This window comes from Heloderma suspectum, chromosome 4 (genome assembly GCF_057233095.1).
Source record: "Heloderma suspectum isolate Gila_16-S chromosome 4, 16-S_ref, whole genome shotgun sequence".
In the NCBI taxonomy this organism is placed as follows: Eukaryota; Metazoa; Chordata; class Lepidosauria; order Squamata; family Helodermatidae; genus Heloderma; species Heloderma suspectum.
Genome location: NC_139461.1, coordinates 91,920,802 through 91,992,890, shown reverse-complemented (window position 1 = coordinate 91,992,890; position 72,089 = coordinate 91,920,802). Strand labels below are relative to the sequence as shown.

The 72,089-nt window shown below is 45.3% G+C and overlaps 1 protein-coding gene across 2 annotated transcripts; it reads left to right on the top strand.

The window, feature by feature from the left end:
- Positions 1–35,486: 35,486 nt before the first annotated feature.
- On the top strand, positions 35,487–61,768 carry LOC146347145 (protein-glutamine gamma-glutamyltransferase 5-like). 2 transcript variants are annotated; one of them, XM_084849953.1, is made up of 13 exons: positions 35,487–35,762; positions 38,067–38,246; positions 39,393–39,635; positions 40,164–40,282; positions 43,639–43,767; positions 45,023–45,200; positions 49,677–49,809; positions 50,587–50,690; positions 53,134–53,376; positions 53,767–54,093; positions 54,883–55,043; positions 60,029–60,162; positions 60,729–61,768. In XM_084849953.1, exons 1-13 carry the CDS (start codon positions 35,756–35,758, stop codon positions 60,904–60,906), a joined length of 2,136 nt encoding a protein of 711 aa, XP_084706079.1. In that variant the 5' UTR covers positions 35,487–35,755; the 3' UTR covers positions 60,907–61,768. The 2 variants fall into 2 exon arrangements, with proteins under 2 accessions (XP_084706079.1, XP_084706080.1); XM_084849954.1 differs by lacking the exon at positions 35,487–35,762 and adding an exon at positions 36,889–36,997 and having other exon boundaries at positions 60,729–61,725.
- The last annotated feature ends 10,321 nt before the right edge of the window (positions 61,769–72,089 follow it).

The window sequence follows — 72,089 nt, the reverse complement described above, 5'->3', positions numbered from 1 at the left end:
CCTATCACGGGTGACTTTGGGGAAAAAAAAAAGCATGTATGCAAATGGCAGCTCCCATGGGGACCGCCATTTGCGTTCCTTATTTTGACACGTCTAGTCTACGTAAAGATTTACGTAGACTACGGCGAAAATAAGGGCAACGCAAATAGCGTTCCCTTATTTTCGCTGTAGTCTACATATATCTTTACGTAGACTAGACGTGCCAAAATAAGGAATGCAAATGGCGGCGCCCATGGGCCGCCGCCATTTGCGTACGCACTTTTTTTTTTTTTCAAAGTCACCCGTGATAGGCTACGTGACGATTTACGTAGCCTATCACGGCTGACTTTGGAAATCTAGCCGTGATAGGCTACGTCAATCGTTACGTAGCCTATCATGGGTGTTTTTTTTTTTTACTTTACTTTTTTTTTTTGCAATGGCGGCGGTGGCAGCTGGTCGGGAGACTGGCCGCCGCCCCCGCCCCCGCCGAACCACCGCTGAACCGCCGCTGGGACCCGCCGCCGAGAGGGACATTCGGCCACGGTAAGTCCCATCCCGGGGGGGGGCGGGGGGCCAGCGGAGAATTTCCCCACCAATTTCGGGGGGCTGAATGCGTTGGCATTTGGCCTCCCAAAGATTCGTGGAGAAATTCTCCGCCATCCCTAGTGAAGAGGCTGTAAGTGTACTGTCCATTCTTTTCTTTTTTTAAAATAGGAACACCTGTCCAATAATAATTATGAGAAAAAATGATGTATGAAAAAGAACAGCAGTGTTGGCAGTGATACATCAAAAGCCCATCCAGGCTGGATCCTCAGCATGCCATTGAGATAACTGTGACCACCTTGGCAGTCTAATGCAGCTGCAAGTCAGGATAACCTGGCTGATAACTGCAGCTGCTATGGCTGACAGTTAAGTGAAGAGGTCATAACCCTTCTTCCTACACCGAACAGTGAAGTCAGATCTGGTGATGCTGATCACTGGTGTGCACAGGGCAAGAGCACTAAGCAGGCATTCTAGATCCCAGATTCTCCTGCAGACCCTTCCTTCCCTCCCAGCGGTTGTTCACTGTATAGGCAATCAAAGGGCAGCATCCAACAGTGTCATTCTGCAAACTCAGATAGTGCTAGCAGAGCTCCACTGACTCTTTCTGTTCTGCAAATGCTTGCACATTACACTTGCACAACCTCTTGTACAACCAGTTGCACAACTGCTTGCACAGCCACACTTGAGCAAATGTAACTTTAGTTGGCTTCTCCTTTTGCGCATAGTTCAGAACTCAGTTTCCACTGGTGTAACATCGTTTACACTAGAGGAATTACACAGCTGGATACTGATCAAGAGATTATCTCTATGGGGAAACATCTTACATCTTACAAATCATGACCCTTTGTCAGCCTCACTTCCCCATGTATGACATGGGAATAATAATGACCTTATCTAACAGTTTTGGTTTGAAGATGAAAAAGTAGAGGATTATATAGCATCTCTAGAAATTAAGGTGATATATAAAGGTTATAATGTCTTGTGGTGATTTCTATTTTTTCCCCTCCTATTTCATCACAAAACTGGGTTTTGTTTTAAGTCTGTGCCAAACCCATACATTTTATTTTGGGGGTTATACAAACGTTAGAAAAAGAAGGCAATTCTGACTTGCAGTTTTAGTTTAATCATTTTTTTGTTATGCTCGGTTATATTGTTAGTCATAATGAATACAACATCCTGAGTTTCCTTCCACATAGAAATTAAAATAGGGCTATATTTTACCACAATAAAGAAATGGAAAACTCTATTACCCATGATAACTCAGTTTTCAGTTATATGTATTTAGCTAGAAGCTGCAAAATGATAGATGAAGCCATCTTTGAAAGTGAGAGATTATAAAGATTTTATCAAATCTCTAACGCTTTCTTTTGGTGCATCCTTTAATTCTTATCAGCAGTGCTGCATAAACTCCAATATATTGGAGTAAATGTCATTTGTTTTTATATATTCCCACTATTGTGCTGAAAAATATTGAATTTTATAATTTGATGAACCAACATCCTACTGAGCATTTGTTATAGAGGCAAATAAAACTCAATATGCTGTGTCACATTGGAAGATAAAATGAGGGGGGAAAACTGCACCAATTTTATTTGGGGTGGAAGCCAAACATAATTTGGCCCATAAAACATGAGTCGGAAGCACATGGGGTGGGGGGGTGGGCAGGGGAGGTAGTGTGCTAATTGAATAACATGCAGCCCATATTCACAATATATATTAATCATTGCCAACCGTGACTGTTTCTATTATAAGAATTATTTAGCTATATGAAAGAAGTACATTCAGTCTTACTGAACCTCCACTCATTATGATTTCTCTCCCTCAAGTAAAGTGGGGAGTGGGGGAAGGGAGGAACCCAGTGACTGTATGTTGTTCGCCCACCTAGGCTGTGCCAACGGGACCACTTTTTGCATTGATTTTTGAATGTATAAATGTCACAACCTAGCCCATGAAGTCATATTAGCATAACAGCAACTCCCAGTGGGGTAACTGTGTTGGTCAGTCACACACCCTATAGGATCTTAAACCAGGAGCAGGGAACATCTGGCCTGTGGGCCTGTCCAGTCCATGGAGGCTCCTGATCTGGCCCATGGAGGGTTGGGCATCTTCCATGGGCCCCTCCTCAAGCCTCGCCCCTTGGAGCGGAGGCATGGAGAGATGGCAGGGGAGAGGAATCCCTGTGAATCTCTGAACTGTCACTGGGGATAACAAGGGTGCTGCTCCCACTCCCAATGGGAGGATGAGCAGTGCGAAGTGGAATCCCTTTGCTATCTCTGATCAAAGATTGGAGTTAATATGGAGATTCCAATGGGGAAGACACCGCACCTGATTCGGCCAGCGCTTGCAGGAGCCAGCCCTGCAAGCATCATTTGAGTTCCTTTCCACACCTCTTGCATCCCAGTAGGGCCCAGTTCCTGCAAGTCCCTTCTCACACTGCTCATGGTGAATGCTGTGGGAATGAGATGCCCAACTTGGCTGGTGCTTGCAGGAGCTGGTCCTGCAAGCACCAACAGAGACCCTTCCCATGCTGCTCACACCCGAATTGGGACAGGAGCGGTGTGGAAAGGAGGCATCCAACTCAGCCAGCACTTGTAGGATCCAGCTGCTGCAAGTGCCAGCTGAATGCCTTCCCATGCTGCTCTGGGGCAAATTGAGTTGTGAGTGGTGTGGGAAGGAGGTGCCCAACTCAGCAACTGCTTATAGGACCCAGGACACAGTTCCTGCAACTGCCAGCTGAATTCCTTTCCATGCGTCTCATGCCCCATGGTGAACAGCATGGGAAGGATATGCCCAGTTCAGCTGGCATTTGCAGGGGCCATCCTGTGAGCACTGACCCTGTCCCTTCCCATGCCGCTTCCACCCCAATTGGGACACAAGTGGTGTGGGAAGGAGGCACTTGACTCAGCCTGTGTGTGCAGGATCCAGGCCCTGCAAGTACCAGCCAAGTGCCTCTCTCTGAATGGCAAAAAGTATGTAGGTGGGGATGGATGACATCACAGGAGGCGTGGAGCTTCAGAGCAGGACCTCACCTCCTTGGCATCACCCAGTTTGCTGGCTTGGTCCAGGGTGGGGGGTAATCTGGCCCCCAGACCAAAAGTTGTTTCCTGCCCCCATCTTAAAGACTAACAGATTTGTTGTAGTATAAGCATTCATGAACTAGAGCCTGCGTCATCAGATGCAGACAGCATTGTCCTCAGTTGGCAGGTGGGGGGAAAATAGAGTCAAATGGCAATGAAATGCAGAAGGTACCATTTGTGACAACTCTGAGGTCAGCATTCCGCACTGCTGCACTCTGTTAAAATCTGATGTGTACTGAGAGCTGCGTCACACAAACTTGTAAGTTCTTAGATTTTCTCCAAATGGAAGGTATCACATTCTTTATATTTTTATTTTCCATGATTTCACAAACATCTTCATTGGTGTGCATCAGGAACACTAACTATGAACCTGCAAGGACATTTTTAATTCTCCAAAAATACATGCCACACAAAACATGAAACTTCAAACTTTTTTTTCACCAGCTGTGCAAACCTCTTCCAAATTTGCTGCAATGAAAGAAGCTCTGATTTCACTTAACTTCCATTTTGGAATTTCTGTGACTTTGTATTGGTCCAATACAGACTAAGTCACCAAGTGATAAGGTTTTCCACCACAGATTTGATCAGTTAGCTGTACTGAAGAAAGTTTGCTGAGATTATTTTCTTTTTGCCACAGATTCCAATGTGTGCTGAAGGCTGGGCATCTTATCAAGTGGGATGGCTTCCCCGCATTAACAACATTATAAGTTAGTCATTGTATTGTGTCTGTTACCCTGTCTCCCCACATCCCTAAAAGGGATGACATATAATAGCTTTGCCTCTCCAACTGGATCAATTCAAACCCCGCAACTGTATCTTTTCAGGGGTATGATCAGCTTTGTCATGGCATTCAGAGTTGTCTTTCATTTGTCAATGCCATCTCCTCCATATGCTATCTCCCCCATATAGCTGCTTAGTATCTTGCTAAGAAGAATCTGCTTTTGATTTCCCCCCCAACCTATTTCTCTCTATCTCTCTGCTTTTTTTTATTTGTCTTTTCCAATTTTCCTAATAGGTAGAAAAGTCCAAGAGGCTTTTAAACACTGATGTTACTAAAATCACTACAGCACATTTCACTGACTATTTTAGAGTCTGTAATAACGAATTTCATTCTTCAACATGATGATTGCAAGTAAGAACAACAGGTTTCAAATATCTTTGTCTTTTTTCTTTTGGGTAAGCATATGCTATTACATAATAGCTTATGCTATTACAACAGGTCATTAACACACAAAGAGAGAGAGTGAGAGCGAGAGAGAGTACAGGGGTGTTGCTAGGTTCTTAAAAGATCCGAGGCACAGACCCATAACACATTTTTGCATATATATTTATGTATATATATATATATATGTGTGTGTGTGTGTGTGTGTATATCCGAGTCTAGGTGCACCTCTAATATATGTGTGTGTATGCAGTGTGTGAATGTGGTGTGCTTGCATGTGTGTATAGACTACATACATACATAAGAAGTGTGCACAGACCCCCAACCCCACTTCAACTCAGACCCCGATTCAGCATTTTGGAAAACATCCCGCTTCCACTTGGGCCAATTTGTAGTCAGACCATTTCAGCTCAGCACCAAACCTGAGTCAAGGTTTGGAAAAATGAGTCTTTATGTTTCCTGTTGACTTCCATTGGAAATTTAAAAAACCTGTAACTTTTTTCTCTTGGTCAGAACTCGGTGATAATTTCAGGCATAGTAGCCCCCTAGAAGGGGATTACACCTGCCTAATGTCAGAAAAATAGGTGCAGGGTTTATATTTTGATCTTATTTAAAGGGAACTTCCAATAACATTTTTATTACTTGGAAGAATTGGATAAACATTTCAGGATTCATTGCCCTATCCGAGGAGATCATGCCTCCAAATTTCAGAATGAGAGCCACAAGGGTTTTTGTGCAAGGGTGGCCTTGACATTTTGAGGTTTCCAAAAGAGGACATATCTCCCTATTTTCCTTGTGGATCATTGTTCTGAAAATTACAGACAGCCTAGAGTTTTCCCTAAGTAAGAAACCAGCATAGTTTCAGAAGGATAGGTGCAGCAGTCCATGTGGAAGGGAAGTTCTCCAACTTGGGGGAGGGAGTGATTTGCTTTCCCTTCACCCCTTTCCCAACAGTTTTTTGGGTGAATTTGTATGAAAGTGCATAGATAATTAGAAGTTTTCCCCAGGCAAGAAACCTACAAAGTTTCTGAAGGATATACATGCATGCAAATTTAGAATGACTAGAATTTATTTACATTGCATCAATATTAGCATCAGGGGAATGTGGGTGGGAAGGTGCTATTGCACTCATGTCTTGCTCGTGGGTTTCCTATGGGCATTTGTTTGGCTATGCAACCATCCCTCCTCATCCTATCATCCTCCAGCAACTCTTCATAAAAACAGTTGTCTTGTTTGGGCAACTCCTCTCTACCTCCTCCTTGTTATGCACAAGCTCTCATTGTATCTTCCTCCCCATAACTTCATTTGTGCCAAGACTTCACCAGGATTCAGCCAATGAGTCTGTTTTCAAAACTAGGGCTAAGCTATGGAGAAACTCTGAGCATGTACTAATTCCCTTTCCCTCACCACTGAAGCTAGAGTTCATGCAAAATGAAAAAACCCAAAACAACCACAAATGAGAAAAGAAAACATGCATAGGACTGAAATGAAAGGGTAGTCAGTTCATTAGATGGAATTGGGTAGGCACTGTATTAAGCCTGCAGTACCATGCTCACTCAGGACTCATTTCTGAGTAAACATGCAGAACATCCGGGCCCAAACCTCCCTGCAAAAGTAACTTGTGCTGGAATCCTATGCACATTTCCTGAGGGTAAGCCTCAGGAAACATAATGGGGCTTCTGAGTAGGCATACATAGGCTTGTATAAATGAGCAGCATTTATCTCCCTTCCACTTAAAAAACAAACCCCAAACTCCTACTTTTATTAAAACTTTCTGTTCATAGGAACATAGCAAGCTGCCTCATGCTGAGTCAGACCCTGGGTCCATCTAGCCCAGTACTGTTGACACTGGTGGGCAGCAGCAGCTCTCCAGGGTTTCAGGCAGGATTCTTTCCTAGCCCTACTTGGAGAAGCTGGGGATTGAACCTGGGACTTTCTGCATGCCAAGCAACTCTACCACTGAGCTACAGCCCTTCCTATTGCTGGATAATGGCAACTGACAAACAGAACAGCTCCAGTTTTGTGTCTCTGCAACCATGTGAACCCACTTTTCTCAAAGGCTTGAGTGAGAAGGAGAAAAACCAACCCACTTGCCTGTTTGTATAAAGTCAAATATAGTTCAGAACTTCTCTGAATTCACTTTAAGAATTCCCCAAGATATGCTCTGGATGGAATAAAGAGAAAGAAAGAACAGGATAGGGGAGGGAAGAAGAAAAGAAGAATGGTGATTGGAAATGCGGGGGGGGGGGGAGAGAATTCCCTAAGCCAAGTGGCTCCTTTCAGAGGAATTTAGGAGGCTGTGGAGGGCTTGTAAGGATTATACATACTTAAATTAACTTTATGAGGTGAGGTGACAGAGGGCTTTTTCTAACTTTTTAAAACTGTAGTACCTGTTTAAAAGCCTTAGCAGTTCCTTGATCATGATGCCACATAGTCCTAGCCCTCCTTTTGGAATAATTTGAGTCCTACAGCTATTTCAGAGAAATTGAAGTGGAGCTGGGAGAAAGAAGTTTGTGGAGACTTATTGGATCCTTTGCTGTACTGAAGCTACTAAACTTCTGCAGAAGCCAAAGGTTCCAGTTTGGGGCAGTAAAGTCAGGTGCTGTGTGAAATAACAGTATTTCAGATGGAGCTCTTTCTTCCCTTCCTTCTTCCTCTTCAAAATTTCATTGCAACTAAGCTCCCAACAGTGGGCATATAAGAGCAGAAAAGTAGGGGGAGAGAGGTTTTTTGCACCTCAACCTCCCCCCCAACCAAAAAACCAAAAGCAAACCTGCACCAGAGATTAGGGATAGTGGCTTCCTGAAAGTCACCTTAAATACCTTCAGTTTAGGATCTCTAATCCCCTGTGTGGCTTGGCAGTTTTTACTTTTTGTTTTAGTCTTTGAGAAAAGGAAATTTTACGCATGGCTAGCACAAAAGCCACTGGACTTAACTGTCTGAAATTTGGCAGGTTCAGTCATTTCCATAGGGGTTGCCAGGTCCCCAAACTCTGTGTACTTATGTGGAAGCACACAAAAAATATAGCTCTTTGTTTTGACAGATTTTCTTGAAAATAGCAAATTTTACCTCTGACTAGCACAGAGGTCACTGGACCCAACTGCCTGAAATTGGGCAGGTTGAATCAGCTCCACTGGGGCTACCAGGTCCCCAAATGGCATGTATTTATCATGCAAACTAAAACAGTTATGGCCATTTCTGTTTTCCAATGCAAGCCAATGGGGAAATGTAAAAAAAAAAAAAAGGCAATTAGGGCAGCTCAAAAGATCCAGGGCACAGTTCAAAAGATCTGGGGCCTGTGCTCAGGTCGGCCCTTACTTAACGATGCCCCTGACAGAGTATATGCTTTAAAACCATTGCATTTCCATTTGATTGACTTGTATATCTTCATAACAAATAATACAAAGGTCCAGGCCAACCCACAGCGGGGCCTCCAGCCACTGCCGGGCTGCTGCGGACACAAATGGCATCCTGAGTAGGGGATGCCATTTGCGTCCCTATGGTAGCCCGTGATAGGCTATGAAAATATTTAGGTAGCCTATCACGGCTAAAGCGGGGATGCAAATGGCGTCCCCTACGCCATTTGCGTTTCAGTTTTCTCCGTGATAGGCTACGTAAATATTTACATAGCCTATGACAGCTAAAAAGGGAACACAAATGGCATCCTCTACGCCATTTGCGTTCCCACTTTACCCGCCGTGATAGGCTACGTAAATATTTACATAGCCTATCATGGGCTACCACAGGGACGCAAATGGCATCCCTACTCAGGAAGCCATTTGCGTCCGCAGCAGTCCGGCATCAGCTGGAGCTGCTGCCGCCACCGCTGAAGCCACCGCCAGAGCCGAAGCTGCCGCCAGAGCCGCCGCCAGGTAGGCTCCGTTCCGGGGGGCTTTCGCGGGTTGGTGGGGCGGGTTGCTCCATTCCGCCACGGATTCCGGGGGGCCGAATTCACTGGAATTCGGCCCCCCTGGGATCCATGGCGGAATTCTCTAACATCCCTAGGATAAGTTACTAGTCATGATGGCTATATATTACCTCTGGTATCAGAGACAGTATTCCTCTGTATATCAGTTGCTGTGGAATACAATAGGGATGGGATGCTATTACACTTGTGTCCTGCTTGTGGGCTGCCCACAGGCAGCTGGTTGGCCACTGTGTGAACAGAATGTTGGACTAGATGGATCTGGGGGTGTACGAATCTCACTTACCCGGGTCTGCTGGGGGTCCGCGGGGGGGGGGAGGTGATCTGTTCCTCCCCCTGGAATCCTCCCTGGCCAGCTCCGCTCCACGACGAGTCCGCTGGTGAACTTCCATCCGCTGCCAGTCTGCGGACGCAAATGCCCTCACCCGGCACCAGCTTGTCTGGCTAAAAGGGGGGGGCATTGCGGGCGGGTGGGGTGACATGACGCAGGGGCCTTTGATTGGTGCACCCCAGTGGCACCACCATGCAAGGAGGGGCAGGCTGAGTTGCCTTAAACTCAGCCCCCTTCTCAAACTCAGCTCTCTGGCTCAACGCAGCTAGAGAGAACTACAGCTCTGCCAGAAACGACAAAGGACACCTGCCTGCTGGAGACCGGTGTTGTCGCGCACGCTGAGGGCCCCGGCTCTTGAGGCTGCAGTGCGCCGGCCCCCTCCTTTCTCCTCAGTTCACGACGAGGGACTTTGGCCTGCTGGACAACGGCTTCATCCTCGTTCCAGCCGCCTGGACCCAGCGTGCTTCTGCGTGCCAAAATCTTCACTTGGTGATATTGTTCGCCTCCCTCCCTCCTTCGCCGTCTCCTTTCCTCTCGCCCGCCCGTCCGTTCGGTCTCCTTGTGTACTCGCTCTCCTGCCCGCCCGCCTGCCCGCCCGCCTGCTCGCCTGCCCGCTCGCTCGCCCTGCCCGCACCCCCGCACGCTTGCCTGACGGGCCGGCCGGCCGCCGGGCCGGCTCACGGCCCGCCTGCTGGCTGGCCTGTCTACCCGGCCGCCGGCCTCGCCGGCCTCTTCCTCCTCACCTTGCCAGTCTCCCTGAGGTGTTGCTCCCAGCAGGAGACGTCGGCGGGCGGGTGAGCGCGGTGCCGGTGTTTGCTGGCAGCAGCGCTCCAAGCGACAGTCTGACTGCCCCCCCCACTGGTCAGCGGAGCCTGCCTGTTGGAGGGGCGCCTGGCTGCTGCGCCGAGTCGGGGCGTGTATATCACAGCCCGATTGGTTGCCTCCCATGGGCTTGGGACGTCTCCCCCTCCCACCCCCCCAAAATAAAATAATAATAATAAATAAATAAATAAAAATAGGAAGAGCTGCGGCTCAGTGGTAGAGCACATGCTTGGCATGCGGAAGGCCCCAGGTTTAGTCCCCAGTGTCTCCAGGTAGGGCTACGAAAGAATCCTGCCTGAAACTTTGGAGATCTGCTGCTGCCAGTCAGTGTCAACAATTCTGTGCTAGATGGACCCAGGGTCTGACTCAGTATAAGGCAGCTTCCTATGTTTGTATGAAAAGAAAGCTTTAATTAAATAAATAATAATAATAATAATAATAATAATAATAATAATAAATTATGATTATTAAATATATTTAATATTTATTTAATATTTATTTAATATTATTTAATAAAATTGCGTAACAGCGGCGACTGCCTGTTTGGCGCCTCCCATGACTGGGTGCCCTCGGCTGTGGGCGCCCACGCTCAAACGCAGCTCCATCACCTTTGGCCCCTGGCTGCGCCTCTTGAAAATCTGATTTTCTATCTAAACGGTAGTGCAGCGCTCCCATCTTCATCCCCAGGCCTCTCTGTCTCGGTCTGGAACTCACACCCACAGATCTTAAGACTGTGGGGTGGCTGCCTATTGTCTGGGGTGCCCAGCGGCTTTATTAACTCTTTGATAGTGTCAAGGGCTCCTTAGAGGGCTCTCTCAGTCTAATCCAGTAGCCAAGTCCAGACACAGACAAAGGGATTCTTTTCAAAGATTTATTCTTCCTTTGCAACTTAACAACTCTACAGGTATCAACTACATCTGAGCAGCAGCATCCCTATGCCCTAAGTTGGAACAGTTGGTCCCCGTTTGAAAAGCAATTACTGGCAGACCCCTGAATATAAGGACTAGGGAGAATCCCTCCCCTTTTCCCTTGGATCCTCGGGGTGCAGCCGTTGAGTGCGCGCCTTCGCTAAGTCTGCTATCTGTGCTCGGTCACTCCCTTGACTGCTAACTAAAACTAGGAATGTGGGGGGGAGGAAACTCGGTCAGCTGTTGGTCCTGGGAAAGAGGAGTGCGCTCCTCTCCCAGGAGCGACTGCTCTTCCTCAGCATTAGAACTACTCTGGGATTCTATGGGCTCAGTGTCCATCCTGACAGATAGCTTGCTTAATTCACCTCCTGCATCATGCCTCCTAAGAAGGGCCAGGGTGGTAAGAAAGGGAATGGGAGGGCCCCGCCCCCCCTCCCCAAAGTCCGCTGCCAAGGCCCGATTCTGACTCTGATGTGGACGCAGACCTGGTACTGGCATCAATTTTTTCTCTTTTGGAAGCTGCTGAGCGTTCCTCGGGGATCCCTCCTCCTCCCCTGGCCAGGCACAAATAATCCTCAGTGGTCCAGCACAAACAAACACGACAGCAGACCCAACGCTCGTTGCTCCTTTCTATTTCAGATCGCCTGGACGCTATTGAGGCATCCACCTCCTCTTCCTCGGCTCCTCCAGAAGGCTCACCGCCTTCAGCGGAGCTCCTCCCTTCTGCTGCCTCATCTTCCCTGGGCGCACAAGCAACAACCTCGGTTTTTTCCAGCTGGGGATCAGAGTGTGCCCACGATTGGTACAGCTCGTCTCTGGGTTCAGGGCACCCAGATGCCATTGAGGCTTCCATCTCGCCTTCGCAGGTTCACCATGGCAGCACCCCACCACTGTAGGCAGTCCACCTTCCTGTGGCATCTCCGTCAGCAGTGATCCAAGCAACATCCTCCTCCTTGGGGTTTCGCCCAGGTGACACAGCACACCTGAAGGCGGTCCACCCTCATGAGGCATCTCCATCAGGAGCAATGCAAGTGGTATCGCCCCCCTTGCTCCCGGGGACCCAGACACGGCTGCCCTGGATATGGGTGAGATGACTGCACCTCACCCCAGTTGTTCAGACGGGTGACCCTTAGGGCTGTGGGGTTGCTGCCTTAGCTTACCTACCTGGGGGCGGCTGTCCCTCCCAATGTCATCTCCCTATATGACGCCCGGGCCGCCTGCAGCTCCATCAGTCACACCCCAGTAAACCCAGCCGCTTAATGCATCATCTTACAGGGTGTTTTCCTGGATTAATTGGGATCCCTCGCCTGCCCCCGCCCGTTTTGGACATCCACGTAAGGGGCATATCAGATCCCTACGCTAATCTGGCGAGTTGTATTGTCACCAGGGCTACTCCTTCTCGTAATGTCTTTCGCCCGAGGAGGTGTGCGAATGGCTTGTTTAGGCCTCTCGCAGGAGGGCCGCCATTGCCCTTCTCTGCGTAAGGACCTGTTTGACCAGGACCTTTCACTCCAATTTTGACTCCTTCCCAGCTGGGGGTGGCAACGGATCTGGCAGTGGCCACATTCACCAGGTGGCCTCCCGCACTGGCCCTCGGCCTCTGGCGGGTCCGCTGCTTCAGCACTGCTACCTGTGCTGGGAGTAAAGCCCCAGTGGGCACATGCTCCCAGGACACGTGCAGCTTTCATCGTGAATGCTCCCTTGTAGCGGTCAGCACTCTTGCACCTCTTGTCCAATGCTCGGGGAGGGGAGGGGAGGGCCCCCTTGGAAAAGCCGAGGCAGTAGGAAGCTCTGGATGACTAGTAAGGTTGGCGCCGATACTCCGGCTTTAAGACACTACCCAACTGGGGGAACGCGTCTTAACTTGGAACACGGTTTATGCTAGGTTCTAGGGCCCCCAAGCATTTTTTCTTTAGGTGTTATTCTCACCTCCCTCAGGACAATTTTCAGGTCCATTAGGCACAGCTCCAAGTAGTTATACATCAAGCATGGCTTCAACTTAGTAGGGCTTTAATGGCACCTCCTTTCAGAAGCGTGAGCCTCTCCTCAAAGCTGGACTGCGGACTCACATGGTTCCGCCCCTACCCCAAGGGGTTTCAGATTCTTAGGGCAGGTCCAATCGTGTAGTGGGTAAAGGCCTGTAGAGTGGAGGCTGCCGCCCCCGCCAAGCACATTGAGGGATAACCTTATAGCCAAGTCAGTAACCCCCCCCCTTCGCTATGACAACATGACCACGTTATTCATTCTCCGTCCTCCCGAAATTGGAGGGTCATGTCATGTGTCAGTGTGTTCGCGCTCCAGAGTCAGTATTACAACATCTGGTTCTGGGTACACCATGTGCCGGGTTAGGCAAACCCAATTGTCGATGCCTTGTCATCAAATTAGGTCAACATCTTCCGGGCCTTAGCCCCGTGGGTGCTCCATTCCCAGATCCCATCCTTGCAGTACTATGGGAGATCGGGATACTGAAGCCAGGCATGACAGCCTGCATTCCATGGCTCTCCGTACAGGAGCCGCCTGCGACAGAGCAGGGTGTGTGTGCCGCGCATTAGGCAAAACCTCAGCGATAGGATTCATGGCCCTTATCTATAGATCATTGGCCACAATTTCACGCCTCCGTAAGGAACAACAGACTATTTGGGACCATAAGTCGCAAGCTGGCCATTTAGCCTTCCAGCACACAAAGGTGGGTTTCACTGACTCCATGTCAGAATTTAGGTTTCGGCGTGCAAGATAGTGTTGGGCACAGATGTTTGCCTGCATTAGTAAATTAACCACCCTCTCTCTCCGGATACCCCTTTCGGGCTCCGGGGGTAATGGCCCTCCATTTGAGCTTTCCAATAAGACGTTTCCCTGTTCCACGTAGCAGCCCTAACGGAATGCAGGGTTGGTCTGGGCTCACAAGGCCAACTTGTCCCGGAGGGCCTTGATTTGCTGCAAGGTACAGGTCTGGCCCAAAGTAATCCATTTACATATTTGGTGATCAAATTGATCGGCATGGCAAGGGCGCGGCAGTGACCCATGGCCAAACGCAAGTCAACGGATTATGCTCTGGCAGCACCTTATGGGTTTTATGGCATGCCACGGGTCTGAGGAGGGGCCTCCATTTTTATCACTTCAATGGTTTGCTGTTGACTTAAGGGCAATTGTGTAGTTTCCCTTAATGTGCTTATTCCTGAGACCAGCAGACTCATTGTACGCCGGTACGGGTGCTCTTACGTGGGCACGTTTTGATGTCTGGAGCTGCATGAAGAGCTTGTATGTCTTCTTCAGACTTCAGCTTCTGTCACCCTGTCACATTAAGATCCAGTGGCTCCATAGACATGGCATACGGTGGGAGTCCCCTCCTCACTCTGTCCCACAAAGTTTGTCAGTCTTCCTCCACAGGTCCAGGTGCTGCACATTGGAGGGAGTGACTTCGGCTGTAAGCCAGGCGAGGACCTGATGGAACAGGCCTTGGTTGAGATACAGGTGGTCCGGCATACCTGACCGGAAGTAACCTATTGCAGCCCTCACTGCTCCCATGGATCAATGGGAAGGAATGGAATGACGTTACCAGTGGCAGGGCACGTTGGAAAGTGGCCAGGTGAATGAGGTGACGGATGCACCACCCGCCAGGGAATTCTGTGGACATGGAGGGAGCGTTACAGGTAGGACGGTGTCCGCCTGTCTCATTTAGTGAATAACATATGTCTGTCTGATCTGCAAAGGGGCCTGTAGGAAGTTCTTCTGTGCAGGTGGGGAGAGTTTCACAAGCTTTAGGCTTGTGACTCCTGTGGCGGCTAGGACGGGCAAAACAGGAAAGTAGGGATGGTGTGCATGCAGAGGCACCTTATGGTGACAGGTGATGCCTGAGGCCCCCCGAACGGGTTGTGCGGCTTGGCGGGGGGATAAGGGTTGCCTGGGAGACCAACCCTACTCACTCACCCAGGTGTTGTGCAGCACCGGGTTGGGGGTGACACTGGAAGGTCTACCTCCCCCAGAAGGGGCAGTCTGGAGGGATGGCGAGATCACCGCCACCCCTCAGGCTGGGTATGTTTTCGCCCAAGAAGCGCCAGCTAGCCGCTGACACAGTTAGATGCCCGTCCTAGTTACCTCTTTGCAGCTATTTCAATAAATGTGGCCCAATTTTCAACCCAAGCTTGTTGTCTGCGTCTTCTTTAACCCATCTCCGGTCGCAAATGGCGTCCACTTTGCCGGACGCCATTTGTGTCCACAGACCAGCAGCAGACGGCAGCGGATGGACTCAGACCCAGCTGGCAGCAGGTAGGATCTGGCCAGCGCGAACTTTGCAGGGTGGTGGAGGTTAGTGGTCTGTTCTGCCAAGGACTCCGAGGGGCCGGATTCTTAGAATCTGGCCTCATTGGAGTCCGTGGCGGAATTCTCTGCCATCCCTAGGTGGACCTTTGGTCTGATCTATCATGGCTCTTCTCATGTTCTTATGTATTAAGATAATTTCCCTAGGGGGAAATATAGTGGCAGAAACTGGATTATGTAAGTCATATCCATATATATGTTAAGGGGTTGTTGTTTTTTTGGTAATTACTCAAAATAAGCATAGGTCTTGTCTCCATACGTACATATATTTGAACACTGGGTTGGATTCAGAGTTGCATGGAGTGGAATTCCATGAACTGGATGATCCTGTGGGTAGAAGGGGAGGAGGTGATTTTCACCAATTCATGATTTTTACCAACTTTTACCCTTGCAGCGACCCTCCAGAACACTATGTGAGCTGACGCTGAGGGATGTAAGGGAAGGATAAATTGGTGAAATCACTACTCCACCCCCTTCCTCCAGTGGGGAACCTCTGCTGGATGCAGGTTCCCTCCACCAATGCAAGGATAATTCTGTTTGTGGAGGGGCAGCTCTGGATCGATTCCATTGAAACTTTAAGTAGTGATGGGGGGAAAGCCTTCTTTATTTGACTTGGACTTGTTTGGCTTGACAAACTATGCTTTTTTTTTTTTTTTAACCCATTTTTTCTAGTTCCAAACTTGAAACTGCTCCCAATGACACCATCAGGAGCATGACAGGATCCTAACACTGCCTGCAAGCTCAGGCTATAATGGGAAGATCTCATTGGTCTCTGTCCTTTGGTTTCTGGTGCCAGAATGTTGCGACAGCAGGATGCTAGGATGTCGAGGGATGTTTATAAAAGTAATGTTCTAGGGTGCCTGAGTCCCTAATCTGGATGCCAGGCATCTGAAAAGAAAGTGTACCAAGCTTCTTGTGCTTGGGACATGGCTAAGCAGTTCCCAGATGTAAGAAGCCCTGGAAAACATGTAGTTCTGAGGGACCTTAGGAAAACTACAGTTCGCAGGGTCGCTGGAATCTGAGAGACTTCCATATAACTTACCAGGGAATGAGGAAAAGTTCATTTGTTTATATGCCAAATGGAAGGAAACTCCAGGAGGACATGCCTCTTGATTTGTAATGCAGTTGAGCTTTCCAAGGTGGACAAATTCACTTTGAATTTTGCCAATACCATCTTAGCAATTCCAAGACACATTTCACAAACAGCATTTTTTAACGTTACAAAGGCACATTTTGAACACTGTGTGGAAAGGCAAAGCTGCTTGGATGGGTGCAGCAGAAAACTGATGAATGGGGGAAGAGTTAAGCAGACCCTCCCCGCTTCACTTCTCTGCTCTACATTCTCCTCTCCCAAAATGTGTGTGTGTTTTTTAAAGGCTCTGTGCCACTGACACATGTTCATGTAACTTGTAGTTAGGTCCTGAGCAGTGTGTGCCCTATAGATAATCCGCTTTCTGTACTGGAGAAAAAGATTTAAATGTTCCTCAGGTTTCTCATTGCGAGCGGAGATGGGTTAAAGAAGACGCAGACAACAAGCTTGGGTTGAAAATTGGGCCACATTTATTGAAATAGCTGCAAAGGGGTAACTAGGACGGGCATCTAACTGTGTCAGCGGCTAGCTGGCACTTCTTGGGCGAAAACATACCCAGCCTGAGGGGTGGCGGTGATCTCGCCATCCCTCCGGACTGCCCCTTCTGGGGGAGGTAGACCTTCCGGTGTCACCCCCAACCCGGTGCCGCGAAACACCTGGGTGAGTGAGTAGGGTTGGTCTCCCAGGCAACCCTTATCCCCCCGCCGAGCAGCACAACCCGTTCGGGGGGCCTCAGGCGTCACCTGTCACCATAAGGTGCCTCTGCATGCACACCATCCCTACTTTCCTGTTTTGCCCATCCTAGCCGCCAACTGGAATGTGACCGATGATAAAGACCATATTCCCTTACAGGACACACTCGACCCGCAAAACAGTGTGACGTAGGCAAAAAAGACGCACAGTAATAGGCCAATCGAACTGTGAGCCAAAAAATTCCTACATGATTCCCAAAGAGCAACCGGTAATAAACCCACACTGCTTAGGGGAGGGTGGGAGGGAGCTGCGTTGAGCCAGAGAGCTGAGTTCAAGAAGGGGGCTGAGTTTAAGGCAACTCAGCCTGCCCCTCCTTGCATGGTGGTGCCACTGGGGTGCACCAATCAAAGGCCCCTGCGTCATGTCACCCCACCCGCCCGCAATGGCCCCCCCCTTTTAGCCAGACAAGCTGGCGCCGGGTGAGGGCATATCTATTTGCAAGCATTTTGTCCAATTCATTTTCCATTCACAGTAAGTGTGTTTAGTGTAGAGGAGGGCTTGGTCCAAGTTGCAAACTTCCAAGAAATGTAGAATTGCTGTTGTATAGTCAATAACATTGCATATTCTAGGAGCTGGGAGATCTGGGTTCTAGTCCCTACTTGGCCATGAAAGCTCACTGGGTGACTTTGGGCCAGTCACAGACTCTCAGCCCAACCCACCTCACAGGGTTGTTGTTGTGAGGATAAAATGGAGAGGAGGAGGATAATGTAAGCCGCCTTGGGTTCCTTGCAAGAGGAAAAAAGGTAGGGTATAAATGCAATAAAATAAATAAATAAATATTTTTAATTGGAACATGCCTCTTTGTGTCTATATTCAAACTTCATGAAATACTCCTGAATCATAGAATCATACAATAGTAGGGTTGGAAGGGGCCTACAAGGCCATCGAGTCCAACCCCCTGCTCAGTGCAGGAATCCAAGTCAGAGCATCCCCAACAGATGGCTGTCCAGCCTCGTCTTGAAGGCCTCCAGTGAGGGAGAGCCCACCACCTCCCTAGGTAATTGGTTCCATTGTCATATTGCTCTAACAGTCAGGACGTTTTTCCTGATGTTCAGCCGGAATCTGGCTTCCTGTCACTTGAGCCCATTATTCCGTGTCTTGCACTCTGGGATGATTGAGAAGAGATCCTGGCCTTCCCCTCTGTGACAACCTTTCAAGTACTTGAAGAGCGCTATCATATCTCCCCACAGTCTTCTCTTCTCAAAGCTAAACATGTGCAGTTCTTTCAGTCTCTCTTCATAGGGCTTTGTTTCCAGTCCCCTGATCATCTTTGTTGCCCTCCTCTGAACCCTCTCCAGTTTGTCTGCATCCTTCTTAAAGTGTGGTGCCCAGAACTGGACACAGTACTCCAGATGAGGCCTAACCAGTGCTGAGTAGAGGGGAACTAGTACTTGCCGGGATTTGGAAGCGATGCTTCTATGAATGCAGCCCAAAAGAGCATTTGCCTTTTTTGCAGCCACATCACATTGTTGGCTCATATTCAGCTTGTGATTGACAACAATTCCAAGATCCTTCTCGCTTGTAGTGTTGTTGAGCCACGTATCCCCCATCTTGTAACTGTGCATTTCGTTTCTTTTTCCTAGGTGCAGAACTTGGCATTTATCCCTATTAACTGATGCTCTGTTTTTCCCTCTTATTTAGGTTCAATGGTAGCCAGACTAATAATCAGTCTGGAAGACATTGCTTTTACTGCAACACATTTTATATAGAATGATCTCTCTTGCCTACAGTTTAGAAAATAAGGAGGCAATGCTCTTCAGAGAGCAATATACCAACAGGGCTGGCTCGAGGGTGGCAACACTGGGCATTTGCCCAGGCCCCAAGACCAGCAGGGGGTCCACTGCCCTAATACTGCTACCATTTCCACTTTGTGTACAGTATCCAGGAAGATCAGCTTCAGCCTAAGAAAATTCTCACTACATTAAAATTCTACATTGGGGGCCCCAAGGACGGTGCCATGCCCAATGGCATCCAAATTCCTGGAGCCAGCAGTGCAAAGCAGAGTTAACTTTATTAACTACAAGTAATGGATCTGCAATAGAAATGCCTCCAGCGATTTAACTCTGACTCCCAACCCACCTCCACTGTTGGTAGGTACTTGGGCTGCGGAGGTTGCACTAACCATCTTACAGAAAACCAATTGTTTCAAATGTTTGAATTCTAAACCATGTTTAGGTTGGCAGACACTTTCTTTTCTATGTGTGTTTTTAATTGCTTGCCTGTGTTTCAGTACTTTATGAAGCCTAACCACCCAGAGCAACTGGAATTGCCTCATGAACATCCAATTGTTATGTTTTTAGCTCTTCTTGTAGCACGCTGGGTGGTAAATTCAAGTAATAAAGCTGAAAGTGGAGGTTAAAAGTGGTGTCTAATGAGTCAGGTCTGCAATGTTTTCAAAACAGGTTTCTCCCTGCCCCCCCCTCCCCCAGCTCCAAATCTGCATTTTATAGAAAAGAAACACAGTAAAGTGAGACAATGTCCTGTACTGGGCCATATATTTCGGAACTGATACAAACATGGCCAAAGCAGGTACAATCTAATTTCATAAAATGACGAATAATATGGAGAGAATGAATAAAGAGTCATTGCGATTCCCCACTGAATTGGAATGGCAGTAGGAACAGTACAAAAGAAAAAAAATGACTTCTTCACATAACTCACAACTTCTGGCATTCGTTGCTAGTTGTGGTGATGGCTGCTAGGTTAGATGGTTTGTGCAAGGCATTAGACAGAGGATGGAAATTGGTTAATAGCTGTAATAGCAAAGTGAAGCCTCCATGTTCAGAGGCAGTATACTCCTGGATACCAGATGGTGGAGTACAAATTAGAGTGCAGGCCATCAAGGCCTGCTTGTGGGCTTCTTGGAAGCATCTGTTTTGCTACCGTTGGGAGCCTGATGTTTTGCAGAATGGATGCTTGTATGATTCAGCACATTTTTTGGTATATTCTTATGTAAAAACCACTTAGAGATATTTTTAAAACATGGTAAGTGGCATATAAAACTATTTAAATACACACATAAACAAATAATGCAATAATAGGATCCAGTCTTTCACTTCCATTTAGGGTGGCCATATGTCCTACTTTGCAGAGGTTGGTCCTCTATTTGGACCAAAGGTGTCCTCTATTTGAAGGTGTCCTCTATTTGCCAAGTCCACTTTAAAGATGAAAACCCTGGAGAAGGGAGAGCAGGAGCCTTAAAGTTGCCCATCAACAGTTAGCACCTGGACAGCAGCCACACAGCTCATCTGGTCACAGTCTTCTCCCCACTAGGTAGAAGAGTGTATCTATTTAAATTATACTCATTCTTTTAAAGTGCACCTCCACATACATATTGGCTCATGCAAATAAGTGTCCTCATTTGCCCACTTTTTGCATAAATGGCCACCTTACTTCCTCTGGAGTTTTCTAGGATTATTCTGCTCACTGGTGGTCTAGAGGTCTCTATAATACTGCGAGAGGAATAGAGAGAACTTTATAACATTATTAATACAGTGGAGAGAGACAAGATATATATTTGTGATAATGGTAGAGTTTGGAATGTCATGTATAAAGCCAGATTTTGTTGCCAAGAGCTTATGTGTCTAGAATTATTAGTATTTCTGTCAGCAATTATTAAGGAATAAATTGCACCTAATAGACTGGTAGCATTGTTATTCTGAAAGAGTCATTCTTACTTAATGAAGAGACACCAGGACTGTTTTCTTAAGTAGTGAAATGTTTTGTTTGATAAAACTTTAATGAGATTTAGGCAAATAATGACTGCTAGTTATTTATATACAATTGACCAACTGTTTCATTATAGCAAATTAGGATTCTGATGTCTGAAAAGTTTATAGCACATTGTGTCTAATGAGATTACCCACAGCAGCAAAGTTGCCACTTGAAGAAATGTGTGCCTAAAGAGGCAGTCCTAAGCATGCTTCCATGCAATCATCTTAATCTTAAACCCATTTATTTGGAAGTGGTAAATCCCATTGATTTCAGTTGAATTTACTTCTATGTAAGTATGCTTAGGTTAGCAGTCAGTGGCTCTGAGAGGACTGTTGCATGCACATGGGGGCTGTGCAAAAAGAGCTTTTCCCCACTGGTGTTTCTGTTCTATAACCAAGTTCTTTGTGAAAAAAGGGAAAGCTGTAATGTGGTACAACGAAGGTATAGGTCAGGAAAAGTCCTATTGTTCATGCAGATGCACAATCCATTGACTGAGGTCAATAAGTTTAAGAGTCAAGTTTAGGACCACACTTATCCTATGATTTGGTCCTTAGTTTTATATCTTACAGCTTACAAATGTTGGCTACTCATGTGACCAATATAATGCAGAAGGAAAGAACTTACACAGTCAACAATATAGGGATTTTTGATTTTGGAATGCACCCTGCTGGCAAATGTTGATCCATCTCAGACTTGTCATATATTACATTACATTGTTGATTTGAAATGACCACTTGTGTAAACATTTAAACACACAAGTAAGGGGTTGGATCCAGGTTCTGCCTTCCACAAGTGGAAGGGACCTTCCATAAGAGGAAGGGTTCTGCCTGCAGAAAGTCCCTCTGTTCAATTTTTAGGAATCCCCCCTTCCCCCAGGCACACCATGGTTTACCCCATTCAGTAGGTTCTCTTGAATCTCTGTGAAGCATTTCCAGGGGGCTGGAGGGGCTGCCGTGGGAAGGAAGGGGCGGGGAAGTCCACTTCCATCAGTGCTGCTGATCCAGCATAGATCTGAATTGAATCCAAGAAGTGGAAAGTAAGAGCCAAACATGCTGTATGGGTATGTTTTTTACAGAGGTTTTTGTGAAGGGGCTGGTGTTCATTCGCAGATGCCTGAGTCTTCAGTGTCCTCTACCACACCATCCATTTGCATTTGAGGTGGGAGCAATTGCAAGGATGGTGTGGGCCAAGCAGTCTGCATAATCAGTGAACATTGTCACAGCATCAAACTAAACACGACACTGTTCATGCCATTAGCAATTGTATGAACGGCCTTTCAAAAGTAAATGGGAAGCCCCCATTCTAGATCTGAATTGCCCCGCATGTGCTATTTGCAATGAGAAAAAAAGTTCCCAATGCAAATAGCAGACCTAGGGGGCCTGATCTGGATTGCAGCCACAATGTGTGTGTGTGGGGGGCAAAGTGTTAACCCCATTATCCCTGCACCAGAGTGCCAATCTGCATCAGCCCCCTCACTGCTTCCCCACAGTTGGAACTTACTTCTGAAAAGCCATTCATGCCATTGGTAATTACATGAATGCATCACCCACATCTATACCAAACCGTATCTTCCTTTCAAAAAGAAAATCAAATCTGGGAGTGCACGCGGTGCCTGTGCAAATACATCCTACATTTTCCAAATCTTATTAACAACATGCAAACTGCTCAAATGGCCAAAGTCTGTGAAGTCTGCCCTGCACAATCAGGAAAATATTAAAAAGAGTGGTACCAATTCTGTGAGAAAGATCATTTACTCACAAGATTTGGTATAAATACTAGCTATAAATACTTTTTTTTAAAAAAGGCCTATTCCTTATATTAAAGGTACTGGATGATGGTGACCTACTGCAAGGGGGAGAGAAGCATTTACGATGGTGAACACGTTTCACTCACCTACTCTTAGTTTTAATTTAATATGCGTTTCTAGAGCCAAATCAAAAAGAAGACAAGCGCTGCTATAACTATATTATTAGCTTCTTTCTTGTTTTACAGTATAAAAGTCTAACATCAAAGGATCTGCCTGAGAAATGCCCAGACTTTCTGGCTTCGAAGAACCCAACTTCCTCTCTATTGTGAATAGAAAATTCTTTTTCAAATAGTGTTCTGTATTCCCACTTATGCAGTCAGCAGACAGTTCCAGGACAGCCTTGAGCTCAGCTTTCTTGTGAACAGATAGTACAGGACACTTATGGGGGGGGGGGGGGTTGTGAGATGTGTTTATTTACAAATATGCAAGGCAAAAAGAAAAGGTTGACCTTACTGGCATTCAGAAAGTCCAGGGATAGGGAACCTCTTGCCCACGGAACATGCTTGGATTCCTGAGAGGGCGGGGCTTGGCCCCCAAGCTCCCCCCCCCCGGAGGAATCCCTGTTGCTATCTCTGATCTGTGATTGGAGGTAACAACAGCAGGGATTCCCCTGCATGCTGCATGGACGAGTGAGGTTCAGGGGAATCCCAGCTGTTAGCACCAATCACAGATCAGAAATCAAAGTGGGGATTAGGGATGTATGGATTTTGTAAAATCTGTTCCGTTTGCATTTCATGGATTATCAGGTGCCTTTTGTTCCATCATCTGCTCAGTGAGGGAATCCGATTTTTTCCAGTTTCCTGAATCTGTGCAAATTTGCATTTGTACAAATTCTCACTTTTGAAAATGTACAAATCCCCCCCCCCACACACATTTTCATGCTTTAGCCTATGGGGGAAATGCACAGTTTCAGCCTGTGTTTTTTATTTTACTTATTTTTCTACAACTAAGGGCGCAATCCTATGGCCACTAGTCAGCGGCTAGACAGCCATAGGATAGGTCAGTTCCTGGGAACCAATCTCGGAGCCCTTGCTCCAAGGTTGGTTCCCTGAGAACCGGCCTCCGCTCCCTCCTGCACTGCCTCGTAGGCAGCACAGATCGGCCCTGCACTCCGGCTCCGCGCTCGTAAGAGCAGCATGGAGCAGTGAAAATGGGGCATTCCTGAGGGTGGGGCAGGGAGGGCAGATGCTTTCTATGTGTCGTCCTGCATCTGCCCCCCTGCTCCGATTTCCCATAGCTAGACAGCCGAAATCGGCTGTCTAGCCATGAATGCAAGGCGGCTGAAGCACGGAGGGGAAGATCCCCTCTGCGCTGCTCCTGCCCTGCATTGGATAGGCAGTTGCCTCTGAGTTCAGAGACAGCTGCCTATACCAATAGTATTGTGCCCTAAATTGACTAAATAAAGTAAAATTTTTGAAAGTACAGAAAAACAGCCTGCAAGTCTGTGGAATCCATGCAACTTGGGAAAAGTCAGTCTGCTGCAGAATCTGTAGATCAGATTCATAGAAAACAAAACTCATTCGATTCTGTTGCAGATTTCTCTGACATCCCTGGTGGGGATGCAAGCAGCGGGGGGCTCAGCCAGTGCTGGGAAAAGCCGGCCAAGTCCGTTCACTTGTCACTGCCATGGGGACAGTGTGCACTGAGTGAAGCCAGGAACTTGTCCGTGCTGCACTTTCCATCATTATCTGGTAGGCACTGCTAATTTCATTGCAGCATGAAAGCTACAGCATACCTCCAAAAGCTACAGCATACCTTTGCAGCTCCCCAAAGCTGAATAATGACAGCCAGCCACCAAAACTCAGGCCTAGTCCTCCCAGAACAGGCCTAAGTCTGCTATGTGTGAGGAAAATACTTTAGACAGCAGGATAAAATAGTTTTCCTACAAAAGCAATTCCTTGCATGCAGAAAATTACCAGGAGATAGTAAGGATAGATTCTTTATCCCTGACATCTAGTCTTTTATGTGCAAGGAATGTTTTTGACCTGAAGGACATTCAGTCATGTGATCCTGTTATTGGAAAGTCTACCAGGGAAAAGAACACAATTTTTGTAACGAATTTGGCAACTTCTTCGGGACCCCCTGTGTGACCTGGGAGCTAGGCAAACGCTGGATCAACCCAAGAGGAGGGCGCCCTGGACCTTGTTTGGTTCACCGTGAGGTTTGAGGCAGCTGTTGCCTGGCAACCCAGCTAGCAAAGGACTCCTGAAGAGACGAGGTGAGTGGCGGTCTTTGGAGGACAGGATGAAACGCTGTCTGACTCTGGGGTCGTTTGGAGGCTGAGCTACGAGGTAAGTTGGATCGCACTGTCTGGGCTGTCTGGGGAGTGTAAATCTCCCAATCTTGTCTAACTGAGCCTTGCTCAAGTAGCAGTAGGGATGTACGAAAGTCACCTTTTCGCAGGGGTGATTCGCGGTGGGGGGGAGGCACTTCGCTTCTCCCCCCGAAGTTCAGGCGAGGGGGGGGAGGCGTCCCGCCTCGCCCGGCCGAAATTCAGGCCGGGGGGGGAGGCGCCCCGCCTTGCCCGGCCGAAATTCAGGCCGGGGAGAAGTGCCCTATCTCCCTGGCCGTGAAAGAAAAAGTAAAAAACAAAAACAACCCCCCCCCCCGTGATAGGCTACGTAACGATTAACGTAGCCTACCACGGCTAGATTTCCAAAGTTAGCCATGATAGGCTACGTTAATCGTCACGTAGCCTATCACAGGTGAATTTGGGGGAAAAAAAAGTGCGTATGCAAATGGTGGCGGCCCATGGGTGCCGCCATTTGCGTTCCTTATTTTGGCACATCTAGTCTACGTAAAGATTTACGTAGACTACGGTGAAAATAAGGGCAACGCAAATAGCGTTCCCTTATTTTTGCTGTAGTCTATGTAAATCTTTACGTAGACTAGACGTGCCAAAATAAGGAACGCAAATGGCGGCACCCATGGGCCGCCGCCATTTGCGTACGCGCTTTTTTTTCCCCCCAAAGTCACCCGTGATAGGCTACGTGACGATTTACGTAGCCTATCACGGCTGACTTTGGAAATCTAGCTGTGATAGGCTACGTAAATCATCATGTAGCCTATCATGGGTGTGTGTGTGTGTTTTTTTACTTACTTTTTTATTTTGTAATGGCAGCGGCGGCAGCCGGTCAGGAGACCGGCCGCTGCCCCCGCCCCCCACGAAACATCGCCGAACCGCTGCCGGGACCCGCCGCCGAGAGAGACATTCGCTGAAGGTAAGTCCCATCCCGGGGGGGCGGGGGGCCGGCAGAGAATTTCCCCAACACTTTCGGGGGGCCGAATGCCTCGGCGCTCGGCCTCCCAAAGATTCGGGGAGAAATTCTCCGCCATCCCTAAGTAGCAGCAGTTGGGAAAGAAAAAATAAAAAAAAATTGGCCGGCAGGATAGGATCGAAACTTTCATAGGAGAAAATAGCCAAGACCCACTGGGATGCATGCTTAAAAATTTTAAGTTGTTTAAGTTAGATTATGATGTCAAGATGACAAAAGATGAGCTCATAAAGTTTTGTAATGGGGAATGGGTGACATTTAGTGTTGGATGGCCAACTGGGGGAAGCTGAAAAAATGTTGTGTCCAAGGTATATAATAAAGTGATTGTTGATAACCATGGGGATCAGCTGCCTTATATTGATGCTTGGCAAATGTGGATATTGAAAAATCCTGATTGAATAAGAAAATATAATGGTCAATATTGTAAAGTCATAATGGTATGCTCCGAGATGAAGCCCAATGCCCCTGTTCTCCCTGACTCAAGCCCCATGGAAGGAGCTTGGAGATTATGAGATCCTGCCCAAGGCTCCCTGGGTTTCCCCTGCCCTATTCGGCCTGTTAGGTTGGGAGGAGAGGTTGCTGGGGGGAGGAGGGAGAGAAGCCCCCCCACATGGAGAACCCATCTGTTACATCCCCAAGTCTCGCTCCGTCTCACTCCTTCTAAGTTGAAACATCTTCCAGTGTATTCAAGTTTGTTAGAGGAAGCAAGAACAGCTACAACAACAACAACAAAAGTTGTAAACTCTGAAGAAAGAGATTTGTTTGAAGTCTTAAAGACTGTGGCAAAATTAAAGGAACAAAGACAGAGCAATGTCTGAGTTTGTGTGAGCTTATCTCTGCCAGTCTATTGAAAGCAGAGCTAAGGGGAGGTTGCCCAGCCCCACCAGAAGATGTCTGTAAGGACCTAATAGAAACAGTAAGTTTTGCAAAAGAATTGCCCAAGTTAAAGCATCACAGCTGGAAAGCTGAGCAGTCCTTGGTCTTATCTGTCCAAGAATCTAAAAGAGGTATAAGGTTACACCTTCCCCTTTATAAACTAATGAAGAGACAGACAGCCTTTGCTAACATCCCATTTTTATTGCCCAAAGCTTTTTGTTTGGATCCATTATTGTTTGGATTATTGAGAGGCACTCTGCACATGGATTATAACTTTAGACTGTTAGAGACTTGCCATGAACAGTACTGTGAGGCTTGTCATAGCCATAAACTCCGGTTGTTGTAGATTGTGTGTTTGTTTGTGATCAGCTCAGTGCACAGTTTGATTTGTAACTTCAACACTCAGATAAAAAGCTGTATTTCCAAGGCTTTGAGAGATTCACAGACTACAAAGGAAACAGCCTTCAAAAAGTTCAAAGAAAAACTACGAAAGTTAGTTTCCGTTTAGAAAAAAAGGAGCCAATAAATTGTCTTAAAAAGTGAGAGAGGAAAATCCCCCCCCCTTCTCCTGTGGCATCTCTAAGCCCAGCTGTGCTTCTAAAGCCTGAGAAAGTTCCTGCCCCACGTGTTCCAGCTCTTTCTCAAAATCTGAACTGTCTGGACACTCTATATGCTCAGAGGCAAGCCTGACACTCTGTCAAAATTCATAAAGTGTGGAGTTGCCGATGCAAAAATGGTGGCTTAAAACTTTTTGCATATATAAAAATGCCCTTCCCTTGATCTTAATGGGCCCTGGCTGCGCAGCCAGAAGAACAGTATGATTGCTAGATCTGCTCCACCATGCCCTGCAATGAAAAAAATGTTTTTAAGTCATGCTGTTAGATTTCAATAGTGTAAAGCAGAAAAGGCAAGGAAAAAAAAGAGAAAGGACATTGGCAAAAAGACTGCCCAAAGCGAGAGGGGAAGAAGAGGGGGGCGATGGTGGCCATAAAAGGAAAGAGGACCAGCCATGGGTGTCCTTGCTTCAATATTCAAATGACCTTCTTCTGGCCACCCAGACAGAGGACTCATGTGCTAAAGCTACTATCTCCCTCTTGCAAGAATTAAACTTGAAAGGCTATAAGAGAAAAGGCTCAGATTTACTAGACCCATGTCACCTTCTTGGGCTACCTGATTCAAAAGGGAACCAGAGACCTGAGCACTGCTCGGTTGGACGTCATACAGAAGACACAGAGGCCTAAAGACCCTCGAGAGTTGCGAGCCTTCCTTGGGCTCACCGGGTTTTGTACAATGTGGATACCTGATTATGGAGGGAAAGCGAAGCCCCTGTTTGAAGCTTTGACAAAAAAAAAAATTATCCACTGAAAATGGACAAATAAAATGGAAAAGGCTTTTCTTAAGCTGAAGCAAGCCTTGGTGTCACCACCTGCTCTGGCCTTACCAGATCCCGACAAACTGTACCGGCTTTATGTACATGAAAATAAAGGAGTGGCATCGGGAGTTTTAACCCAAAAGACAGGTCCTTCCTGGAGACCTGTAGGATACTACTCGATGACTCTGGATCCAACCGCAAAGAGATGGCCTGCTTGCTTAAGGGCCGTGGCAGCAACTGCGCTTTTATCCGTCACACCAGTCACGCTATGAGATCTCCCTGCTTTCAAGCCCAGGCCTCATCCTGCCACCTTGCTCCCTAAGCCAGATCTAAATTGTCATGACTGTTTAAAAATTTTGAGTCAGGTGACTCTGATCAGGCCTGACCTCACTGATTCCTTGTTACCAAAGCCAAACCTTGAGGTGTTTGTAGATACACAAGATGTGCAGTAGTTACTCTTGAAAAACGCGTGGAAAGAGTGCTAATCCCGAAGAAAGAAAAGGCAATGCTTTGGCAGATAAGGCTACAAAAGAAGCCGCACAAATGAGAAGTGAGGAGGTGCATTATAAAAGAGCCCTAATCCCATATTTGAGTATAGACTTGGTTCCAATCTACTCTCCAGCTGAGCATGAGAGAGCTCTTGAATACAAGGCAAAGCAAACTAAAGATGGATGGTAGATAGTCCCAAGAGGCAAAGTGTTCATATCCAGGCCTCTTCTGAGCTTTATAGTGAGAGACTTGCACCAGGCTACACATCTAAGAAAAATTGCAATAGAAGATCTACACGTGAGACACAGTGTAGCCCCTAAATTAAAATGGCCACAGGCGTTGCCAATCGCTTTAACTCGAATACAGTACACCCCCAGGGAAAGTATTAAATTGACACCCTTTAAATGTTATATGGGCGCCCACCTCAGATGTTACCTATGGCTGATAGCTTAAATATAAACTTAAAAGTAAGGGCTTTAAAGATCCAAGAATATGTTACTGCCTTGCAGTCTGTTTTGTCTTGTCTTCACAGGTTCGCAGCACCATACCAATCCTTGCCTTTAGATGCTCCAGTGCATAATTTCAGTCCTGGTAATTAGGTGCTGATCCAGTCCTAGAAAGATGAACCACTTACTGGGAAATGAAAGGGTCCATTCCAGGTTCTACTCATCACTCACACAGCTATAAAAGTCACTGGAGGAAAGAAGTGGATCCATCACACCCGCATAAAAGCGTCACCTGCACCAGAGAGGGTCACACCGGAAGATGACCCACCTGAAGGCCACCGTTAAAGTAGCAAACCACTAGAGAGATGGGGCAACTTATAAAACAAATGAGTAAAAACTGTGATGACACTGTAATAATTGGAAAACAACTGTCAGATTCAGAACCAAACAGGGTAGGGGGTGAGCTAGTTACGAGATTGCTTACCCTGGGTTCATACCCAGAAATCATTGCAGAAAAAGCATCCTAGGCCTCACTTGCCGTTTAGAAGAGACCATCAATGCCACAGCCATAATGGTAAGGGCCATGCAATCTGAAATTGAAGATCTCAGCCAGCTAGTGGCCCAGTATCAGTTTGTTTTAAATTATCTCTTAGCATGCCAAGGTGGCTTCTGCACCCTAGTGAAGCAAGGGTGTAAAGTTCTATGATTTAAACAAAACCATAGAAGATGAAATCGCCAAACTACAAGATATGATTGGACAGAATTATTCAGGAGCAAGTGATCCTTGGTTATAGTTGACTTCCTGGCTCCCTGATTTTGCATGGTTAAAACAACTTGTAATTGGCGCAGTTCTGTTTGTTATGATACTATTGATGATGGTTTGTGCCTTTAAGTGTGTAGTCCACTGCTGGACCAAGGAGAGGTATGAGATTTAAGAAAAGCCTTTTGAGGGGGGAGTGTTATAGAAATTTCAGTTGTAGTATGTCTGTTATCCCATGATTTTATAAGCTAGGCTATGTCTATTTTACCCCAGTGTGAGACTGCCATGCTAAACAAAGACACAGGGCCTTATCAGAGACTCAGGAATGCTAAGAATGTGTTTACTAGAGTACAACGCTACCTCTCTGCGCATGCCTGGATATGTAAAAGGTGCTGCCTGTTTTTTGTTTCCCTCTCAGCTACAGCGCAAGCGTAAGACAGCCCCCAAAGGTCTTGCCTATATAAACTTTTGGATCACATCACTTGATTGTAACCTTTGTTGGAGCATTAGCCCCAAGGGTTGCCTTATTCTGCAGAATAAAATCATGTTGGACCAGATCTCTGCCTCCTCTCGTTCTTGGTAAACAAATTGGAAAGTCTACCAGGGAAAATTTATTTATTTATTTATTTCATTTCTATACTGCTCAATAGCCGAAGCTCTCTGGGCGGTTCATAAAAATTAAAACCAAACAACACACAATAAAACAATTTAAAATATATAGAACATTAAAACCACAATATAACAATACAACCACAATAAAACCTAGCAGCAGTACAGGAGTTTAAAATACAGATTTAAAACAGCAAAGATAAAAATTTAGAAAGCTAAAATGCTAAAATGCCTGGGAAAACAAAAAGGTCTTCACCTGGCGCCGAAAGGAGTACAATGTAGGCACCAGGCAAACCTCACTAGGGAGCTCATTCCAGAGCCAGGGTGCCACAACAGAAAAAGCCCTCCTCCTAGTAGCCACCCGCCTCACTTCCGTTGGCAGGGGCTCACGGAGAAGGGCCACTGATGATGATCTTAAGGTCCGGGCAGGCATATATGGGAGGAGGCGATCCTTCAGGTAACCTGGTCCCAAGCCATTAAGGGCTTTGAATGTTAACACCAGCACTTTGAATCGGGCCCGGAAATGGACTGGCAGACAGTGCAGCTGGAAAAGTACTGGCGTAATATGAGCTCGCAGGCCAGTCCCTGTTAACAATCTTGCTGCCCTATTTTGGACCAGCTGAAGTTTCCGGACCGTTTTCAAAGGCAGCCCCACGTATAACGCATTGCAGTAATCCAGACGAGAAGTTATCAGAGCATGGATAACTGTAGCTAGGCTATCTCTGTCCAGATAAGGGCGTAGTTGGTATACCAGCCTAAGCTGATAAAAAGTGCTCCGTGCCACTGAGTTCACCTGTGCCTCAAGTGACAGTTCTGGATCCAAGAGCATGCCCAAACTACGAACCTGATCCTTTAGGGGGAGTGCAACCCCCTCCAGAACAGGTTGAATATCACCTAGCCGGGCAGACGAACCACCCACTAACAGTACCTCCATCTTGTCTGGATTGAGTTTCAGTTTATTGGCCCTCATCCAGTCCATTACCATGCCCAGGCACTGATTCAGAACAGCCACTGCCTCACCTGGTTTTGATGAGAAAGAGAGGTAGAGCTGGGTGTCATCCGCATATTGATGGCACCTCAGCCCACACCTCCAGATAACCTCCCCCAGCGGTTTCATGTAGATGTTAAACAGCATGGGGGATAAAATAGAGCCCTGTGGAACCCCATGGCACAATTGCCATGGCACAGAGCAATAATCCCCCAGCACCACCTTCTGGAATCGGCCATCCAAGTAGGAGCGGAACCACTGTAGTGCAGTGCCTCCAACTCCTAACCCAGACAACCTATCCAGAAGGATACCATGGTCGATGGTATCGAAAGCCGCTGGGAGGTCCAGGAGAATCAACAGGGTCGCACTCCCCCTGTCCCTCTCACAGCAGAGGTCATCCCACAGGGCGACCAAGGCAGTTTCCCTTCCAAAACCAGGCCTGAAGCCCAATTGAAATGGATCTAGATAATCTGTTTCATTCAAGAGTGCCTGGAGCTGTCCTACAACCACCCGCTCAAGCACCTTGCCCAGGAAGGGGATGTTGGCCACTGGCCTATAATTGTTAACATCCTCTGGGTCCAGGTTAGGCTTTTTCAGGAGTGGTCTAATTACCGCTTCTTTTAAAGCGGCAGGCACCACTCCCTCTTTCAAGGAGGAATTTACAACCTCCTGGACCCAGCCGGACAACCCCTCCTTGTTTGATTTAATAAGCCATGAAGGGCAAGGGTCAAGCACACAAGTGGTCAATCGGACTTGGCCAAGCACCTTGTCCGCATCCTCAGGCCTCACTAACTGAAACTCATCCGATAAAACTGGACCAGACGGTGCTCTGAACGCCTTTACCAATGGAACTGCATTAATGGTGGTGTCCAATTCATGACAAATCTGAGTGACTTTATCCTCAAAGTGCCGTGCAAACTTGTCACAGCATGCTACCGAGGGTTCTACCGTCTCTCTCCCTGGCCCAGAATGTAACAGCCCGCGAACCACTTGGAAAAGCTCCGCTGGACGACACTGAGAAGATGCAATGCTGGTGGAAAAAAACTGTCTCTTTGCCACCCTCACCGCCACAGAGTAGGCTCGATAGTGGGCTCTTACCTGTGTTCGGTCAGACTCAGCACAAGTTTTCCTCCACGTGCGTTCTAGCCGTCTCCCCTCTTGCTTCATTGCCCTCAGCTCAGGTGTATACCAAGGAGCTGGCCGGGCTCTGCTCAGAGGCAGAGGGCGCTTGGGCACGATCGTGTCAACCGCCCGAGTCATCTCTGCATTCCACAGAGCGACCTGGGCTTCGACAGGAGCACCAGCCATACCAGCAGGAAAATCCCTCAGAGCCCTCTGGAATCCATCAGAATCCATTAATCTCCGGGGGCGGACCATTTTAATAGGTCCCCCACCCTTGCAGAGGGGAAAGGCTGCCAGGAGTCTAAACCTCAGCAGGAAGTGATCTGACCATGACAAAGGGACAGATGTTAATTCCTCCACTTTCAGATCACCATCCACCTGCCCAGTCGAGAAAACCAGATCAAGCGTGTGTCCTTTTATATGTGTTGGGCCGATGACATGTTGGGACAGCCCCATGGTTGTCATGGCGGCCATGAAGTCCTAAGCCGCCCCGGATACAGCGGCCTCGGCATGGAAGTTGAGATCCCCCAGGACCATCATCCTGGGGGTCCTCAACACCAAGTCCGAGACCACCTCCGTCAGCTCAGGCTGGGAGTCTGATGGGCAGCGGGGTGGGCGGTACACCAACAGAATCCCTAATCTGTCCCGGGTACCCAACACAAGGTACAAACACTCAAGATCTGCACTTGAATGAGCAGGAAGCCTGGAGAGGGAGATTGAATTCCTATAGACCACGGCAACCCCCCCCCCCGACCCTCAAGTCGGTGCTGGTGCTGCACCGAGTACCCAGGAGGGTACAGCTGGGAGAGAGTGACCCCTCCCAGTTCCCCCACCCAGGTCTCAGTAATACATGCCAGGTCAGCCCCCTCATCCACAATCAAATCATGGATGAGGGAGATTTTATTTTGGGCCGACCTGGCATTCAGCAGCAGCACCACCAGACCCGAGGGCAGACTGGTAAGGCTGCCAGGAACCATCACAATTTTTGAAAAGAACACAAGTTTTGTAACAATCCCTCAAAGTACAGACTAGAAGTTTACTTCATGTCCTGCTTGCAAGAGTTTAAGAGTAGTGTTGTTATATTCGCCTAGAAGTAATGGTGCTTGCAGATGGAGGGCTTCTGTGCTAATGATCAAAAAGCACTGAGCAACTGTTCCATCTTTTCCTCCTTAGTGGATTTTTTTTTGTGGAAAGAAAAGAAAAAGGAGGAAGTATTGTGGAAACATTGGGGGGCTACAAATGGAAGATGGTGATGTCTGGACCCCCTCTGTGAATGAGACATGGCAATTGCATGATAAGAGTCTCATCTGGAAGCACCTTAAGTCCTTCTGAATTCAATGTGGCTTATTCGCAAATAAGTGTGCATACACTGAATAGGGTATTAGGCTACAATAAAGTTTGGAAGCAGTAATAATCCAAAGCTGAACTATCAGGCCAGAAGAAAAAGAAATGTCTTTTTTTTTTTTTAACATGTTACAGAATTTCACAACATAGCTGTCAAAATTCCCTATGCATGTACATTGACCTGGTTCACATATAATGAAAAACCAGAGTTCTGGGGGTATCCTGGCATATTGCTTATGGGCAGCATGTTTATAAACCAGACGTGGGCAACATATGGCCTTCCAGATGTTTTGGTCTACAACTCCCATCATCCTTAGCCAGCATAGCCAATGGTGAGGGATGATGGGAGTTACGGGCTAAACACAACTCCCATCAAATACAACTCCGGAGGGCCACAAGTTGCCCATCCCTGTCGTAAATGCTGCCAGACCACTAGCACCGCAAGTGGGAGAAGCTAAACCAACCAGAGACCTCCCATCCATGGCTTATGACTTGTCAGGGGGGATTTCCTGGCTTGCACTTAATACTAAACAAACCATGGACAAAATGTTAGTGGTTTGTTTAGCTGTTCCCTCTTACAGCAGAACCCTGGCTTGTTACATGCAAACCGTGCCTTTTGTCTACAGATAATAAATAGGGTGATATTTGGACATAAGTACTCTGAGGGGAGGATATTGCCCTCACATTTCAAAATATGTCTATTCGTTAACAGATTTTCACCAAATGTTATTTTAATAACATGGATTGTAAGCCTGCAGGCAGGGACTGTCTTCTTTGTTTATTGATTATAAGCTGCTCCGGGAGTGTTTTTTGGCTGAGCAGAGGGATAAAAATAAATAAATAAATAAATAAATAAATAAATAAGACTATTCCTGTTTTTCAGCCATACCCAACCCTTGCCAAAAGCAGATATCAACTATCAGATGGAAAATGCTATACCTTCAGTGAATAACACATAAGATTTTGATATTTATTTTCCAAAAATGAGGAAAACAACCTCTAAATTTAAGAAACTTGTTCTTGAAAGGTTTTCACTTTGATATGTATGGAATTTCAAATATCATTAATGTGAATCTGGAAAAAAAGACCTAAAGGGGTTTTTTGGTTTTTGGTTTTCAAAACTGGAGGTACTTTCCCTTTAAAAATCTCACATATTTTGAAATAAAACATTTACCCCATGAGGAGATGATGTCAAAACAAGGTGTTTTCCTTTGACTGGTGAATATAATTTCCCAAGAGTCATTTCTATGTCTCATTAATTAATTAATTACACTTCTATACTGCCCAATAGCCAGAGCTTTCTGGGCAGTTTACAAAGTTTACAAACCTTAAAAATACAATATTGTGCATAATATAAAAACTAATACATACAAACATATAAACAGATCATACACACACAAAAACAATTTTAACAATCAATAATAAGAAATTCTGAGACCCAATTAAAAAAGAAAAAAGGACTGGCTGTTGAAAAAACAGAAGTCTTAACATTAATTTTAGTTTTTCATTTCCAGCTAGTGAGTAACAATATTTTTGTCAAGTCAACTCTTACTTCTGTAGAGTAATGAGATAAAAGAAATAATTGCAATGTTTCAAAAAGACTTTTAAGATTTTCACACTACTGTTTGATGCAAACCTATAAAATGATCTGAATGTTGGCCTTTCTAGTATGTTAATTGATCTCATAAATTTCAGCAAACACATTATTTAAAGCTGTTTGGTATCTGGGCAGCTACAAACTCCATGGCAAGGATGCAAACAATTTTTCCTTCGTTTCAGTATCGATTGAAGCACTGGCTCGTCAGTTCCTGGACTTTAAAATACATTTCTGGCACATTTTATGAGCTTCAGTTGGTGCTTGAGTAAAACCTCACCCTAAACCATTTTGGCTTTGCTTGTCTGATAGGCTAGGTGTTATTTTATTAGGAGTATAAATGCCACTGGGAGAAACTGAATTTGGCTGAGTCAGAAGCCATCAAACAAAACTTTGGTGGAAATTGTCAGCCTCGCAGCAGAACGTCTGAGCTTGCTGAAAACCCACTTGCAATGGAAGGTAAGTGCTTCCGAGCTTTAAACATTAATATTTTGATCCTAAGTATTTGTTTTCTGATAATATCATTGCAGCATTGGCATAACATTGTGCTTTGTGAGTTCAATATTTATACAGCAGCTGGATGTATGCTACATGTGCAGCATACTATTTTGTGGGGCACCTACTCCATGTAAGTGGCAGGGGCATAAGAACATAAGAACAGTTATTATGAGCCAGATTAAATGATCCATTTAGTTTCAGCTAACTGGGTACCCCTGGGAAATGGAAAAAGAAAAGAAGCAATGGTGATATCCACACCTGTTATTTGTCCCCTGCATCTGGTATATCTTCCTACAACATGGATGTTCTGTTTCTGTCTGTTGTGACCACTTGCTTCTGACAGGCTGTGCTTGTCATCTCTTGAAGGTGAAGATGTGGGAAGTTCTAGAAAATATGCAGATTGATTGCTGCATCCCCAGAATTAGAAGGCAATGCAAATGCTTATCCCTTTCTGTATGTAGCCCAAAGTTTAGTATTGGTTGTTGTGTTCTGTCTCCTTAAGCGGCAAGCCAAGAGGCCTAGCATGAGCAAGCCATGTAAGCAATTTGGAAGAAACCATTTCACTTTTGAAGCAGATGCCTGGATTGGGTGATCGGGCCCGCATAATCACTTTAGGGCCCCGAGCAACCCCAGGCCTAGAGGGAAAGTTTAGTATTCATAATATCATTACAGCTGCACATTTTGTCATAAGAAAAAAACACACCCATGACTGATTATTTGGTGTGTGCTGTTTCTATGAGGAATCCGAGATCTAGGAACCCTGTGAAGAGTGGAGTGGTGGGGGTTTGCCTCAAACAGTGATTAATAGCATAATAGCCATTAAATTGATGGTGGAAGAAAAAAGTAATGAGAGCCAGGGTGCTAAAATAAGCACAAAAAGACAGATCTCAGCATGATACCTGCAACTCTAGGCGAACGCTAGATGTGGCATGACTTGGCAGGAGCCAGTAAACAATACAGGCAATAATGGATATATCCAGAGAATAAGATAATGCCAGGCAATAGTCTGTGGGCAGTATCACAGCAGGACCCACCAACAGTGCAACGGGAAGCTAGCAAAATGCTCATTTCCGGATTGGATTAGGTCAGTGGAGCATGGAGAACAGAAGTCTGCTGACCTGCCTCAATCCAGAAATGAGTGTTTCTGCTCGTTTCCAGGATTACTGTTGGAAGTGCTAGTTCCTGGTGTGCAAGGGGTGAGTCCCACAAGTGCAACAGGCACCATCAGGATCACAGTAGTTTGTTTCCACCTAGTGTGCATGATTTTGTTCAATTTTCTTTTGAAGTATTCTCTTTTCAAGAGAGTATTGAATGAAAGCCAGAATGAAAGCCTCTGATACTAACTCAGTAATATTAAGAGGCTGGTGGCATAACTGTACAATTTAAGTTGGCTGATGTCCTGCAGAGCATAACAAATGAGGACTTTACCTATGAAACTGTGCATGTAAATCTAATGATTAACCTACAATTTGGATATGTCCTTCATATTAACTCCACATGTGATTTCAGCAGAATGTCTCAAGACTCATGCAGAGCAGTTGCACAAGAGATCTAATCGGTCTGTTTGGATACAAAGTGGGGTAAACCTGACATTATGGAGTATTAGCTGAAGAAAATCAAAGAAGGTTAAGCTCTGTAATGGATGAGTGTGAAAATATAAGAATCTGTCTACTGCCATCTTTCTTTTTTTAGAGCCCTTGCCTTGAAATGTACATGGAGCAAGAGCAGGATATTGATCAAAGAGTTTCCAAGATGGGATAGAACAGACACATAGGCACAAAATTTTAGCTGGATTTTTTCAACAGCTTAAATCTGCCAATAGCTATAGGAACGTAGTGAGATGAAAGCTGGTTTCAAGTGCATGTTGTATGGTGATTGCAACTGATATAAACTGTATGCTCTGGATAAAGGAATTCCCCTTAGGAAGCTGGCTTAAAGTTGTCCTTTTATGTCTTAAAACAGTGTATTATTGTGTACCCTCTGCTAACAGTTAATAAATAACAGTATACTTTAATTCCTGAGGGGATGCTCACATTCATATATTGCAGCAGAAACTGCAAAGCCTTGTGGTGCCTGAAAGGCAAAGGGTAGGATCCAAACCAGGTCATGCTTTCAGTAGACCCATGGAAATCAATGGGGCAACTTAGTCATGACTAACATAAGTCCCATTGATTTTGTTCAGTCCACTATATGCATGATTAAGTCTGGATCAACATTTTAATTTTAAATTAATGAATTCATTGGTTTTCACATTCTTTCCTGCAGCCCTCGAGGTGAGAAATGTAGACCTAAACTGTGTTCAGAATTGCACTAATCATTGCACACAGTTTTTTAGTGCTCATAAACTCATTGTGAGGAGAGGACAGACCTTTGGGTTCTATCTGCATTTCCAAAATCGGGAATGGGATGATGACAAGGACAAGATCACATTCACGGTGGAGACAGGTAATTCTCCTATATGAAGGGAGCATGTTCCATAAAGTCACTAGAGGCTTTTCTCCTACTATTAAACCGTTTAGCAATCAGGATGTCTACATGGAAATCTTCTGTTTACTGCATTCTTACTAGTTATGTACTGCCAATTTCTCAACTAGAGGATCTTTCAGCCAATTCATACTTCATTTTATGAGCATTTATTTATTTATTTTATATATTCCACCCTTCCTCACAAAGAGGCCAGGGCAGCGAAGAACCTTCATTGCATTAGTTATTATTAGTTATTGCATTCGTTGTTCATGTGAATGATCAACCTCACATGAGAAACCAAACACTGTCATATCAGTAGGGATGTACGAAACACTTACCTGGCTCCGTGCCGGGACATCCGCGGTGGGGGGGAGGCGCTCTGTCCCTCCCCCCGAAATCCTCCCTGGTTGGCTTTGCTCTGCGGCAGGGCCGTTGAGAGCTGTGTTTGGACAGGAGGGAAATACAAACTCCGCTGCATATGGACAGGTGGGGGAGGGGACTACGACTGAATATGGTAGCGAAGGTGGAAAATCAGAGCACATTAAGGGGAAATACCGGGATATTAGGATATTGAAAGCAGGAGCACGGAAGTGGGAAATTCTGGTTCCAATTCGAGGCAGGTACTGCGTAGTGTGAAAGGCAGGCGATGAAACCTCATTGGAAGCGAAAAAAGGCAGTAAGTGTAGATCCAACCATAGTATTCCATGGATACTCTCCTCCAACATTACCCTGCTCACATGCAAATAGATCACTTGTCTGAAGAGTTTAATGAGCAACAAATAATCTATGCATTGAACCTATGGTTGTTTATTGAAAGTAAGTTTCTCTGAGTTCAATGGGCTTACTCCCAAAGAAATGAGAATAGGATTGCAGCACCATTGAACATATGGGGAAATAGCTAACAACAACAGACAAAGCAGAGTATTCATGCATAGCACTTCTTTGTAATATGTTAAGCTTTCATTATTGCCTGTTATCGATAAATCAGTGCTTTTCTTTGGAAGCCATCTTAGCTGAGCCTATTGTTACTTTCACATTCTTTTATGAATTTCCGATTGTAAATAGGTTTAGGAAAATACTGTTTATTCACACTTGATTTTTTTTTTTTTTAACTTTCTTGAACAGGTCCCAAACCTTGTGAATCCCTTGGGACAAAAGGTGTCTTTCCTCTAGGTGGATGTCCAGATCAAAGCCACTGGAATGCTTGTTACAAACCCCATCATGAAAGATGCCTCAGTGTCAATGTGTTCCCGCCTGTCAATGCCTGTGTTGGCTGCTACCATCTGAATATGTGTCTGGTGTCATGTGATCGCTCAAACTCCCAAAATCTGGGAGACTTTTATGTCCTCTTCAATCCTTGGTGCTCTGGTAAGAATATGAAATTGCACAGTAGGACATTATAGTTAAGTGAGTGCTTACAGACGTACAGAGTTCATTATGTCTGAGTAGTGAAGTCTTACCTTTGCTTCAGCCATTTGAATCAGCAAGCATATTTCTATAGGCCGGTATCAATTATGCTGTGAGTAGGTAGGCATCAGCACATCACAAATCTGAATAAATTTATATAGACAGTGCCCACTCAAGTATCTTCTATTTAACAGAAATTTGCTGGGAAACAGTTCCATTACTACTGATTAATTGGTACACTCTTCAGTTTGTAGTATATAGATCAAAATTTGTTTGTTGTGTGCTAAAGGAGTGTTTCACACATGCATCTGTTTTCCTCAGTGATCTCATCATTCTGTGATTCACAGCTGAGCTGAATGTGTGAACTGCCTCCATTGAAAAGTATAAGTATTATGTCTGAGGTGGTATGACTTATGTTAAACTTTTGCCCTTGGTATTGGATCTTTCTGTACTACTTTCCTAGAGACCTTGTCTGTATTCCTTTCTCAGATGACCCTGTGTATTTAGACAACCAAGATCAGAGGGAAGAGTATGTCCTGAATGAACATGGGATTATATTCCAGGGTCTTCCCAAACACATAACTGCTCATCCATGGCATTTTGGACAGGTAAATACAACATTCTGAGTCTTGTGTGTATTGTGAATTGCACTAGTGACGTAATCAGTATCAGTATCAGTACAGACAACGTGTGTACTCTTGGACACACGTTGTCTGTGGGATACAGACATAATGTAAAGTGGTTGCCATAAAAAGGAAGAATGGAAGTAGACATCCATTTTAGAGAACCTCTTGGAGCCCACATTCCAGTGGTGGATGGGGCCAAAGGCAAAAGTGGTGGGGCCAAACTACCAAAAATACCAGCATATTTTAGTTTAAAGCTCTTACTGCCAGCACCTAAGCCTTAAGCGAGGCATTTCAACCTTAGGGGAGGCATTTCAACCTTTTGGAATGGGAAAGCCAGGAAAACATCAAATGATCAGTGGTTGGGAGAAAGAGGTTGGGGCCAAGGGAAGGAGATGTGGCCATCTGGGAAAACCCAGGAAGCCAGATTGGGGGCCCATGTGTGCTAGATTTGGCCCATGGGGGTGAGGTTCAACCCCCCTGCTTTAAAAGGAGACAGGAAGGAGATGGGATTAAGTTTCTTGTTCTTTGATGACATAACAGCATAGGACCTCTGCCCTGCCACCCTCTTTGTCTTTTCCTACAAGGGAAAAAAAAACATGGAGGCAGAGCTCCATCATATAATTTACTCTCAGCCCTTCATGAGGTTGTGATTTCCAAACACCTGCATGTACATCAGTAAAAGCACTGCTTTCACCATTCAAGGAAGGGCTTTACATTTATTGATCAGAGATGTGCTCACAATTCCAGTGTGGTGTAGTGGCTAGAGTGCTGGACTGGGAGTTGGGAGATCTGGGTTCCCACTCGGCCATGGAAGCTCACTGGGTGACTTTGGGCCAGTCACAGACTCTCAGCCCAACCTACCTCACAGGGTTGTTGTGAAAATAAAATGGAGAGGAGAAAAGGTGGGATATAAATGTAATAAATAAATAAATAAATTCCAAGACCTAATTTTCAGGACTGCTTCCAGTGCTACACAGCCAAAAGGACAATGGTATGTACAGTTACATGGGAGTAAATCCCACTGATTAAATGGGACTTACTCCCATCTAAACATGCATAGAATCACAAACTATGATGAAAGAGCCATTGAACTTAGCAGGGTGCATTTCTAAGTAAACATGCATAAGACTGAGCTGCAAATTTGTAAGTTAGTTCTGTGTCTAGAAAACACAGCAGAACTGATTTACGTAGACTACGGCGAAAATAAGGGAACTCTGTGGCAAACTATGGCAAAAAAAGGGAACACAAATGGCGGCCGCTGTAGCCGCCGCCATTTGCATCCCTGTTTTTTTGCTGTGATAGGCTACGTAAATATTTACGTAGCCTATCTCGGCCTCCGCAGGGATGCAAATGGTGTCCCTGCGTTAGCCGTGATAGGCTACATAAGTATTTACGTAGCCTATCATGGCAAAAATGGGGAAGCGAATGGCCTTTGTCCTTGTCCTGTCCTTCCTCCCTTGCAACAGCCCCCCCCCCCCCCACACAGCCAGGCAAGCCGGGCGCAGGGTGAGGGCACTTCTCACAATACACAGGTCATGTAGAATCATGTAAAAAGTAGAGTTTCAAGCTTTGGCCATTTATACAGTACATGTATGTATACCATAAAGCCAAATTCCAACTTAAGTCCAACTTAAGGCTTAGAGTGCAATCCTGTGCATGATTATTCAGAAGTAAGTCCACTGTGTTTAATTGGCCTTACTCCTTAGTAAATTTCTTTCGCATTGCATCCTCATTTCTGTGGGATTGTTGAGATGTGCAGCATAATCCTAAGTGTGCTTACTCATAAGTATACTCTATTGATTCATTGAGGCTTACTTTCTAGTAGGGGTGGGGAGGACGCCTTACCTCCGGGTCTGGGGGGGCATCCACGGGGGGGGGGGAGGCAATCCATCCCTCGCCCCTGAGTCTGTTCAGGCCAGCTCTGCTCTGTGATGATCCTGCAGAGCCGGCCGCCAGCTCTGCAAAAAATAAAATTCTATGCATGTTTAGAATATGGCACGGCAATGGCAGCCAGCTGTATCGCCAGCATTTTGGAGCCGGCAGCCGGCTCTGCAGGATCGCCGCAGGGAGGGAGCCCACCTGGATGAATTCCGAAGGGAGTCAGAGGTGAGCGCTCCGTTCCACCACAGGCCCCAATGGGGTCTGTGGCAGAATTCTTGGACATCCCTACTTTCTAGTAAGTGTGTTAGAATGGTAGTGTTGTCATACATGCATCGAAGAAATCAAGAGTTGCAGACAGAAAAAGCCACAATAAATGTGCTAGTTTTTACAATGCCACAGGGGACTTTGGTGTGGGTGGGTGGGTGGGTTGACACTTAAGGGCAACTGTCCCCTTTCTTCAGTATCCTAAACCAACAAAGAAGCAAATAAATAAAGGTGTAAACTGATTTTTTACCAACAGAGTGTTCCGATGTTGGGACACTAAAATAAATCCAATTTTTCTTCCAGTAGATGCCCGGCAGAGCAGGCGGGACAGAAGCGATCTTTGCCTCTCTGTCCACTTTTCTGATGCTTTATTCATGAGATGCACTTTTGAACATGTTTAGTGGAGTTGTGGGGATGGGAGCGGGGAGGCTTCAGAATCTTCAGTGCCTCCCCACCCTCTTCTCCCTCATTTGCATCCTCACCCAAGGATGCAAATGGAGATCCAATGTTGGGAGAGGAAGCCACTGTGGTTCTTCCTGCAGTGCTGCAAGGGGTTGTGGGGAAAGACTCCCCATTCGGATTTCCCCTTCTGAGGTTGTAGCAGTGTCTATGGCCCTGGAGGGGAAACTCCGACAAATCTTATGGTCCCTGGGATGCTCTCCAGGGACCAAAGGATTGCACCCTAAATCTTCCTTGAAAATTTGAAGCATGACAAATCATTTACATTTAGTTAATGTTCAATCCTATGCATGTTTAGACAGAAAAAAGTCCTTCTGCTCCGAGCATTCCCCAGTCAGCATGGGAATGGTAGGACTTTCGGTCTAAACATAAGGATTGTACCCTTAGTTATTTCACTTGTCGGTTTATTTAGATGCTTAATAAAGCAAATGAAATCTGAATTGGTTGATTGCTGTAATATAAATTCAACATGTTTACAGTTTACAAATGGGACTAACTCATTCCCTTTTGACTTGAAAAGCAGTGTTAGAAGCTGTTATTTTTGTTTATATTTAAAACCTACCCTTCTTGGCATAAGCATCAGTGCCTATATTACATTATCCAGACAATTCCCTCATACTTTTCTAGCCCTCCTGTTTCCCCAGCAGTTGTTTTCTGTTGCGAAAAGTAAATATGTTTCCCAGTATTTGTTTCATATTGCTTCAGAAGTAGCACTCATGTTTTTCTGTGTTTAGTTCCAAGATGATATTTTGGATATCTGTCTGAAAATTCTGGACACAAGTACAAACTTCCTGCGTGATCCTGGCATGGACTGTGCCTGTCGTAATGACCCTGTGTACATCAGCAGGGTGTTGAACAATATGGTAAAGCTGTATTATATGAAAAATGATGGTGACTTTGGTTTCTTCTATTTTGCCTTCTTCAGCAAAATGTGGAGCAGCTCACACGATGGAATCCTATGGGGATATTTTCATAGAACAACTTCTGGCATTAATTTGCCTCTTTCTCTCCAGTCATCAGTGTTGGCTGGCAAATCACAAATTGGCAGCATGCCCAACCTCAGGAAAATTCTGGGCTTGTTTAAAGTTCTAGATAACTCATAATAGAGCCAAGAGGAGGGCATTTTATCTTGAAGTTGAAAATAAGCCCATGGAGGTGAACAAACACCGACACTGGTTTTCCTACCCTGTCAACAAGAGCCCAGTGGGGCTTTGGATAGTTTGGATCTTCTGAGATCAGAGCACTTCTTCATTTGGGCTCCTCACTCTTAGGATTGCTACCTTAATCTTGTAAAATAGTGTAGATTGTTTAATCTATATAAAGCTTTATATATTTTTCCATCCTCTCATGCAAAGAAATGACAATGGTGTTTGGGGGAAAAAAAATCTATGGCTATTATGTAGTACTAAAGGAAGCAGGTTAGCTTATGTATAAAGTAACTATAATACTTGCATGTATATTTTCAGGTGGAGACAGAGAGTACTTTTTTTCAGGCATATGGTGGTCACATTCCATTGTTGTCTTCAGGATAGGAATGTCAGCAAGCAAGAAATGATGTATGATGAACCCATGGCATGATCAAGTAGGGATGTTGCAGGAGTCCGAGAGGGGGATGGAGACTGGCGGAGTCCCCCTCCCCCACGCTTGGCCTCCCAGACTCCAGTCCATGGACCACCATGCTTGCCTGACTTGGCTGAGCTGGGCAAGCGGGGCAGTCCCCGCTAGTCTGCCGAGCTGCCATTTTGTGTAAAAATGGAGGCTTGTTCTTTTACGTAAAGGTCCTTTTATGCAAGTGGCAGCCATAAAGCAGCCATTTACGCAAGATTACAGGTGTAAATGGACCATTTATGCCTGTAATCTTGAGTAAATGGCTGCTTTATGGCTGCCATTTGTGTAAAAGGCCATTTATGTAAAAGAACAAGCCACCAATTTTATGCAAAATGGTGGCTTGCTAAGGGATCGGGTGGCTGCATGCTGCTTGCCGGGTATGGTGAGCAGGAGTGGGTGGCTGACATGCCAGCAGGGGTCCACTTGGGTGAGTCTGTCCATCCCTATGTTCAAGATGGGTCTAGCAGTGCACTAATATACCCTTTAACCTCAGTACCTCTCCGTTTTCAGATTGGTTGTCATAAGAAGAAAAGCATCCTGAAACTTCCATCCAGTAATAACTACCTGCAGGGACTCAATCCTTTAGCGTGGAATGGAAGTGTCTCTGTTCTTCGGCAATGGTATCAGGGCAAATGTAAACCCATCAAATATGGACATTGTGGGACGTTTGCTTCTGTAATGTGTACAGGTAGGCAACATGGACAAGGTCCTAAGAGAGAAACTTATTTTCTAAGTCTCAATCTGTAACTCCCAAATCCAACATCACTGCTCTGGAATATCTCCTGTGGAGCAGATTTGCGGCGTGTGTGGGGGGTACCTGGGGAACTGTGGAGAGAGAAGGAATCCCTTCTGCTAGCAGTGCCTGTTCCACTGGTGGACAGACATAGTTGAATGCAAACCTTTAAAGCAGGGGTGCAGAACGTCAGGCCTGGGTGCCAAATCTGGCCCTCTAGGGTTCCCCACATGGCCACACCCCTTCCTCCGGTCCTGCCCCCTTCCCCCAGCTCTGATCATTTGGTGATTTCCTGGCTTTTGTGCAGTTTCTTCCACTTTCTGAGGCTGAAATGCCTCTCCTAAGACTTAGTTACCGGAAGTAAAATCTTTATACTAAAATGTGCTGGTATTTTTTGTATTTCTGTCCGTGCTCCTTTTGCCATCAGCCCATCCCATCACTGCAATGCCCCCCCCCCCCAAAGCTTGTCCGAAATGGGATTTGGCCCTCGGGCTGAAAGAGTTCCTGCACCCCTGCTTTAAAGCCTCTGTTGGTACTCTTCACAAAAACGTAAATGAACATTCAGTAAAGAATGAAAAGCAAAACCAACGAGCATACTAAGACAGTAAACCGACTTTTTTAAGGAGAAAAGGATGTAGCTTAACAAAAGACCATTTGGAATTCAGGGGAGTAGCACTAGCTGTACAGCTATTAGGTATGGCAGAGAAATCTGAAATGGATTCAAATGACTTTGGTTTTCTATGAATTTGACCTGTGGATTCCGGAGGGGACTGGCATCTTCTGAGCTGTGAGGATTCCACAGACTTGCAGACCTCCTCCTCCTCCTCCTTCCTTCCTTCCTTCCTTCCTTCCTCCCCCTCCTCCTCCCCCTCCTTCCTCCCCCCTCCCCCACCTCTTCCTTCCTTCCTCCCCCTCCTCCCCCTTCTCCTCCTCCTTCCTTCCTTCCTTCCTTCCTTCCTTCCTTCCTTCCTTCCTTCCTTCCTCTTACTTCCTCCCCCTCCTCCTCCTTCTTCCTTCCTCCCCTTCCCTTTCTTCCCCTCCTCCCCCTCCTCCCCCACCTCTTCCTTCCTTCCTCCCCCTCCTCCTCCCCCTCCTTCCTCTCCCTCCTCCCCCCTTCTCCTCCTCCTTCCTTCCTTCCTTCCTCCCCTCCTCCCCTTCCTCTTACTTCCTCCCCCTCCTCCCCCCTCCTCCTCCTTCTTCCTTCCTCCCCTTCCCTTTCTCCCCTCCTCTGCCTCCTCCCCCTTCCTTTCTCCCCCTCCTCCCCCTCCTTCTCCTTTGATATCCTGAATTGTATGCAAATGTAGTAGTACAAAAGTTACCAGAAAACATGCTAATATGTGTGTGCGTGTGCGTGTGTGTAACATTTTATACATCTCTGATCTCTCTTCAGCCTTGGCTGCGTAGCACTCTTTTTTGTATGCTCTGCTCATTGATTGTATGCAGAACTAAGAAAAAATAGGCGAAATATTGCACATCACTGAAAATTCCATACATTGTGGCATAATTTTTCAAAGACGGGGAAATTTGATTCCGTGAATGAGCAGAGAACAGAATGAACGACAGCTGACAATCTGTGAAACACACATGGAATGCAATAAACAAAATCTGTACATCCCTACTAGTCACCATATGGAAGCCACATGTTTAAAACTACACGGCTACTTTGAATGGCTGGTTACTCATAATAATGCAAGTGGAAGGAGATATCGTGGAAGAATACTTGTCTACGTAATCCTTACACACTCAAAACTTACTGATTCAGGTCATGGGAGGGGAATGTGTGGCCTTCCAGATGTGATTGGACTGCAACTCCCATCATCCCTCACCATTGGCTATGCTGGCTAGAGCTAATGGGATCTGCAGTCCAATGACATCTGGAGAGCAGCACATTCCCTACCCCTGGCCTAAGTCATTTTGTTTTGGGTGCGTATGGACTAGGTATAAACCCCACCCTGACTGAGGGAGCAATCATATCTCGATTCTCCCAGGCCTCTGATCTCAGAGGCTTATGGGCATCCGATGCAGAATGGGAGGAGCGGTGGAGGCGATCTTCACCTCTGTGCTCCTCCTGCTCTGCATTTTTGCTAAATGGGCTTTTTCACCTGTGTAGTTGGGGCACATGGAGGGGAAGGGGAGGAGGCTGGAGAGGCATGATGATACTTCGTAAACTGGCCTCTCCAGTCTCCTTCCCTCCCCACCCATGGAAACGCCCTGTTACTACTTCTTTGAGATCACTTTCCCGACCTCGGAGAGGGAGCCAGCACAGTTCTCTGTGTACCGGCTGTGAGGGGGAGGGGGACAGGGAATGGAGCGCAGATTACTGGGAGCATTGACTCCGACCTTGGATCTAGGGATCCAAAATATCCTGTGGCTCCTGAGATGCTGTCTAGGGGACCATAGGATTTCTCCTTAAGGCATTGTAATTGCAGGCCTTTGGCATATAAACTGGTCTGCTGTTGAAGGGGTTTTTAATTGGTTGGTGCTGCTTACTTCATGGATTGTTGTATTTCTAATTGTTGGGTTTTATGCTATGTTTTATTTATTTATTACATTTCTATACTGCCCAATAGCCAAAGTATTGGTCAGTATAGGAATGTTCACAACTTTTAATGAAGATGTTGTTTTTAATATGGATTTTATCGTTAGCTGGTTTGAACATCATTTTTTTTTCATGGAAAGGCAAGTTAGAAATATAATAATAATAATAATAATAATAATAATAATAATAGCAGCGGGTTTGGAGCTGGCTTTTGAAACAGGAGACCAGGAATGGTATGATTTGGCATTATGTCCGATGATGGTAGATGGTGAAGAAATATCTGGTATATATCTTTGCAAAAACACATTGACAAAGCTCCAGTAGCCTTCTCCCCCTGCCCATCCCCCTCAGTGCTAGAAAACCATGTCTGTTGACATTAGATATTACTGGTTGGATTGTCAAATAAATACATAGAATTAGATTGTAAAAAAAAAAACACCTTACTATAAAGAACTTAGAATCAATTTGCAAATGTGTTACTGGGCATATCACTTACAAACACATTGGCTATTTATAATAGAGCCAATATGGTGACCTAAAACTTAATTCCCTATAATAGCAAACTCGGATGGTTCAGTGCCAACTGGACTAGAGCCAAAATGGGGCAACTGATAAACAAGGAGATGGTATCAGCATGCTCAGATGAACCCAAAGTATGCAGAAGTAGAAAACCTTTTAAAATAAATACCCAAAGGGAGAAGAAATATCCCAAAGCATTCCAGTGAGAACTGAGCTTAGTGGCCTCCAGGAATCATGGCATGCTGCATGTCATTTGTAACAGAAAAATGGAAAACTGGGTGTGGGGTGGGAGTGAGTAAATTTGCCTGCTTGAGCTCCTTACAGCTTATTGTATCCTGGAGGAGGCATGACTGGTTGGAATTTGAGGATGAGCACTCACGTTTGGTGTTGAGGATATGAACATTTAGTTGCAGGTCCCACTTGATAAAATTGAATACTAAAAACGGAATTTGCTCAGTGTATTTTGATCACCAGGGCCCTCTTCAATTCATTCTTCCAAATATAGATTAACTAGGCTTTCTTTGTAATTAATTCATGCACTTTGATTGTTCAGGAAGCAAGGTATACCCTCCTCAGGCAACAAACCATCTGCTTATCATAGTCTGTGTAGCATGATTTCATAAGGAATTTGTTTGCAAATAGTTACACACACATTCTAAGACTTATCTGAAATACCGTATTCTCCCTTATGAGCCTACTCGTGCCCTGAGATCTTCAGGAGAGGCCCTTCTCGCGGTCCTGCCACCATCACAGGCACGTCTGGTGGGAACGTGGGAGACGGCCTTTTCAGTGGCTGCCCCAAGGCTCTGGAACTCCCTTCCTAGGGAGGCGAAAGTGGCACCCTTCTTGATATTATTTTGCAGGCATGTAAAAACTTTTTTGTTCTGGCAGGCCTTTGGGGATAGCTAGTCTGGACCTGTGAGAATGCGACGGATGGATACTAGGGATGCTCTGACTTGGATTCCTGCATTGAGCAGGGGGTTGGACTCGATGGCCTTGTAGGCCCCTTCCAACCCTACTATTCTATGATTCTATTCTATGATTCTATGATTCTATGGTTCTATTTCTCGTTGTCTTTTAACGTTTTGATATTTTATACAATTTTAATATGATTGATGATTTAATTATATTTTAAACTTTTGCGTACTATAGGTTTTAACTGTACAAGTTTTAATGTTGTAAAGCCGCCTTGAGTCCCAGTATTGGGGAAAAGGTGGAATATAATAATAATGATAATAATTAATAATCAACAATTTATAAGCTAGTCTTCTCTGAGTTAGGAAATCTGGTCTCTTGTCTCACCATTGTTGGGTTGTCCATATGTACTAAAATTTCCCTAAGGTTCAAAGTTTGGGTATTTCATCTCTTTACAGTTATGAGGTGTTTGGGAATCCCAAGCCGAGTTGTCACAGGCTTCTATTGTCCTTTAAATGCTGCTGACCCGCTCAGTGTCCAGGAGGTTTTTGACTATACAGGCAAAAACTTAAATGGCAAAGAACATACCTGGTAAGTGTGTGATGGTCAAGATGTTGTGGCTTGTATCAGAGATCAAGAATAAAATCAGAGCAGTCTAAGTCTAGTGGACAGATTTCTAGATATGACATGGAGTCATGCGTTCACTAAAGAGTAAAGACCCCGTTGGTAGCCTTGAAAAAACAGATCTCTTGCAATTTAACTTATAATGCTATCTGCTATATCTGTCAGTGGAGTAATATAGATGTTCATATTTTGATTTTCTTTACCAAAGTTGATACTTCCCTGGAGTGTTAAAGCCAAGCTGAAATTCTAAATAAATAAATTCAAGTCCAAAAGCATAATGGTTTGGATTCAGGTCTGCCCTTTTGCAAACAGAAAGGCAGATGGGGCTGAGATCCAGTAGAGGCTCCCCTCTGGATTTCACTGATTTTTGCTGATCCCTCCCTTCCCCCTGTAATCCTTGGACCCTGCCAGGCTGTTTAGGAGGCCTCCCAACCCTCTGGAGCAGATTTTCAGGGGGAGCTGCAGAGGGAAGGAGTAATCCACTGAAATTGTCTCCCTGCTTCCTCCAGCAGGGCACCCCTTGAACAGAATTCTGCTCCCAGGTATTCTGGATCCAACCCAATATATTTTCTTACTATAAAAGTTCACTTGACCTTTGCCCTAGCTTTCCATACAACACTGGATCTTTATTATAAATTACAACTGAATGTTCAGGTTTCTTCTATTCTCCGTTCTACAAAATGTGTTTGGTATCCCACATTTTTATGGGGATTTATGATGTATCTACACTTTTACATGCTGCAGGATATATCATTGCTGGAATGAATCTTGGATGGTCCGAAAAGACATAAATCAATCTGGAAGTGATTGGCAATATCTGGATCCAACACCTGTAGAGACTAGTAAAGGTAAATGAAGCCTCTGGCCCAATCCAGAGATAGTGAAGTGCAATAAGGTGTTGGGTATGATTAGTAACCTCAAAATAATAACTGTTGGACTGATAAAGGAGGTATGGCTGTTATTTCCATGTTCATGACAGATGTGAAAGAGTATCCTCATCTGAACTGTGCAATGCTGCGAGATTACATTGGCACATTCTTTTGCTTATGTTGATGCATGTTCTACCAGGTTTGCAACTCATTTTGTGCACAGCAGTCTGTTTACCTTCATAAGCAGCATGACAGATCTCCAAAAGATAGATCTCTGATCTGCCCTTCCTCTCTGCCTTGTATGGCTTTATACAATTGAAAGAATCATTCCAAGCACATAAGCTTCCTACTCCATACCTAAAGTTCAGGATGAATGTTTCCAGCCCAGTCGAATTATTGAGTAGACTTGCAATAAGTCACAAGCCTGCACAGCTTGTTACCTACCAAGCTGAATACAGCATATATTGAGGGTTGCCTGGTGAACTGTAGTAGTTTATTTATTTAATTTCTACACCGCCCGATAGCCAAAGCTCTCCTATGTGGTAGATTCTTATGTGGTCGTATTACTCCACCCTATACTGCTTGAGTAACGTAAGAAGCCCCAGTCCATGTGGAAGGAGTCCAGACTGTAGGTTATTTCTATGCCAACATGAACCCTCCAGAAAGTGTAGGCTCCTCCAAATGGTCTGGACTTTTACTGTTATTCCAGCAGCATGGGAAAGACAATTACTTCAGTGGCTTCTATGATGTCAGCATAATTAGGACCCTATTTTTTCATCTCAGGCCAGTAGCAAAATGGGAGAGTTAGCAAACACCACCATACATGGCTGGCAAGCTGTGTTTGGCTTGGTGAGTGACATGTTGTGCTGTCGTATACTGCATTAAAAACCCTAATAGCTATTTCTCAAGTCCATAGACTTTCACAGTGAGATAAAGGCCTCCTTCACATGGAGCTTTTATCCTGCTATTGAGATTGCTCACTCACAGAACTTTGTGGGTCCTTTTCATGACATTGTTAACCTCCGGGGCACATCCAGAGGTATTTCCTGGTTATTTCGCTCCAAAAAGATCTGGAATGAATGAACCATTTTTAAAAGTTGGATTGTTATGCTATTAAAACAGCCACTAGATGGCGTTGTTTCATTGTGTTCTATGGAACCTTGGAAATTAAAAGCTTCCCCTCTCAGCAACCACGTGGTTGCTGTCTGGGAGACTGCGATAAATGCAGAAAGGCTCTAGAACTGGAGGACTGAGGAGGTTTTCTTTAGTGTAAAGGCAGCCAAAGGGGTAAACCTGAATTCTCTGGGCTGCCAGGGCTATTGTTAAGACAAATGTAGATTCGTAAAGATTATGGTAGCCCATTATCTAGAATACTATTAAACATTGTGGTAGTCATTATTCAGCATACTTATTAATAGGGTTGGCGGAGAATTTCTCCCCGAAACTTCGGGGGGCCGAGCGCCAACGTGTTCGGCCCCCCGAAGAAGTTTCGGGGAGAAATTCTCCGCACCCCCCTGCCCCCCGCACCCCCCCTGGGACGGGACTTACCTTTCCCGAACGTCCCTCCCAGCGGCGGGTCCCGGCGGTGGTTCGTCGGGTCTTTGTCAGGGGCGGGGGCGGCAGCCAATCTTTCGACCGGCTGCCGCCGCCGCCATTCCAATAAAACTAAAAAAAACCCCACGCCCCCGTGATAGGCTACGTGACGATTAATGTAGCCTATCACGGCTAGATTTGCAAAGTCAGCCGTGATAGGCTACGTAAATCGTCACGTAGCCTATCACGGGTGACTTTAAAAAAAAAAAAAGCGCGTACGGCTAATGGCGGCCCCCATAGGGAGCCGCCATTCACGTTCCTTATTTGGTCGCTGTAGTCTACGTAAAGATTTACGTAGACTACGGCGAAAATAAGGGCAACGCTATTTGCGTTGCCCTTATTTTCGCCGTAGTCTACGTAAAGATTTACGTAGACTACAGCGACCAAATAAGGAACGCGAATGGCGGCTCCCTATGGGGGCCGCCATTTGCGTACGAGCTTTTTTTTTTTTTTAAGTCACCCGTGATAGGCTACGTGACGATTTACGTAGCCTATCACGGCTGACTTTGCAGATCTAGCCGTGATAGGCTACGTTAATAGTCACGTAGCCTATCACGGGGGCGTGTTTTTTTAAAAAAACTTTTTATTTCGCGTCCGGGCGAGGCGAGGCGCCTCCTCCCCGGCCTGAATTTTGGCCGGGCGAGGCGGGAAGCCTCCTCCCCGGCCTGAATTTCGGCCGGGCGAGGCGGGAAGCCTCCCCCCCCGGGCTGAACTTTGGGGGGTGAGCAGCAAAGCGCCTCCCCCCCACCGTGAAAAGCTGCGAGACCAGGTAAGTGGCTTTCGTGCACCCCTACTTATTAATGAGCATGTTTGTCTTTGTTTAACTTAGGGTCAGTGTGCAGCGGTCCTATTTGGGTCAAAAGCATCAGAGATGGAGATGTGGACATGGACTCTGATGGCCACCGTGTATTTTGTATGCTAAATGCAAGGAGTACTGCTTGGGTTTCTCAAGGCAGAGGCAAGAAGACAAAACTTCACTGTGATAGCTGGCCTTGTGGGCAATGTATTAGCACCAAGAGTGTTGGTAGGGATCTCCGTGAAGATGTCACTGATGCTTATAAGCATGAATTGGGTAATGACCAATTAATTTTACTCGGAATAAGTGATGTTTAAAATGTTGATAGCAGAAAATAATAAAAGTTCATGAATATGTTTAGTAATATTTTATTGGATTTTTCAATGAAATAATGTAGTTAAACCAAACAAAATGAAAACATAAATACAAAGAAGACCAGAACATATAACCAAAACTGAACATTGTCATTAATTAAGGCAGATCTTCACAGAATTTAAAATAACACAACATTCATAGAGTAATCAAGTTCTTCCAAAAAGACCTCTGTTGAATTCAGAAATGCTGTACTGAAAAATTATTATTCATATATGTAAAAACATAAGCCATCTGTCAATAAATGGGTCAATTGTTTAGCTGTTCATGACCATTTGATGTTCCTTTTTCCAGGTTCTGTGCAAGAGAAAAAAGCCCTCTATAAAGCTTGCAGAAAAATTAATTCTCGATACCTCAATGCTCCAAATTCTGAGATAGATAAAGATATAGCATCCCACAGAAACAGAAGCCTGAAAGACACTGGGATTATAATGAAATTTAAGATGGCTAATTGTCCTTTATATGGTCAAGATGTTCAAATAAACTGGCTGCTTGAAAACTTGTGTAACGAGACCAAAGAGAGGAAATTCAACCTTTGCGCTCAGGGAATGATGCACAATGGATGCTCTTTGGATCAACTCTGGAAAGAGAGTATGCATGTCATACTGGGCCCCAAAGAAGGTAATATATATTAAGAGAGAGAGAAAGAGGGAGGTATGCGGGTGTACACACACACACACACACACACACACATATACTGGAGTGTATCCAGACTTAGTCATACTTAGAGAAGTCATGACTAACTTAAGTTCCATTGATTTCAATGGGTAAACTCATGTGACTAAGTCTGGATATAATTCCTTCCACAGTGTTTTCAGAGCCATTTGCAAAAAACAAGTTGTTGTTCTTTTAATCAAGCTAAAATATAACGATACAAAATTTTGGAAAATATTACCAAAAGGATAATAATGTTAGTGTCAGGTGAACTTAGTTTGTTTCACAAACAGGTACTATAACTGAAAAGGCCCTCTTTCTTATTGCTACCTCCTTCACTTGAGATGGCAGGGACACCAGGCAGATTTTTGCAATGCAGAAATATTTGTGGGAGGGCAAATTTTAAGTTGAAATTAGATAATTTGAAATAGTGCCTTTAAGACTGTCTTTTGCTATTTGTTACATTTGTTGATTGTTGTAACTTGTAAGTAAGGGCATGTTTTGACAGAAACAAATCCTACATGCTGGCTGGGGATTGCTGGGAGTTCTAGGACTTCTTTCTGTCTAAACATTCATAAGATTGAACCATTAGATATGTAAAGCAGAAAAGAGCCTCCCCAAAATTAGATTTTGCTGGAAAGGACTAAGAAAGAAGGAAAGAGAATGACTCTAGCCAGAAATGGACAGCAAATCCTGGAATTTCCTAGAATGGAAATTCTAACTCAAAAAGTGTGTTTATTAAATATTTCCTTGCAGTGAAAACAATCCTGATAGATATACCATATGATGATTATGGATCTTACCTTTGTGATCATAATATTATGAGAGTGGTAGCAGTCTCAGTGCCAGAGCCTAAAGGAGAGACCATGATGGTGGAGAGGGATATCTTGATTGACAGTCTACCCATTGAGATAAAGGTAAAGATCTTTTAGGCTCTTACAGTGGATTAACAACAGGCTAACAACAGCAAGTCAGCAACAGGCTAACTCAATTCACAGTTGAGTGTTTCTACGTCCCAGTATATAGCCAAGATAGGCTTGAAGTAGCTGTTTTATTGTTAGTTTTAATAGCATGTCAAAAGGAGTTCTAAAGGTTTATTATATGAGAGACTATTATCTACATTTCATTTAGTAAATGTATATTGCTCTGTGCCCTCCAGTTCCCCAAGTGCTGACAATTTCTAGGGATAGCATTACTTGGATTTTGGTTTCCTTTGGAGGAAAGAGTAATGCAGGCACCTGGTCTTTTTGGAATATTTGGTTGATTGGGATTTCTGGCTTCTCACTTTTCCAGTTTGTTTCATCCCATTTCTGCAGCAGTTTACAATTTTCTTTTTAAGGTTAGCATGAACACATTTATGTACTTCCATGTACATTGATGCACATTTCTCCTAATATATGCATTTTTGTATGCAAGTTTGCCTAATGTCCAAATTTTTGGTAAGAAATGTTCCCTAATATTGTGAACGTTACTTTTAGGGGTGTGCACCAGTTCCAAGTTTCCATTTGGACCCTGATTTGATGATTTGGAAAAAATCAAATTTTAATCCGACCAATTTAGCTACCACCAAATTTAGCTTAGGGGCTGAATCCAGATCTCAATTCAGAAGTCTTAAGCTTCATGCCTCCCATTGATTATCCTTGAAAAAATTTGCAGGCATAGTTGCCCCTTGTGGTGATAAAACATGCCAAATGTCAGACAAGTAGGTGCAGGAGGCTTTGTGCCAGATGCCTTTAATTTTTTTTAAGTGAACTGCTGATAATATTTTTATTTCCTGCCAGAATTAGATGACATGTACAGGCATAGTCGCTACTTCTGAGGGGATCAAGCCTCCCAACTTTTAGCCAAATAGCTAAAGGGTATTTATGCAAGACCAGCATTTACAGTTTGGGAGTTTCCAAATAAGGATGCACTTATCCTCCTATGTTCTTTGTGGGCAATTGTTATGAAAATGGTGCACACCATAGAAGTAGCCCTAGCTAAGAAACCTGCAAAGTTTCAGAAGGGTAGGTGCAGTGGTGTTTGTGGAACAGTATTCAAATTGAAATGGACTTGAGCACACTCCAGGAGAGAGCAGAGGACAGGAAGGCCTGGTGTGCTTTGGTCCAGGGGGTCACGAAGAGTCGGACACGACTGAACGACTGAACAACAAATTGAAATTGAAATTTGGACTTGGCCCCTACCCTTCCCTCCTCCGTGGTTTTGATTGGGGGGGCAATCTGTATGAAAATGGCATACATCACAGAGGTGTCCCTAGTTAAGAAACCTGCAGAATTCCAGAAGGATCGGTGCAGGGGCCAGGGAAGGATGATGAATGAAAAACAGTTCCTAGGGGTGTACGAAACCCCACTTACCTTCCTCCGCTGGGGTCCGTGGGGGGGGCAGGTGATCCAGTCCTCCCCCCAGAATCCTCGATGGGGGGGAGGCGATCCATTCCTTCCCCCCCGGAATCCTCCCTGGCCAGCTCTGCTCCGTGGCGTATCTGCGGAGCCGCCGGCCGGGCTGATCCGCAACTGGGCTGCTGTGGACGCGAATGGCGTCCTGCATAGGGGATGCCATTTGTGCCGCTGCTGTAGCCGTGATAGGCTACGTAAATATTTACGTAGCCTATCACGGCTAAAGTGGGGACGCAAATGGTGTAGCAGACACCATTTGCATCCCTGCTTTATTTAGCCTATCACGGCTAAAGCAGCGATGGAAATGGCGTCCCCTATGCAGTACACCATTCGCGGCCGCACACCAGAGCAGCGGCCAGTAGCGGCCGGATTCAGACTGCTGTAGGCAGTCCATGGGGACTTCATGGGGTGGTGGTGGGGATTGCTCCATTCCACCACAGACTCCGGGGAGCCGGATTCTAAAGAATCCAGCCTCATAGGAGTCCGTGGCAGAATTCTTCGCCATCCCTGGTTCAAGCTTCTTTTGTTTTTTGCTCTGTTAGCAGCAAAGTCCCAGAAAGTGCAGTAGGACAGGGGTGGATGATGGATGTGGAGCATACAGTGACAAGAGGCAGAAGGACTAGAACATCCAGCATTTTTCAAGGCCACACCCAATACTACAGCCTCTCAGGTCCATGGACTCCACAAATACTCTTCTAACATTCCTGCTCCTGGTAGACAGAATTAGGGATGTACGAAAGTCACTTAGCTTGTCGACGGGGTGATTAGCGCTGGGGGTGTGTGCTGTGCACCTCCGCACCTCCCCCGGAAATCCTGATCTGGCCAGCTCCACTCCGCTGAGATTCCGCGAAGCTGCCGGTCAGGGCCGCCCGCAGCCAGACATCCAGCCGCTGGGCAGCCTTCTGAAGCCCCCCCACCGCGTACGCAAATGGCGGCGGCTACGGCGGCCGCCATTTGTGTTCCCCATTTCCCCCTGTTTTAGCCTACGTAAATATTTATGTAAGCTGTTACGGAGAAAAAAAAAGGAACGCAAATAGCGCCCACTATGCTATTTGCGTTCCCCTTTTTTTGCCGTAATAGCTTACGTAAATATTTATGTAGGCTAAAACAGCGAAAAATAGGGAACACAAATGGTGGCTGCCGTAGCTGCCGCCATTTGCGTATGTGTTTTTTTTGTTTGTTTGTTTGCTTGCCATGATAGGCTACGTAAGTATTTACGTAGCCTATCACGGCAAAGGCAGCTACGCAAATGGCGTGGTGGCCGCCATTTGAGTCCGCAGCAGCTGGCCGAGAGACCAGCTGCTGCTGCCGGAACATCCGCCCCAGGTAAGCTTTCATCCCGGGGTGGATTCCACGGGGGGTGGGAGGCCGTTCCGCCACGGGTTTCGGGGGGCCGAATGCCAGTGCGTTCAACCTCACTGAAATCCATGGCGGAATTCTCTGCCATCCCTAGACAGAATGTGCAAAGATCACCAAACACTGAAACAGCCTTCCCAATATATTACTTCAACCCCTGCCCCAAGGAACTGGATTGGAGAGTCATGATAAAACCATCCAGGGTGATTAGTAGGGATGGCAGATAATTCCACCATGGATCCCAGTGAGGCTGAAGAATCCGTCCCCCTGGAGTCCGTGGCAGAATGGAGCACCTACCTCCGCCTCCCTCTGGAATCCTCTTCGGCTGGAACCTGCTTGCGGAGATCCTGTGGAGCCGCTGGCCAGTTCCGGAGCGCCAGTGATACAGCTGCCATTGCCGTATCGCTGGCTGAGGGGGACTGTCTCTGGACGCAAATGGCGTCCAGTACTAGGGATGGGGAAGAATTTCTCCCCGAAACTTCGGGGGGCCAAGTGCCAACGTGTTCAGCCCCCCGAAGTAGTTTCGGGGAGAAATTCTCCGCACCCCCCCACCCCCCCCCCCGGGACAGGACTTACCTTTCCCAAATGTTCCTCCCGGCAGCGGGTCCCGGCGGCGGTTCGTCAGGTCTTCGACAGGGGCAGAGGCGGCAGCCGGTCTTTCGACCGGCTGCCGCCGCCGCCATTCCAATAAAAGTAAAAAAAAAAAAAAACGCCCCCGTGATAGGCTACGTGACGATTAACGTAGCCTATCACGGCTAGATTTGCAAAGTCAGCCATGATAGGCTACGTAAATCGTCACATAGCCTATCACGGGTGACTTAAAAAAAAAAAAGTGCGTACGGCTAATGGCGGCCCCCATTGGGAGCCGCCATTCCCGTTCCTTATTTGGTCGCTGTAGTCTACGTAAAGATTTACGTAGACTACGGTGAAAATAAGGGCAACCCTATTAATCGTCACGTAGCCTATCCTGGGGGCGTGTTTTTTTTTTTAACTTTTTATTTCGCATCCGGGCGAGGTGGGAAGCCTCCCCCCCAGCCTGAATTTCGGCCGGGCAAGGCGGGAAGCCTCCCCCCCCGGCCTGAACTTCGGGGGGAGCAGCGAAGCGCCTCCCCCCCACTGCAAAGCAAGCTGCGAGACCAGGTAAGTGGCTTTCGTGCACCCCTATCCAGTACACCATTTGCAGCCGTACAGGTCTTAGTTTAAGGTAAATGTAGCCGTAAATGGCTGCATTTAGCATAAACTAAGACCTTTACGGCTGCAAATGGTGTACTGGACAACATTTGCATCCCTGCTTTTTTTTCCACGCGATAGCCTATGCAAATATTTGTGTAGCCTATCATGTGAAAAAAAGCAGGGACGCAAATGGCGTCCACTATACCATTTGCGGCTGTAAAGGTCTTACTTTAAGCTAAATGCAGTCATTTATGGCTGCATTTACCTTAAACTAAGACCTTTACGGCCACAAATGGCGTACTGGATGCCATTTGCATCTGCAGTCAATCCCCCTCAGTCAGCGATATGGCAATGGCGGCCATATTGCTGGCGCTTCGGAGCTGGTCGGCGGCTCAGCAGAATTGCTGTGGAGTGAAGCCGGCCGAAAAAGATTCCGGGGGAGGCATGGATTGCCTCCCCCCAAGGGTAGATTCCTGGCCAGAACAGCAGGTAGGGAATCTGCCCATCCCTAGTGATTAGAAGCTATTGGTTCAGGCAGTGAAAATTAAGTAGGTTCACATTAGAAAGCAAGTGGAACAAATTTCTAACTGATCACTAATTTACAAATATGAAATAGACCACAAATTGAGACAAATAGTAAGGGGAGACACACTCCCCTTACTCCTTGCTTTTGCTGGAGAGTGTGGGAATCTGTCACTTTTCCTATGATCTGATGGCTTTCCCACTTCAAGCATCCTACATTAAAATGCTACTAATAACTATCTCCCACAAAAGACATCAACTTACTATTAAACACAATATCCCAGTCTAGGCTATTTCTGAGGAAGGATATGCTTAATGGTAATACAAATAAAATAAATATTAACCACCAATCTACCAAATAGGCAGTCTTAACAACATGTTGTTCAGAATAAAAGCTTGGGATTTGGGAACAAGGTAAGTAAGTACAAGTGCTTCTTCATTTTTTTAAAAACTAGATTTTAGACCATCCCAAGCTGAATGCACCATGCTCTACAGAAGTCACCTTCTCTAATCCCCTCAAAGAGGACCTCAAGAACTGTGTGCTGAACCTGGAAGGCTATGGACTGATTGGTGAACCAACTGCTACTGAGTAAGTTAAACTACAGGGTTAGTTTGCACCTGTAGTGAGGAGATCCATAGTTCTTGTTTCTACCTCCGCTCTCCCTATCAGCTATGAGGTTCCATCAGAATCTAACTGTCTCACACGTAATAGCCTCAATGGCAATGTTCACTGAGGGCCAAAGCACACATTACTCTAAAGCCATAGAAGCTATGTCTCCCCCCCCCTTGTTTACTCTAGAAAAAGCACAGCGGTCCTGAGCTGGACCCTGGCATAGGGCTAGGGGGGCTTTTACCCTTCCCCCACTCTGTGGTCCTGATCCGGATCACTTCTCCCAAACCTGCAATATATATTGTCAAATATTGATCCATTTGTTTTAATGGATCTCTTGGCAATATAATTTGCAGGTGTGGGCCCCTAGTCCAGATTGGGAATGCAATGTGTGTGTGGGTGTGGGGGGGTAAAGTCTCCCCTGTGCTTACTCTAGAGTAAAAAATAAAAAGCCCATCATTCCAGGAGGGATTTTGATTTGCCTAAACAGTTGCATGTGCAAAGGCCACTAACATAGCAATCTTTCTTCTTTATCTCTTTTGCAGATTGGGAACACTGGCTGCTAATCACAAGGCACAGACTTGTGTAGAGTTCACTCCCTACAGGCATGGCAGACACCAGTTCATTGCCAGTGTCAGCTGCCATAAATTTTGTAACTGCAAAGGATATGCCAGTGTAGACATGGGCAACCTGCCAACAACTTCTGGAGAAGGAGGTGCATAAGCAATATCTAGATTCTAAGAGAAAAACACATTTAATATATTTTGAAATTCTGCTATAGGGAACTGGGTTAAACATAAGGTGTATGTGTTGTGTATATATGTATATTATGGACTAACCTAGATATGTTTGGTCAGATGGAGAAGTGATCAAATATAAGGCCAAATAAATATACATTTAAAAAACATTTTTATGGCCGCCATCAAAATACAAACATATTTTTATGGCTGCCCGAAAAAATGTTGGGCACTTCACAATATCACGGGATCATTATATCTTTAAATACCATTTAAAGATTTTTCTGAGTATATCCAGTTATTTTCACATTTTGGAATGGATGCATAATGTATACAATTACACATGCATTTCAGATATGGTAAGTTGAACACATCTGACATTAGAAAAATGCATCTGTTTACAGACAAGCAACATACATGCTCATTCGGGTATAGGCCCCTAAAACTCTCAAAGTATACTGTTCACTGCCAGCCAAACTGTCTGTAGGCTCAATCTACCTCATGCAATTTTATCCATCGGTTTCTTAGGGAAGTCACTTCAAAGTTTGAAAACAACCACCACAGTTAGTCTTAGTTGTGCTTCCATCACATCAAATTTGAATTTAGGACCTTATAAGTATAGTATTGGACAGAAGTTCTCTGAATAGTAGAGAGATGAATTGCTGACCAAAGCTTTCTCTGGAAAGAACTCTGTTTTTACCTTTCATGGCTGTCTTTGGTGTGTTACTTGCTGGTAATTACAATAGTTCTGTATTCCGAAATGTGTAATTTTTCATTTTGCGTACAATGAACATTTGGTTTCTACATCTTAGTCATTGTTATGGACCTTGTTAACAAGCACAACATAGAAATGGTGTGCCTCTTGCTTAATGCTAAATTATGATAGAGTGGCCCTACTGCATTTTGGGGGTCTACCCAGCTGTTCCTAGAGGCTGGGAGCAAAACTGAACTTCAGCGATGAGGAGGCTATTGTTTATGTTAGCCCATGCCTATGTTTTAAATTTCTCCTGATGTCAAGATATAACTCAATGGCAAAGCTGCGATTAATTATGAATGCCCTATGTTGCACCCCTTTATGGCACTACTCCTAAATATTAGGGTCTAGAAGAGGGATACAGAACCTCAAGCCTGGTGGCCAAATCCAGCCCTCTGGGGATCCCAATCCAGCCCTCTGAGGGCCATACCGGCTTCCCCTGGCCACCCCACCCCCAACCACCTGTCATTTGGTGGTTTCCCAAGTTTTGTGCAGTTTTTCTCTCCATTTTAAAAGGTTTGAAATGTCTCTCCTCAGGTTTAGTTACTGGCAGTAAAAACTTTAGGCTACCATATGCTTGGTCTTTTGCCCTCACCCCCTTTTGCCTTCAGCCCCCGAGAGCTTTTCCGAAATGGAATTTGGCCCTCAGGTTGAAAGATGTTCCGCACGTGTAACACTTTTCTTCAGGGTCTCTACTCTCTAAAGGGGCTCACAGCACACGCTTTGTACAAGGACAATTAACATATATTTTAATATCTTAAGTAAAACAATAATGCACATGTAATAGTTTCACATGCATAACCGTACACTTATTACCAAAACAATAAAACAGTGCACAGAACTCCCAAAGTTCTGTCTTTTAGTTTGAGTCCACAACAAAAATATAAATAAAACTTCTCTCTGAAGCTTGATTTTTCTGCTGGTGGAAGGCAACAGTCTCTACTCCGTTTGCTCCAGCTCTGCAGCAACCTTCTCAAAAATTGGATTAGGACCCAGCAACCCAGGAACTTTGTTAAACAGACGATTCTGCAATATAAAATAACATAAACAAACAAGGAACTTATATTGTTTGTAAAAAAAATCATGACTCTTTAAATTTTTTCAAAAAGAAACCTCCCTACTACCCTGTCTCAATGGTTCAGGGTCTTACAGGGAAAAGAAAGCAACCTTCTTCCCCACTGCATTTTGGTAACTGCCTAAAATGGTGGCCCCTCCCTGTCTCAGTCCTCCTTTACTGAGCATGTGCAAGAATATTCCTCAGAATTTTTAAAGAAAAATATACCAGTGGGTTACACATACAGATATTAAACATGGAGTTCTGGAAAGGTAAAAAGTGGGGAAGGTCTTCAGAATGCTCTCGTCAAATAGAATAAATTGTGATCACTTTCCACATCACATCTTTGAAGACATTTGTAGCTTTAGACTTTTGAATGGAAGCCCCCCCTGTTTTTGGATAACCACTGAACTGAAAACGATCAAATGTCCATTTTGGTCCAAGTAGTAAGTCTACCATCTCAGCTCATGATGCTCCCTATACCAGCCTTCCATGAATGATTCATGTAATCCAAACTGTGTTGTTCCACAGGAAGAGAGTAAATCTGCAAGGGCATTAGCATAGCGAATAGTTCCAGATGGTTCAGACATGTTTCTCAAGTTTTCATCCAGATGGTTCAGGCATGTTTCTCCAGTTTTCTCATCCATGGTTGTGCTTGCTTTCTAAGATTGTTGAGAGGGAGGGTATATTATGAACTATGCAAAGCCAATGCAAGAAGGTGAGATTTTAATTAAATTGCATGCGGCAGTGCATAGTATTACAGGCTTGTTGTTCTGTTAAGTGTTGGCTTGGCATGACTGGTCCTTGATAAAATACTCTAAGGCTGTAATCGTATGCCCACTTTCATGGGATTAAGTCCCATTGAACTGAATGAGAACTTACTTCTGGGTAGACTTTTGCACTGAAAGGACTGATTAGGCTGCCCTTTTGTCTAAGTCACTGGAATGTAGTTCTGACTAACCTGCCCCTTCTTAGTTGGGAAATAAAGAGAATTTGAGTGCAGGATAATACAGCCACAGAAAGCAGTTTCAGTTTCAATTTTGGTTGCCAAAGTGGCTAAGATGTATCTAGGGCAGCCCCTCCAGCCTGGTTGCCCTCCAGATGTATTGGACTACAACTTCCATAATCCCCCAGCCAGCAGAGCTGGGAGTTGATGCTCAACACATCTGGAGGGCACCAGGGTGGGGAAGGCTGGTTCTGAGAGAAGCAGCCAGAAAGAAGCGGAATGTTGATCGTTTTGCTTTGGAGCCAGTATTGCCTGCACTGTGCTGGCATCTGCACCCCAATTCTGCTCTCATGCTCTGTTCTGTGATGTGCAGGATATAATAAGGTCCTAAATAATTTCTTTTTTATTCATTTCTGACATAATTCACCTATTCATTTTGTCTGCAAGATAATTAGAGTCTTTGTGGTGTGAAAAATGCTGCTCTCCCCCCTCCCCCAATAAACTATTTTCCAGTTAAACTTACCTATTGCATTTACACCGGTGTGACCTCATTCGGAAGTTAGAAACTAGTACAGAAATAACACATGGGGACAAGGATAACCCAAAGAATGTCCAATGTAATAAGCAAGTCCAGTCTTCCATTTCTGCCAAGAGTTTGATTAGGTTGCTCTCTTATAATTAGTTAGACATAATCAATACCCTTTTATTTATTGCAGTCCTGTGGGTTTCACTGCTAATTTTTTCTTTTGCATAAGAGAGAATAAAGATTCAAAGCATGTACAATCCTTCCTGCTCTTTTCAGAGATCTTCAAAGGTAGAAGAAAACCCCCTCCAGGGGCTTTGAACTGTGGACTTTGATTCTCACTTAGTTCTAACTACTAAAGAGCACATTTTTCCCTCATTAAAAGTAAGCCAAGAAGCAGTCATATGATATATTATAGGTCTACTGTTTGAGACCATAAGCATCTAATAATGACTATGATTACACAGAAGTAATAATGACATCCAATGAGATGTCTAAGTAAGCTTTTCACTGATTCAACACAAAACAGGCAGTGCCTCCAGTTAGCGTATCCCAGCAATTGAAAACCTGACATTCTTTCTCTGATACCTGGATTTTAGTCCTCAAAAGCCACTACTATTGTGGGTTGCTGTTGTTGTCTTGCCATGCTCACTCCTGATCTGCCACATCCAACCAGGCTTTGACTCATATTCTGCCCCTGATTTGTCCTTGCTTTGTTGTATGCTGCTGTTCAGGGTGGGCAATATTTTTGCAAACCAACATTGACAATCCTAACTACATTTCCTGCACTCTTTCCTTCTTCCCATATCTTTCTCTTCCAGTTTCAAATCAAATTCAATGATTTTATTATTGCAAGGTTTGTAATTTGAACGTTTGTAAACGTTCTCACAGGGAACGTGAGATCCTTTTATAAGCTCAAGATGGAAGTTCTGTTGGTCCCCTAGGGATGAATCAACACGTGAATTTCTGTTTCTCTGAGTTTCTCATTTTTCCACTCTTACGTTCAATTCTTAGGCCCATCTCAAACTCTGAGAATTTCTCCAGTCTTAATTTTGGTGTGTCCTGAATGTTGAGATTTTTTTAAAATTCCGCATGAAAATTTATAAGCATTTTTGTGCAGATTTCTCCGGATACATGAATTTGTGTATGCATTTTGCCTAATATACACATATTTTTGCAAGCATTTTCCGTAATATAATGCATTTTTAATGTTATTTTCCCCAATGTACACATTTTTGTAATCATTTTTTGAGTTGGAGAACTCCATTGCAAAATTTGGAGAAGTGTGGATTTCAAAGGATAACTGAGTTTTGGTTTGCAGAGAGGCTTGAAAGTTTGAAATTAGGAAAGTTTGCGTTAAAGTACGAACTGCAAAGATTTTTCTCTCATGCCTAGTTCACTCCAGAAGAATTCTCCTCTTCAGTCCTTCTCACCTAGATTTCTCCTAAAGCTTCTCCCTCCTAAAGCATCTCCTTCTCCCACCACCCGGTCCCCCACTGATTCCCCAACTCCCTTCCTTCCCACCCCAATTACCAAGGTGGAGTCATGACAGTGCTTCAGTAACGGCACACTGGCTCTGGAAGTAGCAGCAGTGGCAAGTCTTGGGGAGAAGGAAGGAAAAGGGAGGTTTCTCCCATCTCCAATGCCTGCAGTATTTCATAGCACCTCCACCTTGCCAGGCCGGGCTGAACGCTGACGCAGTGCCTAGGAAGTGTAATTTCCCCAGGGGCTGCTATTAGGTCAGTCATCTCCCTTCCTTTCCTCTCCCTGTGACCAGGGCTGGCGTCAGGGGCTGGATGGTTGCCTAGGGCACCAAGCTGAGTGGGGTGCCAAGCTGAGCTGAGGAGGGTGCTAAGCTGAGCTCAGTGGCTGTGGTTTCTGGATGTACCGCCTGCAGTGAGCTAGGGTGGCAAAAAGCGAGTGTCTGTAACCTTTCTTTCAAGGTTCTGTAGGTTGTTTGGTACTAGCTACAAAAATGACCTTCCTTTAGGGATGTCAGAGAATTCTGCCACGGATCTTGGTGAGGCCGAATGCCAGTGCATTCGGCACCCCGAAATCCATGGCGGAACGGCCTGCCACCCCCCACCCCCCGCGGATCCTCCCCGGGACAAGACTTACCTGGGGCGGATCTTCCGGACGGCGGCGGCTCCAGCAGCGGCTTTGGTGGCGGCTGGTCTTCCAACCGGCTGCTGCCACCGCCATTTGCAGTCTGGTCGCTTTTTTTTTTTTAAACATAGATGTGATAGGCTACGTAAAGACTTATGTAGCCTATCACGTCTGGGTTTTTTAAAAAAACAAGCGCGTATGGAAATGGCGGCGGCTATGGCCGCCGCCATTTGCGTTCCTTATTTTGGGCCGTCTTAGTCTACGTAAATATTTACGTAGACTAAGACGGTGAAAATAAAGGGGAACGCAAATAGTGCCCGTGGAGCGGAGCCGGCCATCGAGGATTCCTGGGGGGAGGGACGGAGCGCCTCCCCCCCCAGCGGATGCCCCGACCGGAACAGGTAAGTAATTTGTACATCCCTACCTTCCTTCAATTAGCTTTGATGTTTCTTTTTCAGTTTCCACTTTGCTATCATTTGCGCTAGGTGAAAATCAGTGGAACGCAGCTTTACTTTGAGGCAATGTTACAAAGCACTTAGCACTTCAAATACTATAGTATAAACACTATAAGCACTATATAAATAATAATAAAATAAAGCTGTAAGAGGTCAGCCAGATACTTTTTATTTATAACTTTTCTTTATAAGTTTTAAAGGTACTCTAAAATAAAGAATGCTTACCAAAAGATAGGAAAAATATTTAGTATTTTTTTAAAAAAAGATAAAAATATTAAGTAAAACCTGTGATGGTTCTGCTGCGTTGCATACTGCACTGCCACTGCTCAGAATGTGGCTTTTCGACCTTTGGCTTGTGCAAACTGTAGCACAGCGGCTGAGAGATCAAGGTTCTGAGCATTGTTGTTCTTGGTGGCCATCACACCTGCACCAGGCCCATAAATCCACTGGGTGGCCTGCAGAACTGACTACCAGGGTGGGGGGGCATCAGAGGCACTCTTCACCCATGCTATTTATTTATAAATAGGTGCTATTTATCCTAGGGCGTGCCCTGCCTGTGACTTGCCTTTGTTGGAGGACTATTGCCAGTCCTGCATTGAGCAGGTGGTTGGATTTGATGGCCTTGTAGGCCCCTTCCAACCCTACTATTCTATGATTCTATGAGTCCATTCTGGTGAGTCAGGTGGGGGTGTTGGAGGATTGTTGCAAAGAGGGAGGGTGGGTAGGAGGGAGAGGGTTTGGGGGCTCAAGAGGAGGTGAATTGGGGTTATCTGCAAATAAACAAAGAGCTACCTGATTTTCTTTTGGCTGGAAGGGGTGGTTCTCACATCACTAACAATTACCTTGAGACAAAATATATCTTTGGGGAAGTGCATTTTGGTAAAAATGAGCTTTTCCCTGTCCTCCCCTTCTTCCACCAATCCTGGGAACACGTTCTGAAGCCTTTCTCTGCAATTATACCAGCTAGAACAATTTTAACACACTGAAACCAGAAAAAGCTCAGGCTGTTGAATTCCAAGTCAGAAGTCAAATTCTACGCTATGAAACTGTTGAAAATATACAAAGACTGGGTAGATGCTTACAAGACAGAGGTTGGGACCTGCATATTTCATTCCTACCCAGGGGCGTTGCTAGGGTCTTAAAAGATCCAGGGCACAGGACCATAACACAAATGTGCATATATATACACACACACACACACAAGTCTAAGCGCACGTCTAATATATGTGTGTGCGCGGGGTGTGTGTGCATGCCGGCTGCTTGCGTGTGTGTATAGATTACATACATGCATGCATACATAAGAAGTGTGCACTGACCCCCCCACCCCACTTCAACTCAGACCCCTATTCAGCATTTTGGAAAACATCCCGCTTCTGCTCTGGCCAATTTGTTTGTAGTCAGACCACTTCAGCTCAGCACCAAACCTGAGTCAAAGTTTGGAAAAATGAGCATTTATGCTTCCTGTTGACTACCATGGGAAATTAGAAAAAAAAAACTAACTTTTTTTCTTGGTCAGAACTGGATAATTTCAGGCATAGTAGCCCCCTAGAAGGGGATTACACCTGCCCAATGTCAGAAAAATAGGTGCAGGGTTTATATTTCGATTTTCTTTTAAAGGGAACTGCCAATAACGTTTAATTCCATGGAAGAATTGGATAAAAATTTCAGGATTCATTTCCCCATCAGAGGAGAACATGTCTGCCAAATTTCAGAATGCTAGCCACAAGGGCTTTTGTGCAAGGGTGGCCTTAACATTTTGAAGTTTCCAAAAGAAGACATACTTATCTCCCTATGTTCCTTGTGGACCAGTGTTCTGAAAATTACAGACAGCCTACTGTTGTCCCTAAGTGAGACACCAGCAAAGTTTCAGAAGGATAGGTGCAGCAGTTCATGTGGAAGGAGAGTTCTCCAGTTTGGGAGAGGGAGTGATTTGCTTTCCCTTCACCCCTTCCCCAATAATTTTTGGGTAAACTTGAATGAAAATGCACAGGTCATTAGAGATGTCCCCCAGGCAAGAAACCTACAAAGTTTCTGAAGGATATACATGCATGCAAATTTAGAATGACTAGAATTTATTTACGTTTCACCAATGTTAGCAGCAGGGGAACATGGGTGGGAAGGTGCTATTGCACTCATGTCCTGCTTATGGGTGTTCAATGAGCATCTGGTTGGCCACTGTGTGAACAGAATGCTGGACTATATGGACCTTGGTCTGATGCAGCACGGCTCTTCCTATGTTCTTAAATAGAGAGTGCCTCTGAGCATGAGAAAAATGTTTTTCTTTCACCACTGAGCACTTACATTCTCCCCCTACCAACTCTATTCCCCTCCATGCAACCATCCCTCCTCATGCTACCATAGGGATGTTAGAGAAATCTGCCTCTGCCATGGATTCAGACGAGGCCGGATTCTTTGGAATCCGTATCCAGAATCTGTGGCAGATCAGCCCCACTTACCTCCATTCTTCGAGGATTCTGTGTGGGATGGCACTCAGCTGCTTGCTCAGCTGGAGCCGTTCTCCTCCATGCCAATCGCCATTTAAAAATTGGCAGGATGTGTCCATAGGCTTATATGCAAGATTAATGACACTATTTTGTGTATAAGTCTATGGGCACATCCTGCCGATCGCCTTTTTTTAAAAAAATGGTGATCGGCGTGGAGGAGAACGGCTCCAGCCAGCCAGGTAAGCAGCCCTCAAGCTAGGCGGCTCTGCGGAATCCTCGCCGAGTGGAACCACTCCGGAGGATTCCGGGGGGTGGGGGCGGAGGAACGGATGGTGGGTAATCCCCCAGGTGGATTCCCTACCAGAATGGATGGTGGGGAAACTGTACATCCCTATGACCTACCATCCTCCAGCAACTCTTCATAAAAACAGATGCCTTGTTTTATGCAACTCCTCTCCTCTCTACCTCCTCCTCGTTATCCACAAGCTCTCATTGTATCTTCCTCCCCATAACTTCATTTGTGCCAAAACTTCACCAGGATTCAGCCAATGAGTCTGTTTTCAAAACTAGGGCTAAGTTATGGAGAAACTCTGAGCATGCACTAAGTGCCTTTCCCTCACCACTGAAGCTGGAGTTCATGCAACACCCCCCCCCCAACCCCACAAATGACAAAACATGCATAGGACTGAGCTGAAAGGGTAGTCAATTCATTAGACGGAATTGGGTATGCACTGTATTACACCTGCAGTACCAGGCTCACAACTCAGGACTCATTTCTGAGTAAACATGCAGAACATCCGGGCCCAAACTTCCCTGCAAAAGTAACTTGTGATGGAATTCTATGCACATTTCCTGAGGGTAAGCCTCATGAAACATAATGGGGCTTCTGAGTAGGCATACATAGGCCTGTATAAATGAGCAGCATTTATCTCCCTTCCACTTAAAAAACAAACCCCAAACTCCTATTTTTATTAAAACTTTCTGTTCATAGGAACATAGCAAGCTGCCTTATGCTGAGTCAGACCCTGGGTCCATCTAGCCCAGTACTGTTGACACTGACGGGCAGCAGCAGCTCTCCAGGGTTTCAGGCAGGATTCTTTCCTAGCCCTACCTGGAGAAGCTGGGGATTGAACCTGGGACTTCCTGCATGCCAAGCAACTCTACCACTGAGCTACAGCCCTTCCTATTGCTGGATAATGGCAACTGACAAACAAAACAGCTCCAGTTTTGTGTCTCTGCAACCATGTGAACCCACTTTTCTCAAAGGCTTGAGTGAGAAGGAGAAAAACCAACCCTCTTGCCTGTTTGTATAAAGTCAAATATAGTTCAGACCTTCTCTGATTTCACTTTAAGAATTCCCCAAGATATGCTCTGGATGGAATAAAGAGAAAGAACAGGATAGGGGAAGGAAGAAGAAAAGAAGAATGGTGATTGGAAATGCAGGCGGGGGGGGGGGGTGGAGAGAGAATTCCCTAAGCCAAGTGGCTCCTTTCAGAGAGGTAGTACTTCAGAGGAATTTGGGAGGCTGTGGAGGGTTTATAAGGATTGCCCGTACGTAAATGAACTTTATGAGGTGAGGTGGCTGAGGGCTTTTTAAGGCTTTTTAAAAAACTGTAGAACCTATTTAAAAGCCCCAGCAGTTTCCTGATCATGACACCACATAGTCCTAACCATCCCTTTGGGATTATTTGAGTCCTACAGCTATTTAGGAGAAATTAAAGTGGAGGGGGAGAAAGAAGTTGGATCCTTTGCTGATTGGATTCTTTGCTGTACTGAAGCTACTAAACTTCTACAGAATCCAAAGGTTCCAGTTCGGGGCAGTAAAATCAGATGCTGTGTGAAATACCAGTTTTTCACATGGAGCTCTTTCTTCCCTTCCTTCTCCTACTTCAGAATTTGTAGGAAAGCTCACAACAGTGGGCATGTAAGAGCAGAAAAGAAAAGTAGGGGGAAAGAGGTTTTTTTGCACTTCAAAAAAACCCTACACCAGAGATTAGGGATAGTGACCTCCTAATGGTCATCTTAAACACCTTCTGATTAGGATCTCTAATCCCCTGGGTGACTAGACAGTTTTTACTTTTTAGACTTTGAGAAAAGGAAACTTTACACATGGCTAGCGCAAAAGCCACTAGACCTAACTGAAATTAAGTCTGAAATTTGGTAGGTTCAGTAAGCTCCGTAGGGCCTGCTAGGTCCCCAAATTCCATGAATGTATGTGGAAGCACACAAAAAATATAGCTCTTTACTTTGACAGATTTTCTTGGAAAAAGCAAATTTTACCTGTGGCTAGCACAAAAGCCACCAGACTTAACTGTCTGAACTTTGGTAGGCTCAGTCATCTCTATAGGGGCCTCCAGGTTCCCAAATTCCATGCACATATGTGGAAGCACAAAACAAAAAACAAAAAAAAACAGCCCTTTGCTTTGACACATTTTCTTGAAAATAGCAAAAAGTCGCTGGACATAACTGCCTGAAATTTGGCAGGTTTCATCAGTTTCATGGGGGTTGCCAGCTTTCCAAATTCCATACACTTATGTGGAAGAACAAATAAATTATAGCTCTTTGCTTTGACAGATTTTCTTGAAAATAGCAAATTTTACCTGTGACTAGTACAAAAGCCACTGGACCTAACTGCCTGAAATTTGGCAGATTTAATCCATTCCATGAGGGCTACCAAGCTTCCAAATTTCATGAATTTATCTTACAAACTAAAACAGTTATGCCGTTTTTGTTTACCAATGCAAGTCAATGGGAAAATGTTAAAAAATGGCAATTAGGACAGCTCAAAAAGATCCGAGGCCCGTGCCCAGGTGGGCCTCTAATAATGACACCCCTGTTCCTATCTATTCTCTTTAATCTTTTGGGGGCATATCACCATAAATATAAC

Bases quoted from the DNA above. Each gene is read 5' to 3' on its own strand.
- LOC146347145 (XM_084849953.1), top strand. The intron at 43,768-45,022 runs GTAAAGCTGTAT...CTCCGTTTTCAG, and splicing joins GCAGGGTGTTGAACAATATG to ATTGGTTGTCATAAGAAGAA. The intron at 49,810-50,586 runs GTAAGTGTGTGA...TACATGCTGCAG, and splicing joins AATGGCAAAGAACATACCTG to GATATATCATTGCTGGAATG.